This window comes from Malaya genurostris, chromosome 3 (assembly GCF_030247185.1).
Source record: "Malaya genurostris strain Urasoe2022 chromosome 3, Malgen_1.1, whole genome shotgun sequence".
In the NCBI taxonomy this organism is placed as follows: domain Eukaryota; kingdom Metazoa; phylum Arthropoda; class Insecta; order Diptera; family Culicidae; genus Malaya; species Malaya genurostris.
Genome location: NC_080572.1, coordinates 120990674 through 121053936, shown reverse-complemented (window position 1 = coordinate 121053936; position 63263 = coordinate 120990674). Strand labels below are relative to the sequence as shown.

At 36.8% G+C, this 63263-nt stretch overlaps 3 protein-coding genes across 4 annotated transcripts; all 3 read right to left on the bottom strand.

The window, feature by feature from the left end:
* Positions 1-7613: 7613 nt before the first annotated feature.
* Positions 7614-8699, bottom strand: LOC131435394 (large ribosomal subunit protein uL2m). The gene is made up of 2 exons (XM_058603231.1): positions 8153-8699; positions 7614-8099 (listed from the first exon to the last, which is right to left on the bottom strand). Exons 1-2 carry the CDS (start codon positions 8625-8627, stop codon positions 7681-7683), a joined length of 894 nt encoding a protein of 297 aa, XP_058459214.1. The 5' UTR covers positions 8628-8699; the 3' UTR covers positions 7614-7680.
* A 14814-nt stretch (positions 8700-23513) lies between these two features.
* On the bottom strand, positions 23514-40414 carry LOC131435398 (uncharacterized). Of its 2 annotated transcripts, none has more exons than XM_058603239.1 (4): positions 39853-40414; positions 33269-33506; positions 33183-33204; positions 23514-26012 (listed from the first exon to the last, which is right to left on the bottom strand). In XM_058603239.1, exons 2-4 carry the CDS (start codon positions 33443-33445, stop codon positions 25840-25842), a joined length of 372 nt encoding a protein of 123 aa, XP_058459222.1. In that variant the 5' UTR covers positions 33446-33506; positions 39853-40414; the 3' UTR covers positions 23514-25839. The 2 variants fall into 2 exon arrangements, with proteins under 2 accessions (XP_058459222.1, XP_058459223.1); XM_058603240.1 differs by lacking the exon at positions 39853-40414 and adding an exon at positions 39267-39608.
* LOC131435397 (general odorant-binding protein lush) lies at positions 31339-33144 on the bottom strand. Its single transcript, XM_058603237.1, has 5 exons — positions 32775-33144; positions 32645-32720; positions 32477-32571; positions 31667-31781; positions 31339-31611 (listed from the first exon to the last, which is right to left on the bottom strand). The coding sequence occupies exons 1-5, from the start codon at positions 32838-32840 to the stop codon at positions 31523-31525; spliced, it is 441 nt and encodes a 146-aa protein (XP_058459220.1). The 5' UTR covers positions 32841-33144; the 3' UTR covers positions 31339-31522.
* Positions 40415-63263: the final 22849 nt, after the last annotated feature.

The window sequence follows — 63263 nt, the reverse complement described above, 5'->3', positions numbered from 1 at the left end:
AAAGGAATATTCGAAATGACCGTTAAAATGATTGAAGAATCTAATTTGAGTGTCCTGTCTGTTAGTCTGTGCTCATATGACCAGTACGAAATTTTGCAAACCACTTACGAATTGTTGCTTCGCCCGGTGCAGAGTCTGGATAACACTCATCAAGCCATTTTTTGGTATCGGCGGCACTTTTTTTTCATCAAAAAGTAGTGTTCCATCAACAAACAAAATTCCTTTTTTTTTCATTTTTTTCACAATAACAAAAGTAGCTTCACTCAAAATGCAATATCTCACAAACTAATAATCAGACAGCTGTCAAATTTATACACGTATCTTTTGAAGGTTGGTACTAACTGAAAATGGTATGGATTTAATTCTAGTGGGGCCCTCTCATAGAAACGATACGAACTTTTCAGCCGATCTGTTAGTAAATAACCAGTTCTTCTTGGAATTCCAACATAAACTGTTGAAATTCGCTGGAAATTAATAAAACGGCCTACCTTAGTCAGCATCATCCATTCCTCTAGCTGAAGTGTAGTGAAATGGCTTAAGTCGCCTAAATTTTACACTAACACATTCATAAAATGAGCGAATATTCAATGACATTTATAATGTCACTGTCAATCGGGTTAATCGAGCAGTCAATTCAGGCGAAAATTCTAGCACTAAGAAAAATCATGCAGTCGAGTAAGAATTCATTGCGCATTCAGTCATTTCGATAATGTGGGGAGCAGCCCAGCAATCGATAAAGGGGTGTTGCGTTCGAGCTTGCATCTAATTCGTAACGCAACGGTGATTTTTAAATAATTACTAATTGTATGATTTATGGCGTTTTTCATTGAAAAACACTGGTGGCGTGGATTGCTCTGGTTTTGCACTTTCGAGCAGAAATCGCAATGAAACACCGTCAGAATGTTTTTGCGGGTATGTCAACATTTGATAAAGTTTGTATTATATTCGATATCTTTTCTTTGTACTAAGGCTTGAATGTTTACGCACTGGGTGTTAGAATCTAAGGGCATATTCAGGAGTGTTCTAGTTCTAGATGCATAATTTATGTCAGTTTTAAAATTTAAATCTAGAAATTATAACAAAATAAACTGGCAGCCCCAGTAGCGTTTTATCTGTGTTTCAAATATAGAAAAAATAGAACGGCAGTGTATACCAGTTTTAAATTTGACAGTAGAACTGGTCGAATAAATAAAACTAAAACGGATTGCTGGGGATACGTTTGTTTCAGTTTCATTTACATTATAGACCACCCATATGAATCTTGCAGCTGCTGAATTTGCTCTAAGAGCAAATTCAGCAGCTAGAAGTTCTATGTGGAAGATCTAAAATAGAACAGAAACTCGAACAAACGTATCCCCAGCAAGCCGTTCTAGCACAGACTAACAGACATGACAGTATGAGTAAATTCTTATCAAAATAATTTTTCGTGATTCACTAGTTCCACCTATATTGTACTGCGCGAACTATTTACTATCGGTACACCCCTTGTGTTATGTGAAAGTTTTTTTACTAGTTGGTTTCCCCTCGTTTGTCAACACCGATCAGCTGCTTGCAGGGATGTCTGATTTCATCATAATATTTGAAAATGAATCATCACAATAAATTATTGGATTACGTTGATAATATACTTAACTTTTTCAGCGATCTTGGAAGGTAACCATTTATTTTTCTCAACGTTGCTCATCTAGATTATTTTTTATTGTGTTGGTAATTTTCATCCGAAATTAAGTGGCGGTAGACCAGAAGCAAGTAAATATTGTAACAAAACGGGTTCGATTTTGTACTGCGTTGGAGGATGAGAAGTAGCACAATTATGTATATAGTTTTGGCAATATGTATTAATTCTGTATCCTGCATGAAATTCACATGGACGTAGACAAATCAATACATTACAAGTAATTCTGTATGAATGGCAACTCTGTTGGTAAATGAAAAAAATAAACACAGTCTAGATGACAGAAAGGATATTTTTGATAGGGTAACGTGGCGCCATCATGACACAGGTGAGTACTGTCCCAAATAAAGGAATATTCGAAATGACCGTTAAAATGATTGACGAATCTAATTTGAGTGTCCTGTCTGTTAGTCTGTGGTTCTAGTTTCATTTATTCGACCAGTTCTTCTGTCAAATTTAAAACTGGTCTATGATGCTGTTCTATTTTTTGTATATTTGAAACACGAATAAAACACTGCTGGGGCTGCCAGTTTTTCTTGTTATAAAATAAAAATTTAAATTTTGTGACTGGTCTACTGTCAAATTTAAAACTGGTATACATTGCCGTTCTATTTTTTCTATATTTGAAACATAGATAAAACGCTGCTGGGGCTGCCAGTTTATTTTGTTATCATTTCTAGATTTAAATTTTAAAACTGACATAAATTATGGTTCTAGAACTAGAACACTCCTAAATATGCCCTCACAAATATAATTATACACGGAAAATAAAAACTACCTATTATTTGACTTCTTTTTACTTAATTTTGAGTACTTCCTTTCATTCGCTCCTTCAATTGTCAAAATACAAAGAGCAAAACCACCCAACAGCGAGAGTTTCGTTCAATAAGCTAAAATTAAGTAAACCGTATTAACTTGAAATTGAGTCAATATGACTCAACCGACGACACGACCTGCCACTCGTCCGACGACACGACCTGCCACTCGTCTATCGAAACTGTATCGCAAATTTAACTACCCCCCAGTAACTGGTAATGTCAAAACGAAAATGCCTGAAAAACAATTGAAACTGGCAACACAAGTTGATAGATTATTGATTTTAAATAACAGTTACCATAACCTTGGTTTCTGCATATTGGAGGCTTGGGAAATGTAAACAAAACAAACTGCCTCGAGTGGAATTATTATTTAGTTTAATCGGATAGAGGTCTTCGTTAAGGCTTGCTGGTGCTCGAACATATTAAAAATGACTTCCAGACAATTCAATATTCATGGATGTTTGTTAAATAGTTCAACGTAACCATACTTAGATCTATAATGACTATCTGTTATGTAAATGAGTTTTTAAATGGCGTTAAGTTTTGCAGTCATTCAATCCGTCATTGCGAAACTTTTTATCAGTCCTATAATCAGAATTTGGTATTGAAAGCATTTTTGTTATTTTCTAATGACTTTCTAAAGTAAAACCATTTCAATTCGTCCCTTGTTCCAAATCGTTCAACCCTCGTTGCTAATCAGCATACATGTTGTGAAACAATGCGCTGTCATATTTTGGAAACTCCTCTACTTCTACTCTCAGTGATTTGAGGTCTTCGCAAAGTGCGTGTATACTTTGATGAATATGAAAGGCACTTGAACAGCACGGGAATCAAATTTCTCAGTATATTAGATCTGATCGAAATTATAGGTTTTGAAGTGCACATAGAAAGCCTCCAGTGCAAACAGGTCTCCTTCAAATTATTTAATTATTTGTGTCTCAAGCAGAAAACAGACTGTAACGACGGTCTACCGTAAGGCTGCTGGAACTTGTTGAAGTAGTCGAATGTAAAGAGTGTCGGATACAATTTAACAATGAAGTCTCATTTTCATTTCGTGAAGACTGGTACTAACTTCCGGGTTGGTTGACAGTATGTTAAGCAAAAGTGATGTGTTTCGGAAACTCGACTGGATATTTCTAAAAAGAAGACCATCATCATGGATGAGTTAGATGACTACACTGAAGATAGAGCTAACACTACTTCTAGTACCAGATTTGGTTATTGTACTATTGTGGTCGGCGCAAATCTAAAAAGAACGTTGAAACAAAATTTGAATTTATATAAAAGTTTCACAACTTTCTCAAATGATTTGTTTATTTATTATAGCGCTCCTTGGTAACTAGTTCATAGCAACTGAAACAGTGTTGCTCAAGAAGTTTATTTTCATGATTATCGAGGGGTTGCAATATTTGTGGTAACTGGCGGTAAATCATTCACGAACACTTTTTGTTCAGATTTTTCTTCGGAGTGCCTGGTCGTGTCGTCGACTCGTCTATTAAAACTGTATCGCAAATTCAACTACCCCTCAGTAACTGGTAATGTCAAAACTAAGTCGTTTGAAAAAATACTGAAACTGGCAACTAGTGCCATTTGATTTGATTTGATTTTGAATAACAGAACCATAGTTACCAATGTTGATCTGTTGAAAAATAGATAAATGACTTTAGCAGAAATGTTCCAGGTAAGGTATTAATGAAATATGCATTGCCGACAGCTTTTTAAAATCATTATTTATTTTTCAGCTTACCCGCTCGGAAGTCGAACATCATGTTCATAGCAACTAAACAGTGTTGCTCGATAAGATTGTTTTTTTTTATTAATAACGAGAGATTTTAAGCCGAATATTGTGGTGTCTGATCGTGTCGTCTAATACGATGATGCCCACAATCAACCACCATATAGTCAATTAAATTCCTGAAATAACATCACCGATCATCAAATCGGATCGACTGTTGTGAAAAGATTCTATAATAAAAATGAAAATAAACATTTACGCGTGTTCTGCAAAGAACATAACTTTTCTTTTTCACTTTCTTTGTTTTATTATAGTATTTGAAATCTATTCGAAAAAAAGTACACTTCTGAGGCATCTGCTTTGGCAAAATTATGCAATGCATGTCATGTCTTGGGATCAATCCTCAATTTATAAATTTTAAGTTGATTTTTTCTCATATGTGTTTATTCAGCATCAGATATAACTTTTCGTCCGCATCAAAGTGAAGGATAAAGTTATTTTTTCTAGCTATTGCCCAAAGTTTACTCTTGATGAAACTGAAAATACGAACATGTCATGAGAAGCGAAGCTCTTAATAAATGCTTACTTGTACATCAAGAATGCGATCGATGTACTAGATAACAGATATATTTTGTTTGATCTGTTTATAATCCGCATTCATAAATTATCTACAGTGTTAATTGATAGTAATAATACGAACAATTCCGCACACTTTTTTCAAACTGTTTGTTTATTAATGTTGGGGTTACTTGTTACTAGTTCGTAACAACTTAAACAGTGTTGCACGAGAAGATTATTTTTTTCATTATCTAGGGGTCACTATATTTGTGGTAAATGGCAGTAAATTTTTAACGGACAATTTAGATACCGATTTTTCTTCGGAGTGTCTGGTCGTGTCGTCGACTCAACTATAGAGTAAATATAACTCATCTTTGAGTATTTTTTTGCACGTGTCTTACGAAAACTACCTAGAGCCACTTTACCTAAAATTAGGTTATTGAACGAAACCCCCAAATTGGGTGGAATGTACTTAAAATTAGGTTGATTTGCGGTTCCGTGTAGGCACTCTAAGACCACCCACACGCACAGAAATTGAGCTTGTTTAAAATAACAAAACAGTCAGTAGATTTTAAAATATGATTTCTGTTGATTTCAAGCTAGAATATGATTGTTTTGAACCAATTTCTCCCTTCTACATTAACAATTATATCTATTTGATTTGAAGACAAATTCTCATCCTGGCTATCGAAAAACTGGTTTGTTTCGGCAGATTTTATCGTTGAAATAAATCAGCCATTTATTACATGTCAACAAAAGTTGAGTTGAAGTTATTGGCAAAGTATTTGTTGATTCAATCGAGTTTTACATTTATATCAAGAAAAAAATTGGTTCATTTTATCTATGATTTCATTTGTGTGATGGCAACTAAGTTTATTGGTTGAATTAACCGTATCAGTTTTGTTTCTTAAAAGTCAGACAATTTTGCTCCCGTGGATGATCAAAAAAGTTTGCTCGTGTTCTAGAAGGAAAATTTAAGTGTTTCTTTCGTTTCCTCGGGGTCTTTTAACAGTTCAAGTGTATGTATGGATAATTCAAAATATTACCAAACTTGCATTACTTTACATAACACGTTTTTTACAGAAAATATTTGATGCAGGAATTCTATCTTAACCAGATTAATGGAGCACCGAATCATTAATTGTAACATGTGAAAAATTTTATCGTCCTACGACAAAAGGGCCCAACAGCTATTGAAAGCAATTAACAATTTGAAAATTGAAAATCGAAATAAAATTAGTTTAAAAAATTACCTTGAAAATTAGTTTGAAAGAAATCTCTATTTAGGAATAATGACAAACAAAAATGTATGATTTTAACAAACAAAAGCGTTTGTTGAAATACTAATTATTTTAGGTTTGAATCTTATCGTTCATTTCAACTGCCAAGTTTATAAATTCAAAGAACTAATTATTTTATCTTTATCTAAAGCTAGTTCATATTAAACTTATTTTGAAAGTTAAATTTACCATGAAATTGTTTGTCAAGAATTTGACAGGAATGCACAAGTAAAATATTTGTTATTTTTAACAAAATATTTCTTGAAACAAACTAATGCACTGAGCAAAATCAAATATTTTATTTTGTAGCTTCAAACAATAATTTTTGCAATTTCAAACCAGATTTTCTTTTGTCACTATTTCAACAAAATAAATCGTTGCGTGAAACCAAAATTTAGTTATTTTTACAATATTTTTCTCTGCGTGCATATGAATCTTGCAGCTGCTGAATTTGCTCTAAGAGTAAAAACAGTTACCACCCACATTATCAGATCCGAATGGATTCCGAATCGGCGAGAAATTTTCATTCGGAATTTCATGTGGAAATCATAATGAATTCCGAATCAATTCCAACTCCAGTGCAACAACCGATTCCGAATGAATTTCGCCTACATCCGGTTGATTCGGAAATCAGTCGGAATTGAGTGAGAAGATGCGGACTGAATTGTCAATTTGTCTTCTTTATCTTCTTTCCCGATTTTGCACGTTTTCGTGCTGACTTTCAGTTTATTTTTGAATGAAAACATTACATAACTGATTATACACATTGAAATCTTCATGTTTTTCGGATATACAGAACTAGTAAATAACCAGTTCTTCTTAGAATTCCAACATAAACTGTTGAAATTCGCTGGAAATTAACAAAACGGCCTACCTTAGTCAGCATCATCCATTCCTCTAGCTGGAGTGTAATGAAATGGCTTAAGTCGCCTAAATTTTACACTAACACATTCATAAAATGAACGAATATTCAATGACATTTATAATGTCACTGTCAATCAGGTTGATCGAGCAGCCAACTCAGGCGAAAATTCTAGCACTGAACCGATCGAGCACTGAAAAATCATACAGTCGAGTAAGAATTCATTACGCATTCCGTCATTTCGATAATGTGGGCAGTTTTTCGAAATTTTTGATGTTCTGACTTATGCCCCGTTTACACTTCTGCTGGCTGCCAGCATGCTGGTGTCAGTGTACTGCCCTCTTAGGAAAAAACGTTCAACTGTGGTCCAATGATCCAAAGTATTAGATCAACGAAGGACCACCGTTGAACGTTTTTTTCCTAAGAGGGCAGTACACTGACACCAGCATGCTGGCAGCCAGCAGAAGTGTAAACGGGGCATTATAAGCGGTCCTAACACGATCATTAAAAGTGTCATTACTAAAAAGTAATCTCATTTTTAATGAATGTGTAAGGGCAGTAATGATGGAATTCGTCATCACTGCCCTTACACGTTTATTAAAAATAACATTACTGTTTAAAAAATTTAATCTTATGCTCCCTGTTCTCTAGTCTAGGCAGTAGTAAAATTGAAATAAACCCCATGTTTGAATAGATATAGAGATGTGTATTTTAGCACAAGTTTACAATTGTGTTGCATAGCCGAATAAGCACTACACCTTTACAGTAAATCTAATAGTTTCTGGGGCTGGTTCGGATGGAGCACCAACAATACGCATTGGTGGTAGCCTGCGAATTTTGCGACCATGTCTACCATCTTTTCGCTGCCATAAACCTGAACGGGGACGATTACCCAATTCTCTATTCTTTTGTGCCGAGCCAATAGGCGTTTTATTATGATAAATATTGGATACACGCCCTACCGTTGCCATGCAAGTTTGCTTGAAAGCAAATTCTTGCTTAGAAGGAAGTTGTACCACTACCAGTTCACCAAATTTTCGTAGAATAGTGCCAAATGTCCCTGCTGAGTGTATTAAGTGGCATGGTTGACCAGGATACTTTTCTATACAGTGAATTTGAGTTCCGATCTGAAGAGCTCCCAATGGATATGCATCGCCTTCGTTAGCACGAACTGAAAACGAAGCAAAAATAGAATAGAAACACTATATTTTATTTGTTACCAACCTGGTATTCTAGGAATCACTCTTGAAGTTTTTATTAAATTACCAGGCTTCATATTCTCAGTAGCTAGAATGTATTTGAGATCATTCCCCACAGCTACAAGTGCCACTTTTGCGGTACGACATCCGTCATCAATCACATCAATTACCTTTTCAATCTGAGGTGGGCCTTCAGTTGGTCCATCTCGGACCCATTTAACCCAATGGAATTTATGTTTAATGCCGCCTCCAATGCCTTTGGCTATCATTCTGCCAGTATCGGGATCTCGACCAGCTAAATTGGTTACATTTAGTGGCTCCACTGTATATTGTTCTGGGTAGTGCACAACTCTACGGTAAGCCTTTCCCAATCCTGGTTTCGGTTTATTCATCACTCGCGCCAAGTTTTCAGTGGATATACCTGCTGTTATTATACATCTTGTATCATTGTTGAGAGTTTTAATAGTTGTAGCTCGAATTATTCGTGCTAAAAGTGCCATTTTTAATAAAGTGTGATCAGGACAGTAAACAATATTTATGTTTATGCAATGGATTTACTATACACTGAACATAATTATGTCAGTGGACTTTACACACTCGTACAACATTACTCATATCGGAAACTTAACCTTACAAAGGCAGAGTTAGTTACCTATCAAACCAAAATCAAAGATTGTTTCAACACTTAACGTGCTCATTTCAAATCGTTATATCGTAGATTCAAGGCAAAATGTACTTGTTTCAAAGTAGTGCTTGATTGTTTCAAACAAATGTTGATTAAATAAAAAATCATTGGGTGCAATAAATCAGAATTGTTGTTGTCATTATATCAACCTAGAATTGATTTATATTAATAGCGGCCCTTACATGAGTCGTTAAAAATGTCATTACTAAAAAATAATATCATTTTAATGAACGTGAATGGTGCAGTAATGACGAGTTTTCTACAAATTTGAAATACATCATTACTTAGTCATCATTAAAAATGACAAAAATATTGTCGCTGCAGCACTAATCTGCAATTCGCTGGACAGTCCAGCGCAGCGACGTTGCCGAGCGACGTCAGTTGAATTGCCATTTCCTATACATCAACTGATAGAATCATGTTACTTTATACATATTTTGTTGTCTTGTTTATGAACCACGTGCTTCAACATAAATGAATACATTGTCTTGCCTCCACTTTCGAAGCACATAACGATGGTATATTACTTTCTGTATGCGCTTAAAGTTGATAATATATGTTTGGGAATCAATGGGTTTGACACTGAACGTTACAAGGGAATGAATTTTCGTACAATTATGAATGATTAATATATCGCATGACAGTCCAAGTAGCAAACATTTCTCTTGTACTGTATTTCTTAACTCTTCTCGCAACGATTGTGAAATTGAAAAAGCGCACTTTGTTCGTATGATGTGCAACAAGTCTCTTGTTTGATTTGTTTCACTGCAGTAATATTTGTTATGAGAAAGCCGGAGATAAAACTGTTCAAATGAACATAGTGTACAGTCAGTTAATAAAACCGAGATAGAACATAATCCTTACAGGTTTTTGAGTTGGTTTCACAAGCAGTTATATGAATGATTTTCACATTTGTTACAAAAACACAGGAAATCACTTGTCTAACATATCCAATAAAAATAACCGTTCTGTAGCAATCGTAAAACATGCCAATTTCAACATGTTTTAATTGCTACTTGGGAGTCTACATACCATTGGGGCACAGTGAACTTCGCTGGAGCAACATCCCACTTGTACGCGGCGGGCAGATTTCCCCCCAGACGACTGGCTATGCCTGCCAGCCATTTTTGCCGGAATTATGCCAGAATTCCGCCAAAAGTCTGGCAACAATGCAACAACCGTTTCCGGCAGAGAATTTCGCCTAGCGGTTATTAACGGTTCTTTTCTGTCGAATTTTTGCCATACAAGATTGGCAGAACCGTTTTGAATCGTTTCTACATTTTAAGCGTCTTGGTTTTATTTTTTCAATAAAAGATACATATGAAAGGCAATATGTTATTGCCCATCATATACACTAATCATGGAAAATATTATTGCCAATAACATTACTTTCTCACTACCAAACAAACACCCATATTTCAATCTCATTTACCTCGTCTCAAGATTCCTTTTTTTTACGTACATGCGGGATTAACGAATATCAAATGAAGTCGAATAAAAAAAAGAAAAAAGAAAATGGAGGGAAATAATCAAGACGTGTACGGCGAGATAATGACGCAATTTCGCCTGTACAATTTTAACAGCAGCCATAATGCAGCCAGCCTTCTGACGGTTGCCAGAATTCCTCACAAGTGGGATAATCAGGCGAGAGAGACGTCGCTTCTGATTTTTATCTGCATGCACAATAATTCTCGTGTAAGGGCCGCTAATAATTACTTTTCTGCGTATAGTGCAGAGCTGCCAACTGTTTTTTTTCAAAAATCTATATTTGGCGGATAAAACTATCTGTATAATATCTATCTCGAAAAATCAAACATCGATTTAGTGAGGAAACTGATTTTGCGAGTAAAAAAAAGGTCGCTCAACCTGGTTTACCCCCACGATGTAAAATACCCTGGTGATCACATTTTTCTATGTGTTAGTGCGGTTGTAATTTTATTTTGGAATAACAGAGAGACGTGAAGAAAAAGCATAAACAAATGACGTTCCGGGAGTTGGTTCTGTTTGTGAAAATATCGACAGTGAAATGCGATGTTTTGTTCCGGGATGTTTCAATCGTTTTCATCATCTGCATTTAAAATGCCACCCACAGCACAATCACTCCATTATCCATAATAACTGTAATAGATATCACAGTGCGATCCGCCAAATCCTTCATCCAACGAAATGAACCGAATCGGATGTGTGTAAAATTTTCTATATTTCGACGTTACCCTTGAAGAAATATGTCCAGATTTTCAATTAGTGCCAAAGATTCGCCAGGCTGCGCGACAACTGGGGTAACTTAGTAGTGAAATCCTGATCTGAACTGGTCGTTTGTTTATGTTTACATGCTTGAATCCCGGCGCGCCATACTTAATTTCGTGAGAAAATTACCAACACAACCAAAACTGTCTTATCACGCCACCAGTGTATTTTACGTCGTGGTTTACCCCTGTGGAACCAAACACAAAAATTGGAAATCGGTATTCATCTGTATGAAAATTGTAATATCGGTATTTTGAGAGAGCATATCTGCATTGGCACATTGCCTCAAAACTGAAATGTAGAGGCTCTGCTTGTTTAGAAATGATACTTTCAGCAAGAGCTGTCACCTTTTCAACGATTTCTCATGAAAACGGGCAAATTCATTTGAAAAATCATATCAAGTTGAAGAAAAAGTTTTTACTCTGAGGTGGTAATGTTGAACTCAATTCATTGTGCGAATACTATCGTTTGTTTAGAATTGAACATTATACTTGGTTCAATACCATTTTTCAAATGCCCAAGAATAACAAATAAAACATCCAAAATAAATAGTACTCGATCGCTAAACATTCTGGTACTCGAGAAATTAACGTTACACTGGTTTCTGTTTAAAATGTTGGTCCGAAAAAACCTAACCTTACCCAATTTCACACATTTCTGAAAATTTTCTATGTTCAATCGTAGTTTACGCTAAAAAAAGTACTAGTAATCACTTTGAAATCGTGTACTTTTATTGCTGACATATATTTGTATTATTGAATAAACGATAAAAATGTTTCAAATCACGACTGACGATATGAAAATTTTCGAAAGAATCCTCCTTTTCTTGGTTCCATTTTTAATTGGCAGGTATCGCTACCGGTAATTCAGCTTTGCGACAATGTGTCAATATCGGTATCGGGTCCAAAAATCGGTACAGTTGGCTGCACTGGTATAGAGTATATTTTTCTTAATAAAAGTTTATTTTTGACTTATGGACTATTCACACATTTTAGTTCCGTGACGGTTCAGTGAAAGTGCATTCAGTTTTGTCAGAACCTTTCCGTTCCGTTTCCGTGCTGTTTCCGTTCCGGCACAGCAAATGAAGACATACCGACTTCAGTGCAAATAAAAAAATATCGGTGACGAATTTGAGTTTGCCGGACGGACGCTACACTGATGACGAGCTGCCCTGAAACGGCACGGTGCCGGATAGGTGTGAATGCGCGCATAGGAAACGAATGAAATAATATCGGTATCCGTGCACGGTGTCGTGCCGGCACTGAACCGGACCGTGTATGTGTGAATAGTCCTTTAGGATGTGAACCATTTCGCGGTTAATTTTAACTTTTTGTTGAAATCTGACACTCTAGCGGTTAATTTGATGTTGTCAAAAATAACCCTGCTCGAGAGCATGGTTATTTTTGACAGATCGATGGTTATTTTCCGACACTGAAAAAAATCTTTCAATGAAAATTCTATCAGTGATGCAAGTCAAAACACACTGGAAATGGCTAACAGAATCTTTCAAGAAAAAATGATGACTTTCTACTCAAAGTGCATACAACAAGGTCTGGCGGAAAATGTCTGGATAAAACATTTTAACACATTCAATACGAACAGAAACACATCCGTCAAACTATTGCAATGCAATATTTAAAGTTTTTATAAAAACAAAGCCAAGTTAAATAAAATACTAATAACTGACAGTTATGATGCAGCGCTACTGTCCGAGACATGGACACAATTAAACTGGGAACAAACTACAAAATATCAAATAGCATCGTATCACCAAATTCTTCATTCACGATTTGAAAACTACGGAGGATCTGGAATCCTCCTGAAAAAGATTACAATTTTACTTAGGTTTAAAAATCCCTCTGTTATCTGATACAACGCAGGCTGTTGTCATTAAGGGCATGTTCAGGAGTGCTCTAGTTCTAGATGCATAATTTATGTCAGTTTTAAAATTTAAATCTGAATAATTATAACAAAATAAACTGGCAGCCTCAGCAGAGTTTTATCTGTATTTCAAATATAGAAAAAATCTAAAAGCAAATTCAGCAGCTGCAAGATTCATATGGGTGGTTTATAATGTAAATGAAACTGAAACAAACGTATCCCCAGCAAACCGTTTTAGTTTTATTTATTCGACCAGTTCTACTGTCAAATTTAAAACTGGTATACATTGCCGTTCTATTTTTTCTATATTTGAAACACAGATAAAACGCTGTTGGGGCTGCCAGTTTATTTTGTTATAATTTCTAGATATAAATTTTAAAACTGACATAAATTGTGCATCTAGAACTAGAATACTCCTGAATATGCCCTAAGACAAGACCTGACATCTGGGGGGGCTGCTTTTGTTCCAAAATGGACCAGTTTCTGATTGGCTGATTTTGATGTTGCTACCTGCACATTGTGAAAAGGAAAAAGTTTTGTAGGGTACGCGAGCAATGATGCCAAGTATAAAGAAAATCAGAAAATAAATTTATTAAAATGTATAATTTTAGCTCACCAATGAAAATGAAAATTTTCGGAGAATGTTTCACTTTTTTTCAATTTCATTGGTAATAAATGTTTATAGTGGCAGGACTGTGTAATTACAGTAGGCATCAAGCCGTTTTTCTTTTTAGTGAATTAAAGTGTAACCAAAAAAGATTTGTTAAATTAGTGTAAACTCAAAAGTGTGTTTAGTTTTACTAGAAGAATGAACTGTTGTCTTCCACACTGTGGTCGCATTAAGCATTTCTATCCAAACCTGACTTTTTCCGGTTTCCAAAAGATCCGGTAATACGTCAACAATGGATTCGATATTGCGTTCAACATGAGATATTTCGTGTTTTGTCATCAAAGCTCAATTAATTGTTTTCAAGCATTAATATATAATAAAGAAATGCATTGACAAAAACATTTGTCATGTTTATTTCAAATCAAAAACCTAGTCTAAAAATTTAAATGTAATATTTTTTTCCTAGCATAGTTATTAAAAAATCTGTAAATATGGCTACACTGTAGCCGATACGTTGGTATTTATTCCGCAGGGCGAAAATGACGAGAAGGATGATTCGGAAGGAAGAATAAGAAGCCAGTTGTCAGGTCTTGTCTTAGGAAAAAATAGAGCTGCAGCGTATACCAGTTTCAAATTTGACAGTAGAACCGACGACACGACCTGCCACTCGTCTATCAAAACTGTATCGCAAATTTAACTACCCCTCAGTAACTGGTAATGTCAAAATGAAATCTCTTCAAAATTTATTGAAACTGGCAACAAAGGTCAACAATTGTTGATTTCAAATAACAGTTACCTTAGTGTCCAATGTTGTCATATGAAGATATAAGTTTCGTGTGTGGACGACTAAATGGCATATGATTGAAAAAAGGATTTGAATTTATGATTGGGTGTAATTGTGCATTGTCATTAGTCTTGCAGGTAAATAAAGGATGTTCATTCATTATTGGTCGCGATGAAGCAACACTAAACGCATCGTGAAGGAAACGGTGACCCATTTTTACTTCTCAGATCCGAATCCGATGGAGAACAATCGAATATCGCCTTGGAGTACACTGGTGGGTGTCTAGCGGACATTATCGTTGGCTTGCCGGTAATGCTAAACCATAGTGTAGATGCAACTGGAATTATCTGCTCAACATCATCTGACCAACTCTCGTTATTATATGCTTTCTAAATCAAATGCGAAATTAATTCTGAGACTTCCTACTGGGACCTACAAAATTTGAACCTATTAGTTCTGACAATGATAACCCCTTGTTCCACTCTACCAGCGGACGTCAATGCCCCACAAGCAGAAGTTTGGTCCGATGCGATAAAACATCACAGTCACTAGGCCCACAACCACTTTGCCCTGAAAAAAAAAGTTTCAGAACCGATTCGTCGTTAGTGTTTTATTATTTACCTGCAGCAAACTTATTTTCTGTTCCGCAAACTGTTCGTTTATTTGTATTGGGAATCCTTGGAAACTAGTTCGAAGCAACTAAACAGTGTTGCTCGAAAAGATAGTTTTTATCAAATACGAGGGATCGCTCAATTTTTGGTAACTGATGGTAAATCATCAACGGACACTTTTCGAACGAATTTTTGTTCAGAGTGTCTGGTCGTGTCGTCGGTAGAACTGTTCGAATAAATAAAACTAAAACGGCTTGCTGGGGATACGTTTGTTTCAGTTTCATATATTTTATAGACCACCCATATGAATCTTGCAGCTGCTGATTTTGCTCTAAAGTTCTATCGCTGAAACTTGTCTTAGTTTCCATATATATTTGCCCAACTGGATAAACAAAGCAATCCAAAGTGATTTAAATAAAATTTTCGGAGCGCTGAGATAAACGTGGATTCTTATGCAACTAGTCAATGAATACAATCTACTGCTTTTAAACGACGGATCGCCGACGTACGTACCTGTAAGATTGGATCAAAATGCCACAGCCATAGATGTTATAATGAGCTAGAATGACATAATTACAAGTGTTACATGGAAAGTTACAGAAATAGGAATCGGAAGCCATCATCTTGCAATCGAGATCAGTATTTCGACCGGAGCCATAGAACCACAGACTAACAGACATGACAGTATTAGTAAATTCTTATAAAAATAATTTTTCGTGATGCACTAGTTCCACCTATATTGTACTGCGCGAACTATCTACTATCTGTAAACCCCTTGTGTTATGTACAAGTTTTTTACTAGTTGGTTTCCCTTCGTTTGTCAGCACCGATCAGCTGCTTGCAGGGATGCCTGATTTCATCTAAATATTTGAAAATGAATCGTCACAATAAATTATTGGATTAAGTTGATAATATATTTAACTTTTTCGCGATGTTGGAAGGTAACCATTTATTTGACTCAACGTTGTTCATCTAGACTATTTTTTATTGTGTTGGTAGTTTTCACCCGAAATTAAGTGGCGGCAGACCAGAAGCAAGTAAATATTGTAACAAAACGGGTTCGATTTTGTATTGCGCTGGAGAATGAGAAGTAGGCACAATTCTGTGCACAGTTTTGGCCATATGTATTAAATCTGTATCCTGCATGAAATTCGCATGGACGTATACAAATCAATACATTACAGGTAATTCTGTATGAATGGTAACTCTGTTGGTAAATGAAAAAAATAAACACAGTCTAGATGACAGACAGGATGTTTTTGATATTGTAACGTGGCGCCATCATGACACATGTGAGTACTGTCCCAAATAAAGGAATAATCGAAATGACCGTTAAAATGATTGAAGAATCTAATTTGAGTGTCCTGTCTGTTAGTCTGTGATAGAACGACCGGTTAGATATGTTTATAATAATGCTAAAATAATTATCAGAACTGGAATTATCAGAACTGGATAGCACGACAGTTAAAGGAATAGACGATATGCAAAGAAACGTGAAACGAATATGCAAACAACACAAAAGAAAAGAATATTAATGAACCAAAATGTTGGTGGTCGGAAAGAGTAGACAACGTCTGGAAAGAAGAAAACGGAAGCCAGAAAAGTTTTCAATGGGATGTCCAGTCTAGAAAACATGATCGAGTTTAAGAAAAAGACGGCCATATTACAACGTATAAAAAGACAGGAAATAGCAGAAAAATGGAGAAGCTTCCCGAATTAAATAAACCCATTCGTTGGATCGAAAGAGCTATGGAACATAATAGGACGACTGATTGGTAAAAAATATTCAAAAAAGAAAATAATGTGATCTATGAAAGCAGAATAGAAGCAGAATCGTTCATTGACAATCACTTCGGACAAACAGAAAACCAACAACTACAACGCGGAGTAGCTGATTACGATCTTATGGATGAAAATGAACTGATGGAAATACTAGAGAAAAAGAAAAAAATATCAGGTGAAGCTCGAATAACATAGTAGCCATACTGAAACCGGGGAAAGATCAATACTCCGTGAACGGTAAACAACCGATCTCACTGGTGCCTACGATCACAAAAGTGATGAACACAGCAGTGCGAGAAAACTACAAGAATTTATCGAAATTAAAAATATTTGACCAAGAACTTCATTTGGCTTTAGAAAACACTTACCTACAAATACTTGTCTAACATATGTCGTGAATCAAATAAAAGACAACAAACGTATTTATAACTGCGATGGTATGCATTGATATGACTAACACCTTCAGCACTGTAAGGACAAATCGATTGGAAAATATATTACAATCGCATTTTGTGCCTAATGATATAAGTATATGGATCACGGGATTCCTTTGAAACCGACTGATGATCATGCATCTGAGAGATGAAACTGTATCTATGACTGTAAGCAATGGGCTACCGCAAGAAGACGTGCTATCGCCAACACTTTTTAACATATAGGGATAGATGGGGTAAAACGTACCTCCTAAGGAAATGTTGCTATATCTTAACTATAGAGAATAACACGGAAGAGTTTCATGCATGACTATCTTCCGTAATCATTATTTCTCAAAATTACGTACAATAATTCGCTGAATGCATTGAAAAATACATGAAATATCTTATTTTCCAAAAACCTTAAAAAATTTTCTATTGAAATATATGCGGGGCATGACGCCCGATCGTGAAAAACATGAAAAATATACAATGTAAATTACGCGAAGTGCGATTATCTGAACATAGAGGCTTGATGATCATAAACAACGGGTATACATTCATCAAAACAACGGATTAAAGCTCGTGACAACCACGGGGCAATGTGCACCTTCATAAAGCATCTTCTTCTTATTTAAGAAAAACTTTAGACTTTTCGTTGACGAAATATTTGCCAGGTGGAAGATTGTTCACTATTATTCATTAATTTGATAACTTATGGATAATTTTTTTAAATCATAAATTTTCTTGCAAATTTGTCGGCAAAAACAAATTTAAATTTGGCTGGCACATCCCCCCGAGTCGTTGCCAAGTAAAATTTTTGACCTGGGATTTGACCGAAGTCAGCCTTGACACAGGTTTCATCGTCCATCAGAAGACACCCGTTGAACTTGGTCAGCACCTGGTCATATAGTTTCCGAGCACGAATTTTGACCACACTATTCTGTTTCATGGTCCGATTTGGCTGTTTGCTAGTTCGATACGACTTGATTCCTTCCCGGAGTCGAGTTCTCCTCACGGTACTATGATTTCTGGCCAAATCCCGGTCCGACAGATTAGGATTCCTCTTAATCGTCTTCAAAATCTTACCACGCAATTTCCGGTCGTCAGTTCGACTCCGACGATCGGCTTGAGGCATCCGAATCGTGGTCAATGTTTTCTTATACCGTTTGATAACGCGCCATACGGTATTACTGGGCAATTTCAGCTGTTTAGCTAGCCTAGATGCAGACCACAAGGGATTTTCCAAATAACTGTGCACAATTTTTTTCCTTCTTTCGGCTTCCATGTTGATTGTTTACAAAGTACAGTCGATTTTTGGAATGTCAAAAACCATACGTGAAGCTGACAAAATTCCCGACACGTGGGCGCCAAGAGCTTCCAAATCCGTCCACCAGGAGCGCCACATTATGAGCAAAAGTTTGTTCCAATTCTAAATGAAGCAAGCTTTACTTGAGCATTTTACCCCACACAATTCGGGCCATTTTGCCGCCAAAAATATGAGACGATAAATTTGACGATTTATCTATAAAATTGCAAATACATCGTCTGTATTAGAACTAATTTTTGAAACCCGAATGATTGGCAGAGAAGTTCACTGGTTACATAATTAAAATCGTCTTCCTCACCCTAGAAAATTATTATGGAATGAACATAAAAAACTACAAGGATCAGCCTCAAGGGGATGTCCAAGCCATTGATGTGGAACAAGGCAACCAAAATTTCTAATGATCGACATATTCTATTAATCGTCACACTTTTGAATCCGCAACCGCATTATTATGAACCAACAGCGAACACGCGAACCCAGAATATAGAGTATCACCCCTATTCTGTACGTCAATCGATTCGAAATATTCCGATCGAATGTGCAATTTCCTTTCTGCATTCCGTTCGATTTGGGTATGAACTCGAATATCATTCGTTCGAGTTGTTAAATTTTCGAACATTAACATACTCGATCGACTTGCTTAGAGCAAATTCAGCAGCTGCAAGATTCATATGGGTGGTCTATAATGTAAATGAAACTGAAACAAACGTATCCCCAGCAATCCGTTTTAGTTTTATTTTTTCGACCAGTTCTACTGTCAAATTTAAAACTGGTATACATTGCCGTTCTATTTTTTCTATATTTGAAACACAGATAAAACGCTGCTAGGGCTGCCAGTTTATTTTGTTATAATTTCTAGATTTAAATTTTAAAACTGACAAAAAAAATGCATCTAGAACTAGAACACTCCTGAATATGCCCTTACGTATTACTTATGTTCGGTTTAGAATCGTTTAGAAAATTTGTTTATACAAGTGTGACAGTTTCGTTTACTAAGAAATTAATAATATAGAACGTGTAAGTAGTTTTGACAGCTTTGATGGTTAGTGTTCGAAATTTCAAGTGTTCCCGAACGAGAGTGGATCGAATCATACAAATCGAACGGAATAAAGAATGCAAAATTCGAACTCGAACGAAAGTTTAGATTTGTTCGTATCACAAATCCGTCGGATTGCAGAATCGGGGTGTATATTTGTCATAATTTGTATTTTTTTAGCCGACGAAATTACATCAATAGCCCAAATGTATGCAATTATATGTTTGTACATGATTGCGATACAGATATCGATATTTAAGCTTCTTTTAGCCCAGCTTGTGTTCAAGATTTGTACGCAAGTAGTTATTATCAGGGCATAGCAATTAAAGCTTCAAATCGTTTTATGGCACTTTCTGTCTTGCTGTCTAGCAACAACCTACCTCTAGCAAGCTACGTGTAGGCATAAATCAAATAAACATAGATTTCCCAGTGTAATACTAATGTAGTTGAGCAACCCGTGACAGCAAAAGCACCGTCTGGTGGAGAATGGGTGCGTAAATGCTCCTAAAATGCATGCATAAAGTTGCCTGCGCATTTAGACGGTGCTTTTGGTGTCACGGGTTGCTAAACTACATTACTATTATACTGGGAAATCTATGTTTATTTGATTTATGACAGTAGCTAATGGAAAAAAGTACACCCGTTTCTCACTAGAGGTGCTGTTAGTGTCACCGTACAGTCGGAAATCTATCTTTATTTGATTTATGGTGTAGGACTGAAACGTTAGCTATAATTTTGCCTTTATTTATAGCTTCGCGTGCTTCTAACAGCTTCTCTTTTGCATCGTTTGACTAATCAGAGCGCTGCTTTCCGTTTGATATATCGCTTACTCCTTCAAAACCGTCGACTATGGCAGGGAAATCCGGTATGCCGGAGATTTTTTGCAGACAAAATAGGACACTGCTAGCTATTAACCAACATTTCAATGATATACAATAAAAAATACATGGCTATGAACATTCAAATCAATACGTAGAAATATTTCCAATCAAATGGTGACATGATATTATTAATTGATATAAAATTGATTGAGCTGTAATTGTAATTGTTTAAAACCTGACCACATTTCTACGTGTATTTTTCTTGGGTTTCTAGTTTGCACCCCTATATAGAAAACAAAATTATTTATAACAGAGACATAATTGGTTTTTTTATAATTTTTTCAGATATGATTGAACCATTGCTACCAAAGTTTTATAGTAATTTTTTGTTATGGCGGACTTTCAGTTTCATTAAAATTTCTGTTAAAAAAATAGGTAACTTTTGAGAAAAGCAAAAGGTGCACTATGACTCGGGAGTAGTTTTAACCCATCTTCCCCTACACCGCAGGATTACACGTAATTTCAGATGATGACTGTGTCCTGGTGCAATTTGCCGATGATTTTGGTATTATTGTTCGCGAAAAAAACATGAACGATCTGCAAAGTAAAACACAAGATAAGTTGGACGAATTTAGATGTTATACTGAAGAGCTAAACCTACACATCAATGCGGAAAAAAAACAAAACCAACCTTTTTACTAACAACGATAAATCATTAGATGTCAACATTGGAACAAACCCGATAGAAACAGTAAGAAGTCACCGATATCTAGGAGTAACATTTGATCGGTTTCAAAATTTCGGAATACACATAAAAGAGATTCGAAGAAAAATTGGGGATTGTCTGAATATGCTAAAAGTTATAAGTGGCAACAAAACAGGTAGCCATCCACAAACGCTTAGAAATATGTATATACCTTATGATAAAAAAAGAACCGGAGTTTTCATTTTAAAATTCCCGCGCTTGTCCAATCGGTAAACTTTTATTCTCTCAACTTTGGCAACACTTTTATACACACTCTGTCAAATTTTGACGCATATCGTACGTTTAGTTTTTGTTTGGCGTCTATACAAAGAAGTTGAAAAATTTTCGTGTGGCGATTTTTATAATGGATGAAAATTCCATTATAAAAATTGTATAGACGCCAAACGAAAACTAATCGTACGATATGCGTCAAAATTTGACAGAATGTGGTATATATATATATATATATATATATATATATATATATATATATATATATATATATATATATATATATATATATATATATATATATATATATATATATATATATATATATATATATATATATATATATATATATATATATATATATATATATATATATATATATATGAGTCTGTGCAACTTATTTATACTAAGTTCCGAATCTTTTGAAGCGTTTCCTGGTGGGACATCAGCTTGTTCAAATCGATACTGCATAACGATTTGCATTGTTTTTGCTACACTTAGTCTGGATCCCTTCTATAAGATTCTTGGAAGCAAGAATAGACCAAAATATTATGCTTTATAAGACTAAATCAATTTCTAACTATGCAATTAGGTCACACGATTATTATTTAGTCCAATAATAGGGCCTGAGAAATTATGCTGAGAGATAGTTCATTGTGTTAAGGAACATTTAATGAAAAAAAAGTACACAACTTTATACTGAATCTATTGTTCTATATTAAATGACGTTACCGCATAAGTTTAAGTTAAATATTTCCGAATCGATTGATAGTTAAATTACATGAATTACGGTTACGCGGTTAGTTTTGCATTTTTAAATTGACACTAAGCCTCGTATACTGAAAACTGAAGAGTAAGCAAAAGCAACAATCCAGTCATCACCTCACTGTACGAGCTACTTGTTTCAACTAGACGAAGAAATATCTTGCAGCATATATTTATAGATTTCTCTTTATACTACGCAGAACGATGCGGTGTTTTTATGCATGACGCAAAGCCTCCTATGCCGAACAAGAAATTGTCGTTATTTTGTACAACTGGGATTGGTGGATGAAAACATAGGTCGATTCTAATCATTTTTTCAATAGTATGCTATTGAAATACTGAAACGACGTTGCCATACATGTTTAAGTTAAAAGTTTCCGAATCGATTGGTTGTTTAATTATATCAATCCATCAACAAATGACTGAGTTAATAACGTTCAACATTATGACACAAAAAGGTACGCGGCTATGTTTGTAACTTTTAATTGACACCCGGCCCCATATAGCGAAGAGTAAGGCATTTTTTTATCCTGAAAACCACCAGTACCATTCGATTCAGCGAATCTTAATTAGTTAAAAACATTCAAGGAATATGATGTGTTCCTAGAAATATATTCTAAAATCCAATAACTCTGGAACTAGAGCATTTTACTATAGACGTAAAAATCGACCCTTTCGTACTTACCGACTATTGAGGCTTAACTGAGTGGACGGCATGTCAAATGAACATAAGCCAATTGTAATTGTATTCAGGCTCAGGCCCGCGTTTAGAGTGCTTAGTCGGTGGGAAGTGACATTCAATGTGTGAATTATTTCGAGTGGCAATTTTCGCCCCAGTCTCCCCTATAGTACTTGACATTTAATTTTATCAAGTTATCCTTTTATTCAGTTACTATCAAGCTCACGATTATAAATTCTACTTGAGCTTGAGCTTGACCGACTCCGACTCAGTTGCTCCGTTACTGATCGGGTGAGCTGAAATTGTACAGGGAATTTATAGATGATCCGACCCGGGACTCCAGAATTCTTTGATCAGTACAAGTGAGTGTTCAAAGGAGGGTTGTAAGGGGGGGGGGGGGTTGTTTATTCAAGGGAGGGAGGGGGTACAGAAGATGGCGAAGGCGCAAAACTTCGAAAGAAAAGTCAAGTTATTTGCACTTTTATATAATAAGTACTCTATTGTTCATGGAACTTAATGTTGAAAAATCTTCCACGGGGGCCCCTGCCTGCAATTGTCGCCTTTTACGACATGGAAGCAGGTACACAGTGGATCTATTCTTGGTTATTTTGTTTCCGCCGGATTCCACGTGGCATCTGTCCGGAGAAAGATAATAGGTACTATCAATCTCCTAATGGACCCCAGCCCATGAAGCTCACGATTATAAATTCTACTAACGAGAAAGGATTTTCGGTAAACTGATAAATTAAACATTTTTCTCAATCAATACTCTAAGGAAACATGCGCGAGCTTGTATATTCACATTCGAGCCATGACCTGCTGAATTCCATAGGTGACTAATACAGTTGTTTGATTGTCGCTTGTATTTAAAAAGTTAAATATTGTTAATCGTTTCATTCATCAACATACAGAAAGCTCCTAGTTTTTTCACAGGTTTTCACGATCAGTTTGCAGTTAAATTCAATACGTCAAATCTTACATCAGCACGTGTCATTTAAATGGCACGCGTGTTCAGAACACTTTGACTTTCGAGTCTCCTTTTTTTCCATTATAGAGGTTTTAACCTTAGGATCATTCGCCTTTTCGGGCCAGAAAATTTTTCTGACCTTTTGTGTGGGGTTTGGAAATCGAACCGAGGTGGGCTACATGAAACGCATCGAATATTCCATCACGCTATACTCATCCCCGAGTCTACTTTTGCAATGAGTTGCAATATCGAGTTCGGTGGTGGTCATCGTGCGCTGCAGGACGAATTTCGTGAAATGCATCCATAATCACGAAACGAGACTAAACTAGGGAAAATCATACTTATCTTCATTATTTCATTGAACCATCAATTCTCACACCTCGCGTCGAACAAATGATTTTTTGATCGTTTCAAACTTCAATAACTTATTCCCACACGTTAAAATAAGTACCGTGGTCAACGTTTTCTACACCTTAAAATGCAGGTTATGTGTCAAAAATACATTTTTTTTGGTAATATTTCATTGGGAAAAGTGCTTCATAAATTACTTCATGCGAAAGTGTATTGATATTCATGAAGAATACTTAAAATCAATTAAATCTTGAAATTTTTTAATAAGAATCATTTGTTTTACTTGTTTATCTCAAAACTTATCGAACATCCGTCATAAATCAATAAAAGGATAGTTGTTTGAAGCCAGTATATAAAAGATTCAATTCGGAATGCGATTATTTCAAACCAGAATTAATTAAGGAAGAATGCGATTGTTTTAACTAGAGAATGATTGCTTGAAACCAATCCTGGCTGTTAAAAAAATGTGTTAGAATGAAACCATAAATTATATTAACATAATCGTTTGAGTTTCCAGAGATTTCTTACATTTTCTTTTTTTTTTTTGTGTGTAAAGTGTTACTTTACATAGTTTTGACAATGTTCAACATTCATCTTCTTTCCATTGATAATAAAAAAAAACTCTGAGAATATTTTTGTAGATGTGTTGCAACGGTATGAAACAAACATATTTCAAACAATGATAATAATAATAATGTATCGAAAAATTAGTCGTTAAATACGCTATCGATCCTCGAAACTGCCCAGAATATTCAACTAAAACGTACCACTTTTCTTACAAACTCTTTTAGCCTTCTTTACAGTTCTTTTATTAGCGTTTTCTATGCTGGGACAGTAAATGTACTTTTATAAAGAATAAATCCATAAACGATAATAATTCAAGATGCGGATTTTGATATATTTGAAATATACTAGTGTCAATATTTAAAAGAATATTGGAAGAGACCGAAACGAATTTCTAGAACACATTAAAATTGTGTAAATCTTGTCAGAATACATATTGAATTTTGTCTTGTCTGCATATTTTTTATATATATATAGTTCTATCTGATAGTATACAAAGTTATTTTTATATAAAATCCGTTCTGCAGTTGTGCAGCTCTCGCCAACAGTAGCGATTACAATGATTCAATATAAAGAAATAAATTTAAAATAAAACCGATATCAAAGGTTTGGTGCCGTTTTTAAATGGTCAAAATGCTTATGTTTTCTTTGTTAACATACATCAATTTCAACATCCAATGTACACATATATCATTGTCTCCTGTACGTGACCAACATTTTAAATGATTCTATTATATTAAGGTAGAAAACATCATTTGTTTTACAAGAGCGTAGTTCATAATTTTGATTATAGACTATAATTTTGAACTTTGCACCACTCAATTCCCTAATCATAAATCAATATAAATTTTGAGTTCTTACATAATACCACAGATAACAGATACACAGGCTCGCACATCAACTGTGAGTGAAATTTAATTTTAAATGTATTCTGCATGTCACAATGATTGCAAGTATTTTCTATTTATCTTTACGGGATATTTTCCACTCAGATATTATATAATTGCGGTTTGCACAATTTACCATTTAAAAAAATATTCATGACCTAGAATTGCTAGTCTAGATAATGGAAACAGAATACTAGGTATATGCTCCATTTGCGTGCCTGGGCATGTTTCAATGAATACATTTTATTCCGTAGCAGGCTCGTTCAGAAATACAATATAGTAAATGTCACAATGAAACCACGCTTTTATAGCGGTAACGGTGATTATTTGTTATCTGCCATGGCCGCAGTTGATGCTGATGCAGCGCCCGAAGACCTTTGACCTGGTAGTGTTGCCGAATTGGTGCAATTGCAAATTGCTTCGAATATTCTCAATACTATTCCTCTCGTTCGAGTAACAACGCGATGCTGCTTTAAACCACTCAAAAGTTTGTTTCCTGAAAATAAGCAAACAGAATTTATATGTAGAATATAATTCACTAGTTAGTTCATGATATTGATGATATCATGATATTGGTCAATTCTATTTGATTTGATCATAATTCGTAGATTAGATATCGAGTAATCCGCATAAGATGAATATTGGTAAAATAATCTCTTTTTCGACTGCTAATTAGGTTTTTTACCGTCACTGCTAACCTCGATCAAATGAACACATTTTGACAGTTCAGCAGTACACATGAGACACAAAACATTTACACTATCATAATACTTGAGTTTATTGTGCTATTTTCATTCTGTATATTTAGTATAATGAAATTTTGTATAATTTGTAATATATATTTCTTGTTTATATACCATCAACTTATTTCCGTTCGAATTATAGAGAAATTTTTTGTGCTAAATAAAATGATATATTATAATAGTTTTCAACCGGTGTTATAAGCAAACAGTCATCCAGACGAAGAGGTGGTATCGGTTTCGTCTTGTTTTTAAGAAGTTTAGACAATTTCCAAAAAGGTTTAGAATAATTATCTATCTTACTGATATGGTCTGAGAATTCTCTGTTTTTGATATCGCTCATTCTTTGCCAAATGATATTAGAGAGATTATTAGCTGAAGTTTTCTTTTCCCTGAGTCCTGTTCTCTGGTACTGCCTTGGATAAATATTTCTTAACCTAATCAATGTTTTAGTGGTATCAATAGTGATAGATTTACGGAATATTGGTATTTCCCTTATATTAAGTTCACGAGCTCTAGCGATTGCACGTAGTTAATGTTGTTGTCCACACTGCTGCTGAATGCTGGCCAGTCGACATGATGATAATCACGCCGAGTACGTTGCTGGGTTTCAACACCGAACCCAACTTCCACCACAACAGGATAGTGGTCGGAACTGAGGTCTTCAATAATGACAGGATGAGAGATGTTCTCAGCAAGATTGGTGATAAACAGGTCGATGATGGAGCACGTCCCTGATCTGGCAACGTTGAACTGTCCGGGGCTTGATGGCTGGCATTGATATTACCGGTGATGATGCATTCTTTTCGCCCTCTTGTGAGCTTCTGCAGATAATTTCTTAGTTGTTGAGTTACTTGGTTCGGTGAGCACTGTCTAGGGCAGTATGCTGCGATGAATATTATCTTTCCAATCGTCGTATCCAATTCAACTCCTAGCGACTCGATGAATTTCGTACCAAGGCTAGGAAGTACAGTAAACTTCACATCGCTTCTGACTGCAATCGCAACACCACCGCCCCTAGAGTGGGTTCGATCCAGGTGAATGATGACGTAGTTCGATATTGAGAAGGACCTCTTTGATGAAAAATGTGTTTCCGTAATAACACACACATCGACACGCTGTGTTCTTACGAAGTCCGATAGTTCAACTTGTTTTGGACGCACTGATCAGGCATTCTAATTCATCACTTTTGATGTTTCACACACTGTACTGGATAATAAACGAGCCGAGCACTTGAATCTGCTCAATTTTTATCTTGCAACCACCATTTGTGCCATTTGAGCCAATTTGTTCTGATTCCTAGATCTCTGCGTTTGTTGCGGTGGGGTTCCCATTTCACGATGACATGATCGATGGCCTTCAGTTCTTTAAGCTGTTTCAACGTGGTCGTACCTCTCGCGAAGTGAATTAGGTACAATGCGTCTCTGTACGTGAGTTTATCCTCTTCTTGACGTTTCATTCGATGAATTGCCAAGATCTTATAAGGTGTTCATCAACATTCAGTGAGTGTAGAGCCTTTCGCAATGAGTGGTAATCCACATTGGCAACCATCAATGGTGCACGAAGAACCCTTCGATCATAGAAATGCGATATCGCCGTTTTTGATTTTTGCGATAGTTGATTTAAGTAATTTCTTTTTGATTCAACCAATATGGATTTTGATTTACATATATTCAAGTAGTTGAAAAATATGTTGTTTTGAATGCTGTCAAATGCCGGAGACTGTTGAAAGCAAAACAATAATCGCAATGCAAAATCAACAATTTTTTTAGTTGAAACCTGTTCGCGTCGCTTCAAAATGTCAATGAAAACAACATCTATGGTTAAAGCATTTGGTGAAATTGTGTTCATTCGATTTGAGAAATTTATGATAACAAGTGTTTATCTAACAGCGGTGTTGTTATAAAGTTAACCTTGTTTAAGATGAAAAAGATTTGGTGACAAATTAGAAAATGTTTATGAATGATCATCTCGTAATCTTTCAGGAAATTTTATGCTTCAAATTCGATCATTGATTTACTTCCAGCTGTTTGATACCGATGATGATGTTCGTGCATTAGCAATAAAACGCTTTTTGACATGAATTTAATTTATAAAAGTAATAGGAGCGAAGGGTTTCAAACACACAGAACGCGCTGCGATTGAATGGCGCGTTTGAATTGCCGTCGTAAAGTTCCAATTCCCAGCGGTTGATGCACCCAAGCTCATATAAATTGACTAAAATTATCAGTGCATAACTTTAGTTCAACCGTTTGAAGTCATCATCTTTCAATACTCATTTTAGGTAAATTTAATAATTTCGTTAATTTACTCGCCCCTCCGGGTACTTTTGCTGATTAAAAACGTTTTTCTACATAAATCATTTCCGATCGAATCAGAAGTATTGTTTTAGAATTTAGATCTTTACTGATCTCGACTTGACATGATCATGATCATACAAAAATCAAAATCACTTAGAGATCAGATCAGTTCTGATTTCGTAATGATAATTTTTTCCTTGGTTAAGATCACTTGAAATCAGTAGTGATCGGTAGTTTTCCCAGCCCTAATGATATCACATGTCAATACAAAATACTGTTTATATTTTAACAACGATATTTATTTCATGAATCTCAACATACTGAACTTATTTCAAATAGATCATGACGTGTATCAGTAAGTATATTTTGATTATTTTCGCAAATCAATAACATTGTTCGAGTTGATTCAACTATTTGAAATGTCTAAAACAAATAAAACCGATTTATTTGTCAACTAACAGAATTTTGTTTCAATAACAACACCAGTTATTTCAACTAAAATATTAGTTGAAATTGAAAGGTATGTGTCCTCTCTAATTGACAGCATATTTTTTCAATCAGTTAAATTAGTTGTTTCAATCATCGTTTCTGCTAATCGAAAAACAAAAATGACAGTTCAGTTAAAACAACAATTGATTAGTTGTACCAAATTTTAACCAATCGAATTCAGAAAATCACTAATATTCTGGTTGAAATTGGATCGCGGGTGGTTCCGTGTGGAAGCTTACTTTTTTTTGGGCACTGTTTTCCAAATAGCAATAACCAGATTATCCGGATCGGCATCCGGATTGTTGTCAATATCCAGCGAAGCGTAGGTGTTCATTGTAGCCACTTACACATGGCCGACAGATGATGCTCTGGAACTCTGGTAGTTTTCTTCCGCTTCACGGACCGTCACAATCGGTCATTTTAAGCGACATCTTCTCCAATTCACTCGTATGTATCAAAGTTTTAACTTTGCACTCGTTGAAAACAAAACACTGAATGATATACTGCACAGTAGAGAAGGCAGCAAGTGATTATAAATATACTCTCCTACTCAGTGCTTGAGCGGAAGAATAGGTATAGAGCGAGAAGACGAGTGTTTGATGTCTGACGAACAGAGAAGATGTTTGGATATATGATACCGGTCGTGAGGCGGCTATGATTTAGACCATGTTAACAGATCGGCTGAAAAGTTCGTATCGTTTCTATGAGAGGGCGCCACTAGAATTAAATCCATACCATTTTCAGTTAGTACCAACCTTCAAAAGATACGTGTATAAATTTGACAGCTGTCTGATTGTTAGTTTGTGAGATATTGCATTTTGAGTGAAGCTACTTTTGTTATTGTGAAAAAAATGGAAAAAAAGGAATTTCGTGTGTTGATGAAACACTACTTTTTGATGAAAAAAAGTGCCGCCGATACCAAAAAATGGCTTGATGAGAGTTATCCAGACTCTGCACCGGGCGAAGCAACAATTCGTAAGTGGTTTGCAAAATTTCGTACTGGTCATATGAGCACCGAAGACGATGAACGCAATGGACGTCCAAAAGAGGCTGTTACCGATGAAAACGTGAAAAAAATCCACAAAATGATTTTCAATGACCGTAAAGTGAAGTTGATTGAGATAACTGACACCCTAAAGATATCAAAGGAACGTGTTGGACATATTATTCACGAATATTTAGATATAAGAAAGCTTTGTGCAAAATGGGTGCCGCGTGAGCTCACAATCGATCAAAAACAACAACGAATTGATGATTCTGAGGAGTGTTTGGAGCTGTTATATCGAAATAAAACCGATTTTTTTCGTCGATATATAACAATGGACGAAACATGGCTCCATCACTTCACTCCGAAATCCCCACTTCACACACGAAATTCCTTTTTTCCATTTTTTTCACAATAACAAAAGTAGCTTCACTCAAAATGCAATATCTCACAAACTAATAATCAGACAGCTGTCAAATTTATACACGTATCTTTTGAAGGTTGGTACTAACTGAAAATGGTATGGATTTAATTCTAGTGGCGCCCTCTCATAGAAACGATACGAACTTTTCAGCCGAACTCTTAGATGTACGCTTACCAGACCCAGTCGTGTTGTAGAGCCTTGTCTATCACTGCTTAGGGTTGCGAAATGGTAACGCGTACAGACTCTCATAGTAACAGACTGGCGAATACCTCTTAGGGAGCCAAACGAACCGTCAAACTCCCATGCTCTAACATATGAATTTGACGGTTTGTTTGGCTCCCAAAGAAGTATTCGCCAGTCTGTTACTATGAGAGTCTGTAGAAACGCGTATGCACGGATTGCATAAGATCGCAGGTTCGAGTCCTGTCTGTTAGCGTATCTATTTCCAAATAAAAATCATCTTTTCTGTGAGTTTCTCTTTAATTTGGAATCTCCGATATATGTTTCCACTCAGGCACTAGTAAATATTTTTCCAAAATTCAAATCCAAAGAGAATCTCAAAAAAAAATGTAGGCCTCATTAGTGTATGGTTGGATGTGTCGAATGTTACTATGCCGATATTCAGCTTTCGGTTTCGGAAGTACCGACAATAGTAATTAAATTTGATAATATGGTGTTCACTTCACTTTCTCACATATAATTGAGTAGATCTTCACTTACTTGAATTCAAATGTAGTATATCAATATAGAAGTATGTATTATGCAATAGAAATCTTCAATACTATTCTCTAAACTTTTTTAAATTTGAGGAATTTCTGCTGTACTATATAGGGGAAAAAGAATAATATGAGAAAGGCAGTATTACATCACTAGGTGGATTAAAACAGTTTTTTTTTCATTTAATGAGCTACTATTACACTACAGTGCATTGAAAATACTAACATGTACATAACATAAATGATATAATATCTACTAACATTAACATGTGAAGAAAAGAAACAAATTTATAACAATAACTTTGTTTTTGGCTGTGAACATTCCTCTTTATTTCCAATCGTCGGTCGTTCTTCATGGGAAAATGAATACATCTGGGTTGAAATCTGCAGCACATTTCACCGAATAAAATACTTTATCGCAGGAGTCTTTGTACGCAGCTTCTGCAGATACACATAATAAGTTTGATTGATTAAAACTACTAGCAAAAACTCTTACGTGCATTTTTGCAATGGTTAAGGGCTTCTTTAGCGGCGGGTTTTAGATCTGGTGGGAGCATTGCTTCAATTTGGGCTGATGTCTTTGAAAAACTTATTTCTCCTTTTTTCGTTAACTGTAGGCAAAGCAAATTTGAAACATGCTAAATTTTGTAGATTAGATAACTTATGAATCCTAAGTACTAATTTATATTGATCTGTCCCATTATTCAAACATGTTTAGTAGCGTATTTCAAGTTTAATAATTATACTTTTATCAAGGGTTGGTAACCGAAATCTAATTATAGAATTTCACTTTTATTTTCGCAGTCTCATTCATACGCTTTAATTCAATCTGTTTGTCAATGCACACTGATAAATTTTTGAAATAACTTTATGAAAACTTCAGGTACATCGCTTCTTGATATTTGGACTATAACGAATAAATAACAGTTGCCGAACGTACTACGGCCCAGCATAAAGCGGGTCTAGAAGACCGACACATCTAGACGAGGCCATGTATTACATAACCCTAATTGCTCATGAGTTGGAATATTTTCAAGTTCAACTAGTTATCATTATCAAACAGAGACAGATTTAAATAGATAGATGAATGAAATAACGAAAATGGAAACTTGCCAAAAAACTCGAATGTTCAACATTTTCCTTTCCAGTACATTACCAACACAGATTGTGTCTAATTTCCTAAACGCAAACACTTTTTCTAATTTTTGTTGTTGTTTTGAAGCAACAATACAAGTTATAGTGGCAAAAATTGTTTCACGAAAATTATGCTTCACCAATGTATACAAGAAATTAGTATTAAACATACCGTTCCCGCCATTTGTGCAATACACATTGTGTAACACTTCAACTCAGAGTCTGGATTCGCTGGAAATTTTGCCGCCTTTAGTCCGTTCAAGATCCCTGAAACATGCGGTACGTTTATTTCACCACCATATCAATATGACTTCATAAATCTATTTTATTGTTACTTTACCTTCATCAACATTAAACTTTGGCGCACAAGCTTTCCGCATCATTTCTAGTGAATTGTTGAGTTGTTTCATAGTCATCTGAGCAAGATTCACTCATCGAATTAAAAGTTCATACATCAAATTTATACTTACCGCACTATAGACTGGTCCTAGCACTCTCAGCAATAATACAAATGCAAAAATTGTTACACTTTGCATATTGCTTTTTCATATTCGTGATTTAATACTTTGAACAGTCTTCTATGTGATTCTTCATATTAGAAACATATGAACGATATGTCAACTAAATGAAGATTTTTCGAATTTATACCACAAAACTGCATCATCACTGAACACTAAAAACTCGCATTACTCGCATCCACTTGTCTAACTAATATAGATTTGATTGACGTGACTAGTAATCACATGAGTGTCATAATTACTACGTCTATACTATTTTGAAATCATGACTGACGCGCATCGTTCATTTAAAAGCAATTTCTCGTTCTATGTTATTAGGCGAGTGTCGAAACACACACTCTAAAAAATATGTATACGTACCATTACGGGCTCTATCATCCATCTGAAAATAATGATCATATGATTAAAAAACAAATACTCCAAATATGATATTGTTTTAGACTAACCGATTTGTCTTTCAGCTTAACTTCAGCATTTTTCTGTGCCTCGTTTAACACCTCATCCACGAAGACGTTCACTTCGCTCATCTTTTCCGGATCCTGTTTGAACTCTGCTATGCGACTATCAATACTATTGCGCAGGTCCTGAGACTCTTGAATATCTAGGTTCATTTCGACACGCATTTTCTGAGAATTTCTGCGAGTTTGCAGTCTTATTGATGTTACTAATGAACAATTGTGCGATCTGCAAAAAGAAGTAAAATTAAAAACTAGTTTTGATCCACCTTGTTGTATAATTATAGAAAGGCATCATTACGTCTACGACATTAACACTTATGCGAGTTATTAATGTAATATCTATTCCAGAGATTTTTTTAAAATTTTATCATTTATTTATACCCAGCTTTAACCTAGTTACAGTCGTTCGCGGGATTTCCAGAGATTTGTATCACTATTTATGCTGTTATCAAAACAGGAAAGCTTTTACCGACATAATCGAAGCGGCTTTCTTGGCTATCAATCTAAAAATTTGAATAGTTCAATATGAAATTCAATACCAACTGATGGAATCATGAGACATTGAATCAAAGACATATTATCAACAAATCGTAAGCGACATAGTTCAGATTTCTTAGCGAACATGGCGCCCTCTGGCGAATCTTGTGGTAATGTCAGAGATTTAACTGGAAGACGTGAATACGAACAAAGTTTACATGATTCTTTCACACTTCCGAATATCGATCGAAACCAGTTCCAAATTCCAGAAGTATTTTTCAGTTCCTGAGTTAAGGTTTTAATTGCTGAATCTGTAAATTGATACTAAATTCTAAACCAGAAATTAAGTTCAGAATTCAGGTGGTTCAGAATCCAGGTTCAAAATTAAATATTCTACCACAAATCCTCTGCTGAAGCACCGATTGTACACCACACAGAATCGCGAAGATTTGTGCAAGGATCACAGTACAATATTCACCTAGTGAATGATACTGTTCTAATTTTATTTCTCAACGATAGACGCCAGCACCAGCACGACAATTCCCATTAGGACCCTCCTTTGGAGATGATTTAACTTTGACTGAATTGTTGTAACTATGCCAAAGTATGTCTAACAATAGTTGTATAGATCCAAAGAGTATATCAGGGTTTTAGTAGGGATGTCGGAATATCGATCGATTGAACAAGTAATCGATTAATATCCCAGATAATCGACTAAAATTTAATCGATTAGTTTGAAAACTAATATTTGCTATTTACCTAATCAAATAATTTGAAAACTTGAATACCAATTATCGAATAATTAATCAAATAATCGATTAGAATTAAAACGATTGGTTTATAAAATTATATTGAATTATTGATTATTGAATACTCGAAAGTCCGACAGTTTGACAGGTTTGACTTTCCATGATTTGTCAAAGCCTCTGTAACATCAACAGAAAGTTTATTCTAAATCAAGAAAAAAATTGATTTATTTTCCATTACTCAACAGATCGCAGAGCTTTAATGCATCAATGGGAGGATTAATGCTAATACCTGTCGTAAATAAACACGGAACGACCAAAATTAGCTCTGTGCCTAATTCGTATTACTGTTTCTGAATTAGTTGATTTTAACAACAAAATTTCCAAAATAACTATGAAATTAGTTAAAATTGAGAATTTACTTTGCTGGAAAAAAAACTCTTACTTTTAGAGAATTTGTTTAGTTGGCGAATATCCTGGACAAAAACCAGCAATATTTCAATCCAACACGAAATTCTCATTGACAACTAATTTGTTATTAAAATCAGAAAATTTGTTTCTATTTATCTATCACTATCATTGCTGAAGGACAGCATAAAGAAAACAAAAATGCAATTGGTTTTATTAACAAGTTTATTAGCCAAAAACCCATGAGAAGTGTCAAAGCAAAACAATCCATTAAAAAGCTAAAAAGGACAGTCTTGTTGAAACTGCTTGCAAATTGTTATGATGTTTTTCGCATGTGTTACGATATATCCATATATAAATTTCTAATTCGATTTGTAAAAATGACGTAAACTCTTAGTGGAAAGTGTATTTATTCAGAATTTGTGCGCATTTGAAGCGATTGTGCGAAATAATGTTTTTACGCGGAACAGTGAAGTGAGTTTCAAATGTTGCACTCTAATTGTATATGTCAAATGATGTTTTTGTATCTTCCAACCTTCCGGGTTACGCCGTTCGGTGTATTACTTGTATTCGGTTTTTGTTTTCTGAGTGCTCAAAGTTTTCAGTGAGAGAGTCGATTTCGCGAAATCGAATGAAGAAAGCAGCGATTTAGAAGAAAAATTTTCAAAAAGAAGTTTATGTTTCGCTTATGTCTTTTTCTCCAATACAACATCGCATTTATACCTGCCAATATAGAAAAGACTACCGCGATTGAAATATTTTTCGGTAGTAGTGTGCCATCTAGTGGCTAGTAGTCATTACGGTGTTAACGTTTTTTTTCGGTGACAGTGCGCCACATAGCTGCAAATTGCAGAAGCCAATTCAACCATATATGTTGGTTGAAAACAACGTTTTAATTCTCTAATTCAACTAAAAATTAGTTGAATGGAAATGAAGTGTGCCTTAGCTAAGAAATGACAGCACGTTGAATTGGTGAATTCAACTTAAAAAATAGCCATTTCAACAAATATTTTATTATTATTAAGGGAATCAGAAATAAAAAGGCGGGTGGGTAATGTCAGAGACATAACTGGATGTCGTGAATACGAAAACAACTGACATGTTCCCTAACACTTCCGAATATCAATTAGTTGATCAATTGTATGAATTATGCAAGCATTCCCCTTTGCACATTTTTCGCAAAAACAAAGAAGGCTTCACTTTTTGTTGAGAGACTTGTTTCTACCTGATTTCGTTTGTAGCTTTTTCACTAATGGGCGGTCCTAACGGCTATAAAAATAGCCGCATTCAGAATTTTAATGTTGATTATTTCATTTCAGATTTGCATAATTTATTGAAACAAACTATCAATATGCTGAAGGGACTCGTTTCTAGCATTCAGAAAGGTCAAATTGCGTAATTCTCTACGACATTAAACTCTGGAACATTTTTCGCAAAAACAAAGAAGGCTTCACTTGATCTCGTTTACTGTGAGTTTCACACAGTGAAATGTGCACAAATCTAACCAAACTGTTCTAGATTTGCAGTAAACTGAGGATATTTCCCTACGATTTGCGAACAACAAATCCTAATAGTTCTTTAGAAAACTTTTAGAGCCATTAGAACGGCTGATTTTGTGCAATGCTCTCCACCGTTGTTTTTTTTTCCAATGCTAATGACTGGCAGCTGTGACGTAATCGCTCTTGTCGAAAGCGAAACTAGCTGTGCAGACGACACAAAACACATCTGCTCGCAGTGGCGATAAAATCCAAACTGATTGAATTTTTGTTAAGAGATTTCCTTTTATGTGATTACGTTTGTAGCTTTTTCACTAATGGGCGGTCCTAACGGCTATAAAAATAGCCGCATTCAGAATTTTAATGTTGATTATTTCATTTCAGATTTGCATAATTTATTGAAACAAACTATCAATATGCTGAAGGGACTCGTTTCTAGCATTCAAAAAGGTCAAATTGCGTAATTCTCTACGACATTAAACTCTGGAAGATTTTTCGCAAAAACAAAGAAGGCTTCACTTGATCTCGTTTACTGTGAGTTTCACACAGCGAAATGTGCACAAATCTAACCAAACTGTTCTAGATTTGCAGTAAACTGAGGATATTTCCCTACGATTTGCGAACAACAAATCCTAATAGTTCTTTAGAAAACTTTTAGAGCCATTAGAACGGCTGATTTTGTGCAATGCTCTCCACCGTTGTTTTTTCACCAATGCTAATGACTGGCAGCTGTGACGTAATCGCTCTTGTCGAAAGCGAAACTAGCTGTGCAGACGACACAAAACACATCTGCTCGCAGTGGCGATACAATCCAAACTGATTCAAGTTTTGTTGAGAGGTTTGTTTCTACCTGTTTTCGTTTGTAGCCTTTTCACTAATGGGCGGTCCTAACGGCTATAAAAATAGCCGCATACAGAATTTTAATGTCGATTATATAATTTCGGATTTGCATAATTTATTGAAAGAAACTATCAATATGCTGTAGAGATTCGTTTCCAGCATTCAGAAGAGTCAAATTGCGTAATTCTATACGACATTAAACTCTGGAACATTTTTCGCGAAAAAAGGCTTCACTTGATCTCGATTACTGTGAATTTCACACAGCGAAAAGTGCACAAATCTAACCAAACTGTTCTAGATTTGCACTAAATTGAGGATATTTCCTTTCGATTTGCGAACAACAAATCCTAATAGTTCTTTAGAAAATTTTTAGAGCCATTAGAACGGCTGATTTTGTGCAATGCTCTCCACCGTTGTTTTTTTTTCCAATGCTAATGACTGGCAGCTGTGACGTAATCGCTCTTGTCGAAAGCGAAACTAGCTGTGCAGACGACACAAAACACATCTGCTCGCAGTGGCGATAGAATCCAAACTGATTGAATTTTTGTTAAGAGATTTCCTTTTATGTGATTTCGTTTGTAGCTTTTTCACTAATGGGCGGTTCTAACGGCTATAAAAATAGCCGCATACAGAATTTTAATGTCGATTATTTCATTTCGGATTTGCATAATTCATTGAAAGAAACTATCAATATGTTGTAGGGATTCGTTTCTAGCATTCACAAGGACCAAATTGAGGAACTCACTGCGATATTCACCACTTTTCGGAACATTTTTCCCGGACGATTTGTTGTACAGCAGCAGATATTTTGTTCTCTTCCTTAGAACGCGTTCTGATTGGCTGGTGTTGACATGGATCAAATGAGACAGGTTTTTCAATAGTGTACTATTGAAATACTTCAATGCTTTTGCTATACACGTTTAAATTGAAAAATTTCGATTCTATTGGTAGTTAGATTATATAAATCCTTTCACAGATCACTGAGCTATGAGCTTTAAAAATACGAGAAAGGCAAACGCGCCTTATGAATTATCCTCTTTGATACTCGTTTATACCAAACATTTCAGAAAAGTTTAATTTTGAATTATTTGAGACTATGTCACAAAACTGAAAATTTTATCATAAAATTGTGATCATATTTCCGATGGCATGTCGCAAGAGTTATGTTGATTCATTAGATACAACAATAGATATTCACGATCAAAAACTTATCACTCTCTCAGAGGGTAAATTTTGAAAAGGCACCCCATAGTAAAGTAAGTCGTATTCACGACAAAAAATCTAAATTAGCAAAAGTAAGATTTTATTAGTTGTCTCAAAAAATAACTAACTAAAATCAGAAAATCAACTAATTTTTTCGCCAAAATGCTGATTTCGGTCTTTCCGGGTATGATAATCGTCGGCCGAACCATACGTCAGAAATCCAAGGCCAATGAAGTTTCTTAACAAACCATTAATGACTAGGTTCCATAAAAGCATCTCGGGTTGGCGGTTCATTGCATAGGGCACTAGTCTAACGAACCAGTTGTCGTATGTTCGAGTCCCGACCTGGAAGGATTCGTAGTGTCAGTAGGATCGTAGCACCAGCCATGCAATGGTTCTGTACACTAAAAATCGGCTGCGAAGTCTGCTGAAACAGAAGGTCAAATTCCACTACAGGAATGTAATACCAAGGTTGAATACCTATATACATCTTATTAATTGGTATAGCATATTATTTGATTTGATTATTTAGTGCATATTCAACAAAATGTGCAATAATTGATGAGAATTTTTGTATTCGACCGTAAGAAACGATATCATATCAAAATTTGTTAACAACTGTTAAATACTTTCGTTATATCGAAACTGTAATCAAATTTCAGCGCCTCACTCAACCTATATTTAAAGCCAATGTATTGAACAAAAATAGCAGATTTCATTCCAATTAATTATTTCAATGGAATAGATACTGCTTACACGATTACACTATACTATACAGTGCCGATCTAACAAGTTGCTGCACTAGAAGATACTTACAAGCAAAGTCAAATTACAAATACATTGCAATCGAGAACGTTCAGCATGTTTGTTATTCAAACGCAACAAATAGATCTGATGATTGTTTTCAGTTGCTCAATACGTGGATTTAGCACAATCCATTATTACAATCATATCACCTTTTCGAGCCAGCCTCATTCAATCGAATTGAGAACTAATTGATACCTGTATACGCACGACCGATTCTCTTAATATAAACTTAAAACATTTTCGTGTGAGATGCCGTATTCAATGCTATTCGTTCTCTTTGTAATTGATTAAAAAAAAGCATTTCGAATTACTTCAAAAGGGTACCAATTATTTCTGACTCCTTCACTAACGTTACAATGAAATTCGTCCTAAATGTTCTGGAACAAAACACCACACAACTGTCGATGTATTCATCTACATATTCAGCATACTAGGATATACATGTATATTATGTATGTACAAAGATAGCATCAAACCGCGGTGCAATAATGTTAAACTCTTGAATCGCTCGATTTCATCAAAATCAAATCACAAGTATTTCATTATCCATACAACGTGTAAAATCAATGTTCAATATAAATCAACCTCCACTCACCTGTTTCTTCTAGATATAATTTTGAGTGCTATCCACAGGTAGCAAAACGAATTTCTTTGTAATCAATTCAGTATTTTCACTGAAAACAACTGATGACAAAAGTGTGACTGGTGCTCTTAAAAATCACTTGCAGACCGCGATATCAGACCAAAAGTGAAACTCTCTTGACTGAAATTGATTACTAGTTCCAGTGACGAGCATAAAATTCGCACATACTAAATCGTTGATCTAAGGGGGTCGGATGAGGAAAATCGCATGCAACAGAAAAAGAGTGACGTATTGATTAACGCAAACACAATCACGCTTCCGAAAAGCGTATTGACTCTCAACTCTCAGTATGTACTTTGGATAGTGATTCTCTTCGATATGTAGCACCATATATCATTTCACTTGGATGGTGTCCCGGAAAACCGTAGTCTTGCTCGTATCAGTCTTTCGAACAGTTTCCAATAAACAAATGCAAAAGAGTGAAGGGTTTAATTATTCTTCTTTTATATCCGTCAAACCGTGCACTTGCTTGTAGAACGTTTGTTTTGATTGCGCAGAGTAGAATAGCGTCAGATGCATTTTAGATAGAAAGAGTAAAACTTTTGATATGCTCAATGCATTTCAGAAAACTCTCTTCTGTGAATGAGAATATGTTTTTCCCTCTCTCGCGTATCAGTGCAATGAGGAATATTTAAAACAAATTTATATTCATTGCCTGTTTTTTTCGTTACCGGCAATCACAAATCTCGCAAATATCGATTGTTTCAATTGAACGATTTTTACTGATATATTCAACTTAATTTATAATATGTATACTAGGCTAGTATAACATCGGAACTGAACTAAAATTTTAAGATTCAAAGTCTTCAAAATGAAATTAATAAACAATTGATGCTCTTGTTTATCATGCTTTTCAACTGCTATACTTTTGTTCCGATATACTATGGAATGGCAGGAATTAAATGACTTTAAAAAAGATGACGATGTGGTATGAAAATAGTGTTACAAATCAAAACTCCAAAACTCTACGTATAATTTAAGGTTCATGCCATTCTTTCTGTATTTAAAAAAAGTCAAATCAATTGTAATCGTTTATTGATAGTGCTGTATTCTTTACTTGTTTCAATATCTTTGATTTTGTCATAAGAATGATCATATCAATTGTTCATCCGATCATTTGAGCTAGTAAATTTAGAATAGAGGTAGCTTAGTAAGCAGATATTCGAACTCACATGTGAACCCGTATGTTAAAATAAATTAAGTGAGCGGCTTGACGCTACACACAAAACATTGAACGTAAGAATAAACTATTTGTGTTGAAAATTTGAGCAAAATGATAATTTTCATAAAAGATTTTTCTATTCTATTGAGAATTGAAAAAGGTTATTCAATTTATCCAATGACTCGATTCAGATAGTGGAGCCTGCTTGATTTTGCGCAGTCTCATAATAAAGTTAAACAAAAGTCATATGAATTTGAAATAAAGAACTTAAAATTTAAGCCAATCATTTTTGGAGTAAATTGGGCATTCAGAATGCAGAGACAACTAATAAAATACTATAATGAATATTCACCGCGTGCCACACAGCTGCTCTTAGCTTCGGGATATAAAATCGCTGACGAATTTCATTCACGATGGTCTCTCTATTAGCATGACCAAATTTATGATGATAGTGTAACAGCAATTTTGTGGTTATATTATGCTGCTTCGGCAACACCACGGGGAAACGAAGTTCAAACGGTAGAAATTCGGCATATGCGGTCCTTCCTTCCATCCGGATCACTCCGTTTTCATCTAAGAGAGGCGAATGTTTGTACAGTATACTGTCTTTATCGATTGATCGTTGTTTTTCACGAGGAAGTTCGCGGTTCTTCAGTAATGTTTTCAATTCATTTCCAAATTCCTCGCGTTGTGCTTCCTGCCACAGATGGTTTTCGGCTCGTTGATATTCTTCACGCTTCAGCGGTGTCACGATTGATATAACAGAAATTTTGATTAATTTTCTCACTTTGGCCGCAGCCGCAATCGTTTCTATGGGAAGGCCTTTGATTTTTCTTCTGCAGTTCGACACAAAACGAAGCACGCAGGCCAGACAGCGCACCAAAACACTCCATTTGGAAAAGCGACTCGAATCTATGAGCGAATCCTGTAAAATAATCTCGTGAAATAAGTGATGTGCTTTCATTTCCTCCTTTACGTTGGCAGGCGGGACTTCATTCCTTGGCCAATTTTCCTCTTGAGTGTTCAAAAAATCTGGCCCGGTCACCCATTCTCCACAGAGTGTTAGCGAAGATGTGCCGCCCCACTTTGTCAGTATGTCGGCGATGTTTTTACTCGTTGGCACCCAGCGCCATTCTACAACCTTAGACTGACTGAGAATTTCGCCAATACGAAAGGCTACAAACTGGGAATACTTTTTATGATCAGAGCGAATCCATGAAAGCACAGTTTGAGAATCAGACCAGAAAACTCGTCGTCTAATCGGTAAAGAATGCGATTCTTGAACCATGTGTGCCAGTCTTGACCCTAGTACCGCTGCTTGGAGTTCTAATCGCGGTAGAGAGAGATGTTTTAACGGCGCTACTTTAGATTTAGCTGCTACTAACGCACACTGTGGTATGCCATTGACTGAAATTCGGAGATAAGCCACGCACCCATATGCATTTTCACTTGCATCTGTGAATACATGTAGTTGGAGCGAGTCATAATCTGCCTGTGTGGCTTCGGGAAAATAACAACGCGGAATTTTTATTTTGGTTACATCTGCCATCGACGTTGTCCACCTCAACCATTTCTCTGCATTCACATCGTCTAATTTTTCATCCCAGGAACAGCACAGTCTCCACAGATCCTGTATGATGATTTTCCCGTAAATTGTGTAAGGAGCTATCATGCCAAGTGGATCGAAGAGGCTCATGACGCAACTTAAAACTTCGCGCTTCGTCGGTCGTCTTTCTCCCGAAACAAATGGACGAAGGTCTTCTCGCAGTGTGGGGCAAAAGATAAAAACATCTTCTTCCGGATTCCAGGAAACGCCCAGAACCCGTTCCGTATTACCGGATTTACTACAGTTGAAATTGACTACATGATGATCTCGTCGCTCACCGAGGACACGCAAAAACTCTTTACTATTCGAGACCCAATTTCGAATTTGGAATCCGGCTTTGGAATGAATGAAGCTTACTTCTTTTGCTCGTTTTACCGCCTGTCGCACTGTATCTACGCTATCGTAGTAATCATCGACATAGTGCTTCTCCATGATAGCTTTTGTTGCTTCTGGGTACTCCGCTACGAAATCGTTGGCATTTTTGTTTTTGATAAACTGCGCCGAACACGGAGAGCTCAACGATCCAAACGTTGCCACATCCATTATATACACTTCTGGTGGGTCACTGGAGTTCGAACGATAGAGAAACCTTTGATATTGTTTGTCACTGTCGCGTATGAGAATTTGGTGATACATCTCTCTTATGTCGGCTCCGAAAGCGATACGTCTTTCACGGAAATGACTAATTACGACTGGTAAGCTTGTAAGAAGGTCTGGCCCTTTTAACAATACAGAGTTCAGGGATATTCCTTGGACGGTAGCAGCTGCATCCCATACTAAGCGTATCTTTCCTGGCTTTTTTGCATTTAGTACAACGTTTAAGGGTAAATACCATACTTTTCCTTCCTCGGAACTCGCTAATTCCTGTGCCGTTGCTTTGTGAGCATAGCCTTTGACTACATACTCACCGATCTGTTTCTCAACAGCTCGCTGAAGATCAGGGTTCTTAGACAGTTTTTTCTCTAAGTTACTCATACGTTTTACTGCCATCGGAAAACTATTTGGTAGCTTGGGATGATCGACTCTCCACAGCAGCCCAGTTTGAAACCGATTACCGATTCGCACGGTCGTTTTTTCCAAAATCTCTCGAGCTCTCCGTTCTTCAGCAGACTCCGGCCGAACAGCGACAGTAACTCCCGACTCATCCAAGGTATAATGCGCTCTGAGCAGATCATGCAGATCCAGGTCCGACATAATATGTGTGACATGATGTCCGGTGAATCCTTCTAGTGTATCACTACTATCTTGAGGACCGTATACAGTCCAACCTAGCGGAGTTCGTACGGCTATTGGTTCTCCTGGATTTCCAATGCGTGATTCTAATGGAGCATACACATGGAGATGCTTTAATCCAATTAGGACTCGAGGGGTTCCTTGCATGTAGTCAGCTACTGGCAGTCCGTTCAAATGTTTGTAACGCGCCGCTACGTCCGAAAATTTCAGCTTTTGCTCGGGTAGTTGTAGTTGTTCAACAGTGTGCACATTTCTTAATAAGTACTTGTCACACGAGTTTCTTGCCGATATCGCAAGATGTAGACGCCTAGAGTCCCGCTCTAGTCTCGACATACCAGCCGTCCATTTAACGAGAATCGGTTGAATCGTACCATTCAGCTTTATCTGATCAGCTATTTGATCTTCAATTAAAGAATACGAAGACCCTTCTGTCGTGTCCAAATTTGGGAATAACCAATATCACGTCGTGCCTTCGTGAAAGTAGTCCAAAGAATGACGCAACTCTCCGATTCCCGCTCAGACGATCGAGATCTAACTCTCTTCTTTTTTTTCTCTCTCTCTTCCTCCTTTTGTGGTGAAACGCATCGAGTGTGCGTTTTGTTCTTCTTCTTTTTTTTTCATAGTTGCCAGTTATATTGTTTAATTTCCGTGCCAGAGGATGTGTGCAGTGCTGAGAAATTAGACTATGTATGTCACCGATATTCTTACTTAATTCATTATCACTACATCTGCCTTCGTTGGTACTCTTCAGATATATTACCTATTATAATAGAATGAAACATCCTGAACAGTTAGCATGTTCAGTGTCATAAATCAATCAAATTGTTATGATCATATAGTCACTCAAACTACAAAATTAAGTATAACATTTTATCAGATGCTGAAAATACGACTTTCAAACCCTCTTCTCAATTTTGTTGATATATCTCCCCAATATCGTTTCTCAGAATATGAAAAAAAAAAGACACAGTTTATTGTTATTATTTTATTACGTTTAATTATTCGAACAATTTATTATACTTTTTTTTTCTCAGTGCATGTTTCTGGGTATCTCATGTGTGAATTTGAGTGGATTCGAAAAAGAGTGCACTTAAATGTCATTTTAACGAAATCTGTATTCTTTTATTTTTATTTTTTGATTGATAATAATATTATTACGTTGCTGTTTCTGTTTCAGAAAAATAGAGGCGTGCAAAACAGCTCATTTTGGTGAACAGCTCCGAACCGATCAGCTCACCAAAGTGAATCGATTCGATGTATCAGCTCATCAGCTCTTTTAGTTTGAACCTAAGGTTAATTTTGTGCGCCGTTTTTCTTATACACCGGTTTTCTTTCATATGCATGATCGAAATTGAATCATTGATTTGCAATGATGCAATGTATGCAATGCGAATTAGTTTATCTTTAATTGATGTCGACTAAATTGAATCTCTTAAAGAGCCGAAGATCCGATCAGCTCGTAGCGTGTTCCCTTCGTCATAATGCAGTGAACTGGGTAGAAAATGAGTGAGCTGATGAGCTGCGGTTCTTTTGAAAAGAGCTGTGAGCTGTCAGCTCACTTCAATGATTCGATTCACTGGAACAGCTCAGGAGCGAATTGCCCATCTCTACAGAAAAATACATGATAAATGTAATCATTGTCTAATCGCAAAGGACGCCGCAAAGTGGACCTTTGACGGAGATTCATGGTATAGTTCTTTTGTGCAAAATCTTCGGATGAGATGCCTGGTGAGTTTTGTGATTGTTCGTCGGTGTTCGCTTCTTCACAGGATAAGCTGAGGGATTGATTCGAAATAGCTGGTGCTAATTTTATATCCTGAACATTCCTCGTGTATTGAACTCCAGATCTACTCATCACTACAACCTTCGCTCCGTCTCTAGCGATTACTTCGTAACGTTCAGATGAAAAAGTGGGATCTGTCTTACACTTTTTTTGTAGCGCCAGAAGAACAGTATCGCCGGTTTTAATATTACTTTCTTTCGCACCTCGTACACGATCAGCGTATTGTTTGGATATTAGTTTTGCTTCAGTATCTCGCTCCTGAACCTCCGATCGATCGAAGTCATTACAATCTTCTATGGATTTTGTTTTCCAAAGGCCGGGAAAATTACCTCTATACTTCCATCCAACCATAAGCTCGAAGGGAGTAACTAATAGCCGCGAATGAGGAATGAATGTGTTATGTCTGTGCACGTATTGTTGTAGTGCTGTACGCCATAATGTCCCATCCAACTTAGATGCTGATAAGGCTTTAATGATCCCGGAATTTTGTCTTTCTACGACCCCGTTGCTTTGGGGACTTAGTGGTATAGATTTTCTTACGTTCACTCCTCTGTCTTTCCAGTATGAAACAAAAGATGAACTTTGAAATGGAGGCCCATTGTCACTTTGTATGACCAATGGGTATCCCCACATCCTAAAAACGTCATTCAAGGCCGAATTTGTTGATTCGGCATCAGTCGCCTTCATCTCGACTACGAATAAGTAACGAGAATATGTGTCCGTTACTATTAAAAATTTTCCGCTTCCGAAAGAAGTGATTTCAAGAAAATCTACTTGTAACATCTGCCAAGGCCCTTCGGGCAAACTTCGAGAGCATAAAGGCAATGGAGGGTTACGTTTGGACAGTTGAACACAGGTGTTACAGTCCTTTATGAAACGAGTCACCTCTGTGGACATTCAAGGCCACCAGAAGAATTCGCGCATCACACGTTTCATCGTTACCTCTCCGATATGTCCACCATGAGCAGAATCGAGTGCATTATTTCGGAGTGTGTATGGAAGTACTACTCTATCATCTTTAAATACCATCGATCCAAGTGAGTGCAAATTGTTTTTTTGTGCTTCAAAAGCGCGCAGATCTTCAGGCCATTTGATCGAAGCTAATGCTTCTCGAACCGATATTAACTCACTATCGTTTTCAGATACCGTTTCAATTTCTTCCCACGTAATAGCCATATTACCAGAATCCAATGCGTAAAGGAAATGGCTTTCTTTTTCTTCGAATGGAATCGATTCCTGGGCTGATATTATAAGACGGGACAAAGCGTCAGCAATATTTTGATTCCCTGGTACTCTTTGAATTTCATAGTCATACGGCTGTAATCGTAGAGCCCAACTTTCAGCGCGTGAGACAGCGCGTTTTCCCAAACGGTGATTGGCATTGAATATATATTGGATAGCTTCCGCGTCTGTGCGAATAGTGAATGATTTAGTTAGCAAGTAAAAAGCAAATCTTTCTACGCCCCACACAACAGCAAGTGCCTCTTTCTGGGTCTGTGGGTAACGTTTTTCAGAGACTGATAATGCTCTAGAAGCACAAGCCACAATTCGAGGAATACCATTCTCATCAATTTGAGCGAGCACTGCTCCCAATCCAATAGGCGATGCGTCTACAAAAAGTTCTATACGGTCGGTGAGGTTGTAGTATCCCAGCTTTTTTATGGAGTTTGAGATCTCTTTTTTGAGATTGTTAAACTCTTCGTTTTCTTTATCACCCCAATAAAAATTTTCAGAGTTGGCAAGATTTCGCAAGTGTTCCGATTTCGACGCTCGATTTACTATGAATCTGTCCACGAAAGTAATCAGTCCTAGGAAACTTTTAACTTCAGCGTTACTATTTGGTTGTCTAAAATTTTTGATTGCTTGGACCTTCTCTTCGTCAATTTGCCAGCCGTCAGGAGTAAGCTGAAAACCGACAAACTTGACGGACTGGCTGCCGAAAACGCACTTGTCCTTGTTCAATCTGACATTATGATTAGCAAGACATGCAAGTACTTTGGCCAAATTTACGTCATGTTCCTGCTTAGTTGCTCCATATACTAAACAATCATCCAAATAGTTTATACATCCCTTGCATCCAGCTAGCACGGTTCGTTGTAGTGTCTCTTGAAATAGATCAGGAGCGTTACATAGCCCAAAGGGAAGTCGGACGCATCGAAACATACCGAACTCGGTGAAAAAATTTGTGAGATGCCGGGAATTGCTATGCAATTCTATATGAAAAAAGGCGGGTGGGTAATGTCAGAGACATAACTGGATGTCGTGAATACGAAAACAACTGACATGTTCCCTAACACTTCCGAATATCAATTAGTTGATCAATTGTATGAATTATGCAAGCATTCCCCTTTGCACATTTTTCGCAAAAACAAAGAAGGCTTCACTTTTTGTTGAGAGACTTGTTTCTACCTGATTTCGTTTGTAGCTTTTTCACTAATGGGCGGTCCTAACGGCTATAAAAATAGCCGCATTCAGAATTTTAATGTTGATTATTTCATTTCAGATTTGCATAATTTATTGAAACAAACTATCAATATGCTGAAGGGACTCGTTTCTAGCATTCAGAAAGGTCAAATTGCGTAATTCTCTACGACATTAAACTCTGGAACATTTTTCGCAAAAACAAAGAAGGCTTCACTTGATCTCGTTTACTGTGAGTTTCACACAGTGAAATGTGCACAAATCTAACCAAACTGTTCTAGATTTGCAGTAAACTGAGGATATTTCCCTACGATTTGCGAACAACAAATCCTAATAGTTCTTTAGAAAACTTTTAGAGCCATTAGAACGGCTGATTTTGTGCAATGCTCTCCACCGTTGTTTTTTTTTTCCAATGCTAATGACTGGCAGCTGTGACGTAATCGCTCTTGTCGAAAGCGAAACTAGCTGTGCAGACGACACAAAACACATCTGCTCGCAGTGGCGATAAAATCCAAACTGATTGAATTTTTGTTAAGAGATTTCCTTTTATGTGATTTCGTTTGTAGCTTTTTCACTAATGGGCGGTCCTAACGGCTATAAAAATAGCCGCATTCAGAATTTTAATGTTGATTATTTCATTTCAGATTTGCATAATTTATTGAAACAAACTATCAATATGCTGAAGGGACTCGTTTCTAGCATTCAAAAAGGTCAAATTGCGTAATTCTCTACGACATTAAACTCTGGAAGATTTTTCGCAAAAACAAAGAAGGCTTCACTTGATCTCGTTTACTGTGAGTTTCACACAGCGAAATGTGCACAAATCTAACCAAACTGTTCTAGATTTGCAGTAAACTGAGGATATTTCCCTACGATTTGCGAACAACAAATCCTAATAGTTCTTTAGAAAACTTTTAGAGCCATTAGAACGGCTGATTTTGTGCAATGCTCTCCACCGTTGTTTTTTCACCAATGCTAATGACTGGCAGCTGTGACGTAATCGCTCTTGTCGAAAGCGAAACTAGCTGTGCAGACGACACAAAACACATCTGCTCGCAGTGGCGATACAATCCAAACTGATTCAAGTTTTGTTGAGAGGTTTGTTTCTACCTGTTTTCGTTTGTAGCCTTTTCACTAATGGGCGGTCCTAACGGCTATAAAAATAGCCGCATACAGAATTTTAATGTCGATTATATAATTTCGGATTTGCATAATTTATTGAAAGAAACTATCAATATGCTGTAGAGATTCGTTTCCAGCATTCAGAAGAGTCAAATTGCGTAATTCTATACGACATTAAACTCTGGAACATTTTTCGCGAAAAAAGGCTTCACTTGATCTCGATTACTGTGAATTTCACACAGCGAAAAGTGCACAAATCTAACCAAACTGTTCTAGATTTGCACTAAATTGAGGATATTTCCTTTCGATTTGCGAACAACAAATCCTAATAGTTCTTTAGAAAATTTTTAGAGCCATTAGAACGGCTGATTTTGTGCAATGCTCTCCACCGTTGTTTTTTTTTCCAATGCTAATGACTGGCAGCTGTGACGTAATCGCTCTTGTCGAAAGCGAAACTAGCTGTGCAGACGACACAAAACACATCTGCTCGCAGTGGCGATAGAATCCAAACTGATTGAATTTTTGTTAAGAGATTTCCTTTTATGTGATTTCGTTTGTAGCTTTTTCACTAATGGGCGGTTCTAACGGCTATAAAAATAGCCGCATACAGAATTTTAATGTCGATTATTTCATTTCGGATTTGCATAATTCATTGAAAGAAACTATCAATATGTTGTAGGGATTCGTTTCTAGCATTCACAAGGACCAAATTGAGGAACTCACTGCGATATTCACCACTTTTCGGAACATTTTTCCCGGACGATTTGTTGTACAGCAGCAGATATTTTGTTCTCTTCCTTAGAACGCGTTCTGATTGGCTGGTGTTGACATGGATCAAATGAGACAGGTTTTTCAATAGTGTACTATTGAAATACTTCAATGCTTTTGCTATACACGTTTAAATTGAAAAATTTCGATTCTATTGGTAGTTAGATTATATAAATCCTTTCACAGATCACTGAGCTATGAGCTTTAAAAATACGAGAAAGGCAAACGCGCCTTATGAATTATCCTCTTTGATACTCGTTTATACCAAACATTTCAGAAAAGTTTAATTTTGAATTATTTGAGACTATGTCACAAAACTGAAAATTTTATCATAAAATTGTGATCATATTTCCGATGGCATGTCGCAAGAGTTATGTTGATTCATTAGATACAACAATAGATATTCACGATCAAAAACTTATCACTCTCTCAGAGGGTAAATTTTGAAAAGGCACCCCATAGTAAAGTAAGTCGTATTCACGACAAAATGCATTCGTAAGGTCTATTGTTGAGAACCATTTGGCTCCGTGTAACTCAGCCACTATTTTTTCTAAGGTAGGTATTGGAAATGGAGTACGTTGAATGTAGCGGTTTGGCCCACGCAAGTCGATGACTAAACGAATGTCGTTTTTACCTTTTGGTACAACTAGCATTGACGAACAGAAAGAAGTATCCATACCATCGACTACTCTTTCAATGATGTTCGCCGATACCAGATTCTGTAACCTTTCTTCGACTAACGGTTTTACAGCAAGCGGTATATTAGTGAATACGTTTCTGCAAGGTGGCTTCGATGTGTCGTAGTAGATTTTAACTGGTGGAATATTAAACTTCGGGAATATTCCGTCGAAAGCCACCGTTGCAATTTCACCAGCGTATAATTCATTGGTAACATGATCTGCTTGTGATTTAAGTGGGACGTGTAGACCCAGCATTAATATACTATATCGTGAAGCCGTAGATCTCCCTAGTAAAGCGTTAGATTCATTTACTACGTAAAACTTCTCTATGTGCGTTGGTCTGTCGTTTGACACATGGAGGGGGGCATGGAATGTAGCTATAACTTTTATGTTTCCCTCAGTAGCATATGCTTTAAGGGGCTTATCTGTCTTATATTGAACATTCAGAACCCCAGTGCTATACTTATCATCCGATATAAGCTTCTGAAACATAAACTCGGTGAAAGTGTTCACCTGTGCACCGGAATCGATTATGAAATTGCATTTCATTCCTGATACTGTAGCGGTGATAAACGCATCGTCTTTTCCAAAGTATTGTTTGCTGTTAATTTGATTTCCGATGTGGGCAACTCGAGCGTCTGGTACCTCTTTAGCTGTTCGTGGTGTATCACGGCTACTGTACTTCATTATTTCAGATGCGGATGACATATTTGTTAAAACTCGAATGAATTTCGGACGAATCTAGAACAACGTGAATACGGTGAAAACCTTCAATTTTTTTTTAATACATAAAGATTTAAGATATCTCAAACATATTATTATTATTTTTTTTTTGTAATTCACTTTTTTTTTTTTTTTTTGAAGCTATTTCTCTTGTTTTTTTTTCAGGATTGTTGATAATGATACGAATTATGATTTAATTATGTGTGGTCACTTACTGGATCAACTGGCTCTGAGTCCTCTTTCATCCCATCTATTGCGGCTACTTTCCGTGGAGTATTATGCTGTTCTGTAGATAGTCGCTTCAAATTAGCAGTCCTGCCACGCGAACGACATGCTCGTTGAATATGGCCAAGGAACCCACAATTGTTACACTTTTTGTCTCTGTGACTGCATTCATTTGCTCTATGGTATATGCTGTTGCAACGCCAACATTTTTCATCACGAAATGTTCTGGAAAAATGACCCTCACTAACGAAGTGATGTCTTCCCCTAGAAGCTCCCCTTCTGAATGATCTGTTACCATAGTTGTGGAAACTCTTTGGTACGTCGTTCGATGGTCGACCCATAGTATGTGGGAACGATGCACTAACGGATGCTATTACCGTGTCTTCGGAATGTCCATGTTTCTTCTGTACGAATTCTTCGTTAAGCTTAATCGCTTCGATCTCACGCACTTTGTCGATGAGATCTGTGAAACATTTATTGCGACTTATCATTTTCAGTGAAGCCATACGAACCTCTCGGTTTGTCGCATGTTCTGCTATCGTTGCAACAATTTGTTCAAGCTCTTTTGGGCCATCGAACTCACATAATCGAGCCATTGAACCGACTCGTGTTATGTAAGATAGATCTGACTCATCTGCCTTTTGTGCTAATAGTGCTAATTTGCGTCTCATGAGCATAACATCGGATCCCGATCCGAAATATGATTTTAGTCTGGATAGAGCATTTGCGAATGGGAAATAATCTGCGTTCGGATCCTGTTCTGTTGATTTCGTGTTTTTATATATCTCTAGAAGCCGTGCGCCGGTTTTTACCTTGAAGATCGTAAACTTTGTGCCTTCTTCTTCTATTCCTGCTAATGTCATCGAATCCACCAAGAGATCCTTCCAAGCTTCAAATGACTGACGGTGAATTTCGCCATCTTCTGCAGCCTTACATTCGGGGATATTAACGGAAGCAATGGAAAGCTGATTTATTGAAGTGAAAAACTTTGATTCTTCCGAGTTTGATGCAAGCTGCATCGTTCGTGTGCTACAAAGACGATTTTCTTTTTCGAACTCTAATCTAGCAGAATCCCTTTCAGGATGGTCAGTCAAAAGCTCCTTATTTATTCGCTTGTTCCGTTGCAGCTCTTTCATCAATTGACTGTTACGTGCTTTTTCTGCTGCCAGCTCGAGAGATAATTTCTCAAGTTCATTCGACCGTACATTAAAAAACAATCTTTCTGCATCGACCAGTTCAGGTTGTATGTTGTCATTTTCAACTTCCGGTGCGCGTGTCAAATCCTTCATTCGGTAAACTTTCTTGCGTGTAGTTTGAGGTAGCATTGTATTTTCTGAAATTTGTTTGTTTAAAAGAAAACAACGTTTTTTTTTTATATAACAATGGCGCCTTTTTTTTTTATTCAAATCAATGTTATGCAGACTGTAATACTCAGCTGAGACCGCTTCGCTCAAGCTCCAAATCAGGATTTTTTTTTTTGCACATATTAAGTTTTCAAGACAATCAATTCATCAATTTCTCGCCGCGAATGTTCCATGAACATTTTAAATTTTTTTTTGTGTCGTGCAGAGGCCGCCTCGCTCATGCACAATTTCTTTTGTTACTTTAAGTGACGCCATTTTGAACTATTTCAACAATCTGAGGCCGCTTCGCTCATGTATTCGATATTCAATTAGAATCACGTTTTTTTTTTTCTTTTTTTTTTTTTTTTTGTTAAATGCAGAGACCGATTCGCTCATGCTTTGGCTAGTCAGAACAAGTTATGGATATATTTGAAGGTATCTTTATTTTACTTACCTACTGGTTGCGCCATGTCGTGTCCAAATTTGGGAATAACCAATATCACGTCGTGCCTTCGTGAAAGTAGTCCAAAGAATGACGCAACTCTCCGATTCCCGCTCAGACGATCGAGATCTAACTCTCTTCTTTTTTTTCTCTCTCTCTTCCTCCTTTTGTGGTGAAACGCATCGAGTGTGCGTTTTGTTCTTCTTCTTTTTTTTTCATAGTTGCCAGTTATATTGTTTAATTTCCGTGCCAGAGGATGTGTGCAGTGCTGAGAAATTAGACTATGTATGTCACCGATATTCTTACTTAATTCATTATCACTACACCTTCATATAAGAAAGCGATTACATCTACATAGTGTGCTCCATTGTGCAGTCTCACGGGGACCATTCGGAAAATAACTGGTTGATTGAACAGTGTATTATGAACATTACAAACGGTCTCTCTAGGAGAAGCAGCGTTTCTTGCTGGGTGAAGCAATTGGTGATAACGTTCCTTACAACCATCTACATTACAATAACCTTTGAAACGACATCGTGTCTGACCATGTTCGTTGAGACACATTTGGCACAGCTTCCATTTTTCGACTTCGCGCTTCCTACCATCCAACGACATCTTACGAAAATTCTCACAAAAACGGATTCGATGGTCTATGCGGTTGCAAATTCGACAAGGTTTACGATTTATAGCTTCATCTCTAATGGATGAGCTTCTATTATGAAGCTCCAGTTGAAGTTGAGACTGATCATTAACACCAACATGAGTGTGTACGTAGGCTTCGCGTTCTTTCTCCTTTCGTTTTTTTTTTTCATTTCGCTCTCTGCTATATCTACGTAAATTGATATTTCGCTTGCTTCAGAAACTATTTCTGATAGAAAATTTGAGAAAGTCGTCAAATTTACTTCCCGCTGCTGTCTTTTGTACCGTGCCCATTCCAGTTTGGTACTCGATGGAAGCTTATCAACTAGCTCTTGAATAAGCATAGGGTTGATTAAGTGATCCCGCATTTCCGCTGCAACCATATGATCGCAGAGCTGTTGCACTATCATACCGAATGAAATAAAAGTATGCAACCTATCGACACGAGGAGCTTCTGCCTTTCTTGCTTTTAACAGCAACGTGTGAAGTAGATGTTCCGGTCTACCATATAAACATCTTAAAGTTTCAATTACTTGAGGAACGGTTTCGGGAAGCAAAAGTCGACTTCGGACCGCCTCCAATGCCGGGCCCTTCAAGCATTCTTGCAGTCTGCCAAGATTTTCGAGGTTAGAGTAGTTACATGCACTGTTACCGTTATTGAAGCTACTTATAAATAAAGGCCACTCTTCTGGCTTTTCGGTGAACACCGGAAGTTTCTGGAATGGTCCTTTTCGTGCTGCTAACATTGCCTTCGACAAGCTCGGTTCGCTACGCAGTGAGTTCTCTTGATATTCATCGTAATCTGGTTCACTGAACTCTTCGGTACTTTCATCGTCGGATTCGGTCTCGTTTACCGCAGGGAACAATTTATGCGTGGACTTGCTCTGCTTTGTATCTTTGGGAGTGGAGTTATTTGGAAGCGCACCCAAACGATCCGCAGAATATTTTTTCTTCTGCATTTTGTCGCTAGTGGTTTGTACCTTTTCCTTCCACGTATCCGTGAGCATATTGCGCAATTTTCTGTTCCTTTGTGGATTTATTCCACCGACTGCACCTTCCTGCGAGTTGCGATCACGCCGGTATTCCTTTAGCATTTGATTCCGCTTCTGTTGAAATTCATCGTCGACGAGTCTTCTCATTTCCAGCATTTCTCGTTCCAATTCCAATTGTATCATACGTTGTTTACGTTCTAATTTCAATTGAGACAAAATAATTTGTTGTTGCTCTTCTCGAAACTTTTCAAGCTCTTGTTCTTGATTTTGGTTTGACGTTGACGAAGAGCCCTTTTCTTCTGAATCATTTTTGGTGGGCGACTCCTCCGTTTGTTCCAATGCGGCACATTTTGCACAGCTCCAAGACTGATCTTTAATGTCGTCAGTCACTCCGACACATTTGAAGTGGTACCACTGTTTACATTTCTCGCAAAACACCATGTTTTCATCAGCATCATCCGGCTTATCGCAAGAGGCACAGTTATACTCCGTTATTTCGAGGTTATGTTCGTCTCCGCTTGAGGACATATTAAATTTTTGAGTTTTGTTCCGACCGAAATAGAAAACTTTTTTACAGCAGACGTGGTAACGCACAGCTCAAAACTGCAATATATTTGTCGTTAATTTTTTCTTCGTGATAATAAATTTACCTGGTTTACATTTAGTAATCTTCTCCGATTTTCAATTCTCGATCCGAACAATGTTTTCCTTTCCTTCACCTACTATCCTTTCATAAATATTATAATTAGTTCAATTTCACAATTCTTGCAATGTTTACTTACAAACTGAATATTTTAATGTTTCCAAAATCAAAATTCTTGTAATTTCATCAACTTATTTCCGAAATCTATAAACCACGTTTCTTGCTCATAAATTACTTTCTTCTTCCTTCTCTTACGTTCACACCGATAAGTAGCGAGCAGCGTTGCCATTCAGTTCCTGTCAACTCGCTTTTCACCAGGGCTTGCGGACGTTCCCAGTGGTGTTGACAATTACTATTCACTTATTATTCCTATAAAATAGATTTTTTAACATAAAATAAAATGAATTATGACATATTGCATGCTGCAAAATAACATAATTTGGTTGTAGAATACACTCACATCGGAAGCAAAACACTTTTTTTTATTTAGAATCCTGCAATGATGCTTGGAAAAATGCAATAGTCATTTTGACATTTTCAGATTCAAAACTGGCAAAAATACTGTTGTATAGATGTAGCCCAAGAACGAATCTTGTACTTCATCCAACTAGTTTACAGTGATAAAACTGGATCTTTCATGTGTGGTACCAGCTTTAGCCAACTCCAAGATAGACCAAGACTGACAATTTACTTCCAACTGTATTATCCATCTTATGAGGTCCTGTATCGTAGGATGAAGATGCAATGGTTACATCATCCCGCATTTGGAATTCAGATACTTGAGTGAATTACGTAGCCATCTCGACAAGCCTCACCAAAAGCTTTTTTCTTTGAAGAATCAACAAACGACCCGTAATCGTCAGCGTTCAAAAGAGATAAGAAAGATTATGTAGGATATCACACTTCGCTTGGCAACGCGATGAACTAACACTATACACAACTAAGTATTGTATGAGAACAAATAAATAGAAATGAATTTACTATTGATGGCTTCAGCTTCACTGGATGTGATATAATGTTCAAGGACTTGCCAGTGGAGGCATATTGTAAGGAAACAAGTTTTCTTCAAATGACTTGAGCTGGCTATTAGAGATGGTCGGGTATAGAGATCCTTATACCCGAACCCGACCCGTACCCGAGTGATCAGCAAAAAAATTTACCCGTACCCGATTAAAAATTTAAAAAAATTATCCATACCCGATCAAAAATAAAAAATAAATTTATCCGATAACAAATCGACGTGATCATTTCATAAGGGCACATAAACCAATGAAAGATTCTCTTTGTTTACTTTCTCTTCTGTTAATAACACCTGAATTTTCACGTTTACTTACCATTTTTTTTTTTTTTTTGCATAAATATCTGTTTATTAATCTTATTTTTGTGTATTACATCAACATTTTACAGTACAAGTGTTTTGACCCTTTGGCCTTTCATCTTTGTTGTTCATACGATTCGTTATTAATATTAGGTGTTTTAGTTACTCTTGTTTTACATACTAATGTTTAATCATAATATTTATTTTAATTATTTATAAAATGTCTACCTACTTATAACTATCCCTAACCTAATACGTACAAATTTTGAATTATTTGTATTTCAGAGATTGAGCACCTCTCTTCAAATTTCGTGCAGAATTGTTCGAATTTTGGTTCTAGTATATCCAGGGAGGCCATCTCATGTACTTCACTAGTCCTTGTCCAAGGGGGTAGATTTAGAATCATCTTTAAGATCTTACTTTGAATGCGTTGAAGCCTAAGTTTGTGTGTTCGTGCACAACCCCGCCAAACAGGGACTGCGTATTCAATTGCGGGGTAGATGATTTGTTTATAGACAGCCATCTGATTCTTCAGGCATAGTTTAGATGTTCTACAAATCAGCGGATACAGAGACCTGATGAGTATGCTACATTTTTGAACGATTTTGTCAACATGTGACCTGAATATCAGATGTCTGTCAAAGGTGAGTCCTAGATAGATAACTTCATCGGACCATTGAATGACCTCATCACCGAATCGTATTCTGCATTCGTCTGATGGAACAAGTTTTGGAGATCTTGAATGTGGAAACAAGATGACCTGAGTTTTTGCTGCATTGATCACAATTTTCCAGCTTGTAAAATATTCCGTTAAAGCGTCCAGACCTGTCTGTAGTTTATTTTTCAGAGCATTAATGACACGACCTTTGTAAAGAATGGCAGTATCATCAGCAAATTGTGACAGAACACCACCACCTGGAAGAGGTGGGATGTCTGATGTGAAAATGTTGTATAGAATGGGACCTAGGATACTTCCCTGGGGTAAACCAGCAGGAATAGTAAATCTTTCTGAAAGTGCATTATTCAGAGAAACCTGGAATGCTCTATCTGCAAGATAATTTTTGATAATTTTAATAAGATACATGGGAAAATTATACCGATGCAGTTTGAACACCAGTCCATCGTGCCACACATTATCGAATGCCTTTTCAATATCCAATATTGCCATGGCAGTCGTTTTGGACACTGATTTGTTTTGCTGGATGACGTTGTTAACCCTTGTGAGCTGGTGGATGGTGGATCTTCCTTTCCGGAACCCAAACTGTTCTTCCAGGAATATATCATGTTCATCTGCAAAAGCAAGAATTCGCCTTTGTATTGACTTTTCAAACAGCTTGGATAGGGCAGAGAGTAAGCTGATGGGCCGATAGCTCTTGGAAAAGGAAGGATCTTTCCCCGGTTTCAAAACTGGGATAACTTTAGCTAACTTCCACATTGAAGGGAAGTAACCAAGCTCCCAGCACCTGTTAAAAAGTTTAGCTAAGAAGACAAATGAGCGAATACTCAAATGTTTCAGCTCAATGTTGAATGTGTTGTCGAAACCGGGGGCCTTCATATTTTTGGATTTTTTCACAAAAGCCATCAGCTCATTCGCAGTGACTCTACTTTCCTCAGGAACTAAGCTGTCTGATTGGTCAACCTCAGCTACGCTATCAGCAACGGCTCTTTCATATGGACTAACAATGTTGAGTCCTAAATTGTGAGAACACACAAACTGCTGGCCTAGCGCATTTGCCTTCTCTACTGGTGTGATTAAAGGTATTACTTCAGCTGCGTCCTGGGGTGACATCAGAGGAGGAATAGGCTTCGGTTTTTTCTTAAGCACCTTCGTTAAGGACCAGAAGGGCTTTGAATGTGGGAGAATTTCTCGAAGCTTTTGCTGGAAGTTCCTGTTGCGAAGCTCAGATATCCTTTCCTGGATTATCCTAGTTAAGTTGTTATAAGTAGTCTTCCTATCTAGGATGCCAGTTCGTTGATACTGCCTCCGGTAGATATTCCGAAGTCGGATGAGTTTCTTGGTGACACTGTCGAATTGAAGAGAGGAACTCGGCATATCACGAGCGACTGTGATTGAATGCTGGAAGGAAGATAGGGCTGCATCGATTTCCATCGGGGAATCAAGTGGTAAATCGATATTAATAAGTTGATCGGCGATATGTTGAAATTGGACCCAATCGGTGCGATAATAGTTCCTCCGAGGTTGAATAGGCACTGTTTCTGGTGAAGATCCCAACGTCAATATTACTGGAAAGTGGTCAGAAGAGAGCTCGTTGAAGACAACCGGAGAGCTGTCTATAGCGATGTTGCTGATGAATATATCCAAAATGGAATGAACTCCCGATCTGGAAAGTCGCGTTGGTTGATCCGGAGCGAAGATGTTGTATTGTCCAGCTTCGTAATCTTCGGCAAGTACGAATCCGTTTCGATTCTGTCTTCTGTTTCCCCACAGCTCATGCCGTGCGTTCAGGTCCCCAGCAATGATGAATTTGTTTTGTCGTCGAGTGAGCATAGCCAGATCTCGCTTCAATGATGCACACGTACCATCTCGAAAATTGGTTTGTTTGGGGCAGTACGCTGCAATGATGATGATGGGTCCCATCGTCGTTGTAATCTCAATTCCGATGGCTTCTATGAGTTGCAATTTAAAGGCTGACAGAAGCCTGTGCTGAATGGATCGTTTAATGGCAATGGCAACTCCCCCTCCTCTGGTAGTTGCCCTGTCGAGCCTGTGAATCCTGTAATTGGAAATAAAAATAGAAATTTCAGGTTTAAGATGAGTTTCAGTTAAAATAGCAATATCGGCATTCTTCTCTTGAAGAAAGTCGGACAATTCAGCAGTTTTGCTCCTGAGTGAGCAAGCATTCCAATTTACTATAACCAACTCATTATATTGCATATTCGATGATGAATTTGCCTAAGGCGTTGATTTGCTCTAACCGCGTTCTGCAGTTTCGTAGTTTTGTTGTCATTGTTTCAAAAATGACGATCAGTTGTTCAGCAGAGAATAAATCACCAGAGTCATCCTTTGCTTGTGGTTGATTATTGCCCCATCCAGGAGGGATTCTTGAGGAAGATTCTTTTTGAGATCCAGCGGCTGAAGTCTTTGGATTGCGGCGAGGAAGTGGCGGCAAATTCGGAATATCCCTCTTCGGTGGGAGCCGTGGGAAATTAACTTCATCCTTCTGTGGAACATTCTTGCGCGTTGATTGTTTGCGGGACGCCTGTTGTCGAATTTTTGTGAACTCAGCACGTTTGGGACACGATTTGCTAGTAGATGGATGGTCGCCATCACAGTTCACACATTTTACAGCGATGTCATCTAGTAGGCAATCGTTGGTATTGTGTGGTTCGGCACACTTCCCGCACCGACTTTTCATGTGGCAATTCCTCGCTCCATGGCCGTAGTTCAAACAGTTCGTGCACTGTGTGACATCCCGATGTACCGGTTTATACTTTTGCCATTCGATGATTATGTGAAATAACGATTTAATCGTTTTCAGTTGACTCATGGTGATGGAGCCCTTCTCCAGATGAATCAGGTACAGTTGATCTCTAAACTTTTTGTCCGTATTATGGCGCTTCATTTTAAATACCATCAAAGGCTTTAGTCCAGCCTCCGACAGTGCCTGCTTTAGTTCGGCTTCCATCATGTCGGGTAGTCCTCGAAGTACAACCTTCATAGGTTTGTTGGCGGCAATATCGTGTGTGAAGTATTCCGCTTTTGTCTGCTTCAGATAGCATTCCACTCCTTTGTAGTGGTTCAAAGCCGGAACAGTTATTTTGTAGCCTTCAGTACATAAACGGATTGTTGCCTGTAGTCCTTTGCTGATCAGTGTGTTGAAATCCGAGCGTAGAGTTGGTGGGAAGCCCTTCAGGTAGAAAGGCGGCATTTTTTCCTTCTTCTGCAGTTCCTCTTCGACATCTACTGGCAGATCAGCATATTGGTTTTTACTCAGCAAACGGTCGTTTACCTGTACATCACTTGGCTTCAGACGCTTAGCATCCTTTGGATCCTTCTCGGATCTATGGCGGTTTTTACCCATAGCTTGGGTAGGTAGACAACTGCGAATAAAAAATAAAACAAAATCGAAATTAGTCGTAGTAGGTTATTCGTCTATCCACATCGAGTGTTAGATGACGAATGACGTTTACTTACCAAGTTTGCATATCGAATTAAAGAAAATATCTCCAGCTTTGTAATAGTATCATACATGTAACGAACAATTGCGTAATAACGCAGATATAATCGAAAGATAATGTAAACAAAGAGAATCTGTCAATTGTTTTAAGGCCCTTTTGAAATGTTCACGTCGAAATAAAAAATTTTACCCGTACCCGATTAAAAATTACCTGTACCTGTACCCGACCCGAATGAGTAGCAAAAATTTTACCAAAATTGAGGATGGAGAAAATAAAGTGTTTTAGATAGCGAGCCGTATCAGGCTCTAGTTGGTAAGTAAAATACATTAAAATGCATGTTTACATTTAAACATATAAATACACTGTGAAACATGACTAGATTTCCAATATCTTGGGTACTACTACGGGTATACTCATTTACAAATGTCAACAAAAGGGAGTAATACTTACCCAAAATGTCGTAATACCCGTTGTATTCAATTTTGGGTAGGTATGGTTTTTACGAAATAGTGCGACTTTTGATCCAATTCTTCAGAACCACAAGTAAGCGTGCTCATTATCTTGATACACAAATAAAAACTCACATTCGAATCACTTAAAAAATCACGTTAAATGGTTCCAAATGTCTAATTGAATATTATACGTGACGAAAATTAATGTTATGCGAACATCCCCTAAAATGAATAGAGTATCATCAGTTCGTTTACGTGAATTGACCAAACATCAAACAAAGTACGTGTATTCCAGGTGTGAAAAGCTCAATTTTGAAAATGGTGAATAGTGAGTCCTTCAAGTGTAAGTAGTTTGAACATTCGTGAGAAATTTTTTTTTGGTTACAATGTTTTACTACAAAGCAAAATAAATTATGATTTTGATTTGAATTAATCTGTCAAACCCACACCCACGATGTTAACGGTAACTGGTGGTTTTTACAGCCATTGAACTTTTGTGCCACCTCCGGTGGAACCCTCAACGAGTGAACACGGTGAAAATTTGACTATTTCGCGAGACAAGATTTTCACCCGTACTTTTGCGACTCCACGTCTTCACGCATCGAGATTTTCACTTGTAGTCCAGTGAAAAGAAACGAAAATTAACTGGCAATATAGCCCAAATTGCTGTGCCATCAATCGGTGTCATTTCAAGTGAGGTGACACCACCCAGAAGTGAAGAATAAGAAGAACTTCTATACAGTTTTTCTGAAATAATTGTTCATGTTTTCATGGTAAGAATCCTAATGATTTACAGGGTCCGGCACTCGAAGTGTAACCAATTGAAAAGGCCATAAATTCAGTTTGGAAAATTACTTTTACTTAATTCAAAGTACAAAATGTGTAAAAATAATACAAAATTCAGAATCAATTCACTTTTGCTCGATATGACCACCTTTTGCCTTGACTATGGCCTTGAGACGGTCAAAAAACGAATCGCAAGCTGACCGAATGTGACTTGCAGGTATTTTGGCCCACTCGCGGACAATAACTTTTTTCAGCGCCTCGAGACTGGTGTATCTTTTAGTTCGGACTTTGCTCTCCAAAATGGCCCAAAGAGAATAATCTATTGGATTCGCATCTGGTGAATTCGAGAGCCATTGTGTGGACGTGATGAAGTTCGGAACGTTGTTTTTCAGCCATTCTTGGTTCACTCGAGCTTTGTGAGACGGTGCCGAGTCCTGCTGAAACGTCCATGGTCTGCCACCGAAATGTTTGTCTGCCCACGGCTTCAAAGCAACCTCCAGAATACTTTTCCGATAATATGTCGCATTTACCTTGACGCCAGGCTCGATGAAAACGATTGGAAAGCGCCCATCTGCGGTTACAGCGGCCCAACCATTATCTGTTGCGGGTGCTGCCTCCTGGTGGCCAATCGATGACTCAAATTCTCGTATGAACGGTCGGTCAAGTAAACCCTATCGTTTTGAGAGTTTACGAATTGCTCAATTGGAAAAATTTTCTCGGCAGAAAATACAATGTTCGGAAAATGACCGCTTTCGGCCAAACGAAGCAACTCCTTCGCTCTCTCAAGTCTAACTTGTTGCTGCTTCGGTGTGAGATCATGCGCCTTTTGGATCTTGTAAGGCTTAATCTTCAGATCATTTTTCAGTATGCGGCGGATACTACGGT

Excerpts from the sequence above, each read along its gene's own strand:
- LOC131435398 (XM_058603239.1), bottom strand. The coding sequence starts at position 33,445 with ATGCGTGTCGAAATGAACCTAGATATTCAAGAGTCTCAGGACCTGCGC. Across the intron at positions 33,205-33,268 it reads TTAAGCTGAAAGACAAATCG|ATGGATGATAGAGCCCGTAA; the intron begins GTTAGTCTAAAA and ends CATTATTTTCAG. Across the intron at positions 26,013-33,182 it reads GGATGATAGAGCCCGTAATG|GAAACAAACTTTTGAGTGGT; the intron begins GTACGTATACAT and ends GCTTATTTTCAG.
- LOC131435394 (XM_058603231.1), bottom strand. The coding sequence starts at position 8,627 with ATGGCACTTTTAGCACGAATAATTCGAGCTACAACTATTAAAACTCTC. Across the intron at positions 8,100-8,152 it reads AGTGATTCCTAGAATACCAG|TTCGTGCTAACGAAGGCGAT; the intron begins GTTGGTAACAAA and ends CTTCGTTTTCAG.
- LOC131435397 (XM_058603237.1), bottom strand. The coding sequence starts at position 32,840 with ATGCAAAGTGTAACAATTTTTGCATTTGTATTATTGCTGAGAGTGCTA. Across the intron at positions 31,782-32,476 it reads TTGCACAAATGGCGGGAACG|TTAACGAAAAAAGGAGAAAT; the intron begins GTATGTTTAATA and ends CTTTGCCTACAG. Across the intron at positions 31,612-31,666 it reads TAACCATTGCAAAAATGCAC|AAGCTGCGTACAAAGACTCC; the intron begins GTAAGAGTTTTT and ends GTGTATCTGCAG.